The sequence below is a fragment of the Cydia strobilella genome, chromosome 2 (genome assembly GCF_947568885.1).
Source record: "Cydia strobilella chromosome 2, ilCydStro3.1, whole genome shotgun sequence".
In the NCBI taxonomy this organism is placed as follows: Eukaryota; Metazoa; Arthropoda; class Insecta; order Lepidoptera; family Tortricidae; genus Cydia; species Cydia strobilella.
The window spans coordinates 8624014-8696102 of NC_086042.1; the positions used below are offsets into that span (position 1 = coordinate 8624014).

A 72089-nucleotide genomic window follows, 5' to 3' on the forward strand; every position below is an offset into this window, starting at 1 on the left:
CTTTGCTCAAATACTCAGCATGTCATAAGTCATCATATCATACATGGAGACTATATAAAGGAGCCAAATCTCTATGTATGAAAAGTGTCCATCTAAAACACAGTAATTAGGCGGCGCCTATACACCGAAATACTACCAAAAACACCCTACGTAATTTAGTCGGGTTATTTGTTGCCTTATATGGTTCATGTTATACTCATGTCCCACTAACTAGCGCCACCGGAGAGATTAGGAACTATTATTTAAAGCTGAAAGCGGTCACTTTTGCAACAATTCTGCCATAAGAGATTGGCATCCTTTCTATACCATCCATCATCCATAATATCATATATCAATATCATATCAGTGTCATGTCATCTCTTCTTTAGTGAATCAAATTTTATTGGCGAGTGATTTTATGTGTTTTGCGTCATTATTTGTTTTTATAATGAATAAAGAAGAGTTTTCAAATTATTTACAAAATTAAAGTAATATCGGATATATTTTTAGAAATGTCTCACAGAAGATCAAGTTTTCAATCAAATGACCTGTTTCCTCGTGAAATTGATATTGAGGTGTGCTTAAAAACGCTAAAAATTTATCAAAAAATTGAAGGAGATGTGAATTGTGTTGTATGGGATGCATCTTTAGTTTTAGCAAAGTATCTCGAAACAATGTGTCAAAATAAACCTGAGTTCTTAAGTGGCATTAGAGTATTAGAACTTGGGTCAGGTTTAGGGGTTGTTGGTTTAACAGCTGCAACTCTAGGGTAATTACCAAATCGAATTCAATTTGTCGGAATCCAATTAGACTTACTTAGTTAATCAAATTAATTTCGTTTTCAGCGCCCAAGTGACGCTTACAGATTTACCTGAAGCACTGCCATTGTTGCGATTGAACATAAATGAAAATAAGTCAAAAATCTCCAGTATGGGAGGGTATGCCATAGCAGAGTCTTTGGTGTGGGGCGACAGTACATCCCAAATACTTAAAGAAGAATTTGATATGATTGTGCTTGCAGACTGTGTTTATTATGAAGAGGTAAACTTGTTGGTTAGATTTAGTCTTATCGCTTTAGTACATTCATACACCTGTTTGTCCCACCATTCACTTTGTATGTTCATAATTAGCTTGAAGCAAGACATTTTAACAAAAAAAATATAAGCTTGAATTAGGTAAGGCTTAAATTTTTTGTGTTTTATTACAGGCAATAGATCCTTTGGTACAGACATTACAATGCTTCACCAACACCTTAACAAAAAAACCCACAATGTATTTGACTCAAGAACTACGAGATTCTGATATACAAAAGAGGTTATGGAAAAAGTTTTTTGAAAAACTTAATGACATCTTTAATGTGGAACAGATACCTGAAGAAGAACAACACAAAAACTACAGAAGCCGGGATATATTACTGTTTAAAATTACAAAGAAATGATTTATTAGATGTAAGTATAATTATTATTTTAAGTGCATTCAGTCCATGACAATACACACAATACAGTTTTTATTTAAGATATAAGTATTATTAAGCATTTCCAATAGCTCAAATTTTTTTCTAGATTTAATGAATAATAAACTTATTAATCTACATAAATTAATAGAATGTGTCTTTACCTATAGCAGGATATTATATGGATAAAGGAATTATGAGTAGATTACCTACCTACCTTACATTTAAATTATTATTGTTACCTCCTCGGATTTCACGGGCCTATAAATCCCGGTCTTTTGATAGGCTTGCGTGGAGATATAGATCCAACACGTAGAAGCCCCTTGGAGAGCTTTAATGTCATGTAGAACATTTTATTTTTATTTTATTATTGTTACTATTGTTAGGCTTTTTTGTATTATACTTTTTATAAAAAAAGTTTTTTCTAGGGATTTAGTGATTTCATATTTGACTGTGTTTTATTTACTATTTAATAATCAATTACCTCGAATGTACAAATTTAATAAAGTTTCTGCCTTGTTGCCTTCTTTTTGTTTGTTTTCATATACTTATTTATTTAAACCATAGACAGTATAGTAGTTATAGATATGAGGAAGGAGTTTTCTTTGTTCCTATTTACTGACTAATAGGCCTACCTCATATTCACGCACATTGGATGTCGATTTGCGGAAAATGCCCAGTAAAACTAACTAACTCACTACATGTACTAGTTAAAATTTATTTATAGTCTGGATCAACTCAAAAATAAAAATAATTGGAAAGTAATTGGACCAATTTCTAAATAGGAAAAAAAACGATAAATATGAAATTCTCTGAGTTACAAATTGGATTCCTAAACTTTAGTTATACCTAACTAAAATTTGGCATAGTACAGCTATGCTATAGCTGTGCATTTCGTAACCAAACGATTGTCAATGTTAACATGATCATTAATTTTGCCAATAGAATGTCTCATTGATAGAATGAAATGGAGGTATGCAACCACTATGCAACCCTCAGAATAATGACTACTGAGATGCAACCCGCTCGGCTTGACACATCATGTTAACACACATAGATAAACAAAAATAAGAACTAGTACCTACGTGAACTGAAATACCTAACCTACCTGAGTACCTACGTGTTTCGTTCAGTTCTTCTTCTATTGAGGATTTGGTTTGCCAAACTATACACCTATGTAGTAAAGACTCGTATAGTAGTAGGATAGTGCTAGTTAAATAAAACCTGTAGATTATAGCACAAACGTATACCTAGTGGGCAGGGGTCGGAAACCGGTATTTGCTCCATACAAAAATACCGGTATTATTACGTTCTTTTTCGTTCTGTTGTTTATGATGTGGCGTCTCCTCTAGCTGCCACTGTCGACGTCATCGAACAGACGGCGTTAGGGAGCTAGAACGCAATTAGCTAGAAGCCTACATCGCGGTTACGAAGTTTCAAATGTCACTAACTACATATACTCCTTCTGACTAACTCTCAGTGGACTTCGGTCCCCAGGCATAACACCCGCCTGGAGAGAGTACTCTCTATTGTCCTCTCTACTCATTCCACATTGGTGACCTTCCGACATTGGACAGCTATGAAGACCTCAAGATCCTGATGACGCCGCCTCGCAGCAAAACCAGTTTCCTCTGAGTGTGCCACCTTGCATGCCTCTGTACAGTTCTGTACGTATGTATATATCCTGTAATTATCTTGTAAATATTCATGCCTGGAGATGATTCAATAGAGTACTCTCTATTGTCCTCTCTACTCATTCCACAATAATTTCATTTTTAATGAGACGTTTTAATAATGCAAAATTGTTTCCTAAATACATGATTCAGTCCTACGTAATGAGCATAAAAAAATTCAAAATATTGGGCTATTTCGGGGTTTTTAAAAAATACCGGTTCCGAGCCCTGCTAGTGGGTAATCGTAATAGTAGCTGATTCTAATCTATCAATTTTGCCTAGTCAATTAGCCTTAATAGCCATTGGAAATGAATTTGTAATTTATTGTGTAAATAAGGTACACCACTGAAGAAGTTATAATATACTGGTAACTACATGCCAATAGGACAAACGTGTGCCTAGAGTGGGCAATGGAGGCTGATTCTGATTTATCAATTTGTTATAGTTTTGATCTTGTCGTGATTTTGTATTGAAGACTCACAGTACACTCAAGAGCACCAAATCGCGAGCTAGATATCTAATGACACGACTTCTAGTAATTCCAGTGCGGTTCGCCAGCACCTCGCCAATCAACGATCAATCAATCAATCAATTCAATCTCAATCAATTTTAGTCACAGAATAATGACTTCTATGCTTTAGTCTCAGAATAATGACTAAAGCATAGAAGTCGGGCAAAAATAAAAGCTTGGTAAAAGGTATCGTATTCACAACACGCTATTACTTTTTGTCTATGAGTGAGTGAGACAACAATCCGCAAGTTCTTTCGTTTTTTTCAGTATTGTCATAAGATGAACAGGAAAATGTCAAATGGTTCTATGTGGTTCTATAATATAATCCAGCCAAATAAAATATATGTTCGTTATTTCACAGGTAGGTGTCAACTGTAACAACTTGACATAGTCGTATTATTTTAGTTGAAATATTTCGGGAATTTCAGCGGTCATCTTAGTTTATTTTAATTATATTGTTGCTATTCCTGAAAGATTGTTGGAAAACGTGCTGAGTTTTTATTTGTAATGGTTTGAAGTTCCCTTTGTGATAATGTCTTGTGTGATCGAGGGCTGTAAATCGCATACAGTAAGAAAAGAAAAAACTCACGAACCGATAACCTCTAATCGGTGAGTTTTGTTCAATTTTGAAGAAATTAATTTATAGGACCTGACCCTAAACATTGAAATCGATATGTTGTTTATGTAATTATTACTTGCATTCAAGTCTATATAGATTTTTGCTTATATATTCGAACTTTTCTGCTAAGTATGAAAGGTTATATTTTTGGCATAGTGATGTATCGACCTCAGATCAATAACCTATCGACATTTACAGCTTTCTTATAGTTTGGCCCAGGACTGTCTCATTTTAATTGATGAGTACAGTCAAGGGCATAAATATATATACATTCCCAGTCTCAAAAATATGTGTACGCTCAGACAATAAAATCGTGTTCACATATTTTTGAGCCATTTGTCTGGATCGATATTTTTGCCTTTCGACTGTGCCTATAGTTTTCTTTGTTCTTACTTACTGACAGATTGTGTTTGCCAGACTATAGTATAATACTAAAAACCGGTCAAGTGCGGGTCGGACGCGCGCACCAAGGGTTCCGTACTTTTTAGTATTTATTGTTATAGCGGTAACAGAAATACATCATCTGTGAAATTTTCAACTGTCTAGCTATCACGGTTCATGAGATACAGCCTGGTGACAGACAGACGAACAGCGAAGTCTTAGTAATAGGGTCCCGTTTTTACCCTTTGGGTACGGAACCCTAATAAAAAAGACATTAATGATCATTGATGAATGTTCCTTTTATTAATATTGTTGGTTTACCTATCTCACAAAACTCAACTTTTTATTTCAGATTTCCAAAGGACGAGGAATAGGGGATATTACTGCAATGTTCTGCCACCAGAGTGCAGCACTAGCTTTTTTAGTGCACCGTAGAGTAACTTATTCATACTGTACCTTTAACAGGTTTTTGATAAGTTTTCAGGGGACCTACCGGAAAACTCGAATCCGAAATTTCGTTATCTAGCTGTCTCTTTATCGCTCGAATACGCAAGAGTGACAGAGATGTTAGATAACGAAAGTTCGATTTTCTTGTTTCGCGATAGACCCTCAGATTGTGAAAGTGGCGCCACCTACGCGGAGTTTCGCGTAATATTCCCTATTATTAAATAAAAAAGTTATATATTACACGAACGTTTTTTTTTTCATTTCCTATTTGGTACATGACTAGAAACTATACTTAGTCTTTTAGCATTTAAAAAACGGTAAACCATTTCCACGTGTCTTTTTATTGACAAGTTTTTTTATAAATATAGCAATATTTTACTTACGAAAGCAAAAGTATGTAAATGATCGTATATTATGTTTGTTGTGACTCATTTTCAAAGTGTTTTTCGATGAAACGACACGTTAAGATCGCTCGCCTTCTTTCTAATGATAAAAAAACGAGAGGTATAGTTAGACGGTTCTGAGTGGTAGACTGCAAATGAGATAAAATCTATATTAGGTACATGCATTAATCCTCATATCAGGCGGCTCTTTGATTCCAAGGATTGCATAATTTTTATACTTTTTAAGTCATTATTCTGAGGTCAAACCAATTTGTCAGTCAGTAACAACCAGGAAAATTATACTTATCCCTTTCTTTTGGGTGCTAGTACTAGTGTAAGACAAAGGTAGTATGATTCTCTCTGTCTATGTTTAAAATGAGACAGTCCTTTGACAAACTATATAAATACGAATTACTTTAAAAAAAATTTTTTTAATTATTGGCCGAATGAAACTCATTGCCACGTTGGCTGTCGTTTACAGAAAAAAGTAAAACCGCAGCCCGCTATTTTCAGTATTTTCATGGTATTTTCACTTTTTAGTTATAGTCGTTAGGGCCCTCCACACCCATGCGCGAAACGCGGCGCGAAGCCGCGATTCGCGCATGGGTGTGGTGGAGGACCCTTTATAGAGTTAGACCAAGAAAAGTCTGCAACAATTTTGATAGCACACGCAGTGCAAGTGTTATTTTGAATGTCAAACTTCTATGTAATTATGACGTATAAATAACACTTTCATTGCGTATGCTATCAAAATCGTTTCAGACTTTTCTTGGTTTAACTATCAAAATAATTCCACTTAAATTGCAACTGTGTGCTTTTGTATGAAATGAGTTGTAATCATCGTTGAACGTAGTGTATAGTGCTGAAATAATATATAAATATCGTTCAAGGGGAAATTCGTAACTCTGTGTAAAGGCCACTCCACACTCATGCGCGAATGACACACTTGCGTTCGCGGCTTCGCGCCGCGTAGTCTGGAGCGAGCTTTATATTCGCCATTCGCATCAGGGCTGCCAGATCGTATAATTGGATACGAAATCCGTATAATCAAATTGTTTTCGTATCTATCACGTATAGGTGGTCAATTGGTATAATTGGATACGAAAAAATACACGGATGTCAAACTACTGACAATCAGGGTGCCAATACTGTTAAGGCCCCAGTACATAGTGGTGAAGGATGGGCCATGCCATGCCATCGCCATTGTATACAGGGGGCAATGGTATACAATGGCGGACGACTGGCCGTCAGTTGTCAGCCGTGGCGGGCAATCGGGAAGTTGTCGGTTTTTTTGAAACTTCAAAGGAATAGTACGGGAATCGTGGCGTAGCGTGGCTCCAAAGGGAAAAAGTAATGAAGTTGTACTTTTGGTAGAAAGGAAAGATCCGCATGCGAGCACTTCATTCCCGAAGCTCGGCCTTCGGCCTCGCGTGCTTAGGAAATCGTAAGGGACGCTTCGGGCCTCCGGCCCTATTATTAACAGCAAAACACACTAGGTCTTGAGTAAACGATTTATTTTAACTCGATACACAACAATGCTTGACCGACGCTTCCGTGGATCCGGCGCCAAGCCATCTTGACAGCTCGCGCTCATGACAACCGGCCTGTCAGTTAGGGGCGCGTTCCGAACTCCGCTAACAGTCGGCCATCTGACCAAATAACCTTCGCCCTCGAAGGTGTCTTCCACCCGTGCCGCGCTGAACTTCACCACTCACCACCACACTTCACAGCTCAGCTCAGCAGCGGTAGTTAGCTCACTAGCTCTGTGAACCAACCAAACAATCTGAATGCGTAGCCCGTACAAACCGTTTTTGTTTCAAAAGCCTTTCCACTAACTTTCTACATCAACTATTAAAGTCTCTAATAAGTAATAACCTATAATATTATCTCTTTTATCACGATAAAAACAGACTGCTATAATTTACTTTTACAGTTTACATACTTTTAGAAACTTCCCTTAGTCAACTTCAAGACTTTGAATAATAAATGTCAGGTATTAGGTTCAGGTACTAAATCAAATTTATCATATCATTATTAAATTTAGATCCTTCTAAAATGATGCACGACTTGCGTGATCAACTGATCGCAAAACAGAATAGGTATGCACCACACTGCTTTATTAACGAGAAAAAGGAACGGGCTCACATCTGACGTCAGTGTTGTAGATGATGCGTGCTCCACGCAGGACCAGCACAAGAGACGGTGCTCGCTCGGCTCGCTGGGCATCGGCCGAACAACAAGCGCACAGCTCCACATCCATGGCCGCCTCCAATACAGCACATGATAAAAACCTGGCATCACAGCCTCTCCAACTCTGTAATACATATTAATGCTCTAAACGTTCCGTTATACAACAAGGAACACTATGCCTTCAAAACAAACTGTGTCTTTCGTAGTCCAACCTACAAGGTAAAACATTAGGTATTACAATTTCGACATTTGCACCTTCTAAACAGGCTGCATAACATTTAAACATTTCATATATCATAAAAAGACCACAGTGATCTGATTTCTAATAATATCAATGTTGTATTCATCAAAACTCAAATTAAGTCATTAAGCCTTGCTAATTATTACTCTAACATGATTATGGGTCATCTAACCTTGCTTGTACTTTATATTATATTTTGCCTTACCAGCATCAACTTTGTTACCATTCCTCGATGTTCATCTCAAGCCTAGCCATAGGCGTGAGGGAGTTCGCAGACATCATCACCGCACCATGGCAGCATTCCCTGGTCACTTCGTCAACCAGTGCGGAAAGCACCGTTGTCCACGTCTCTCAAGTCTTGCACGCAGAGTAGACACTGAACATTTCCGCCCGAAAGCGCAGTAGCGTCGTGAGAACAGGCATCACCGCATAAAGCGTCGTGAAAACAGGCATCACCGCATAAAGCGTCGTGAAAACAGGCATCACCGCATAAAGCGTCGTGAAAACAGGCATCACCGCATGTAGCGTCGTGAAAAGAGACATTACCGCACATAGGCGTCATTGGACCTGGCGTCACCGCAAGAAGCGTCGTGACTACAGGCATCACCGCACACAAGCGTCGTGAAAACAGACATTACCGGCATTATTGCACGTAGGCGTCATGACTACAGACATCACCGCGCATAGGCGTCGTGAAAACAGACATCACCGCATAAAGCGTCGTGAAAACAGGCATCACCGCATGTAGCGTCGTGAAAAGAGACATTACCGCACATAGGCGTCATTGAACCAGGCGTCACCGCAAGAAGCGTCGTGACTACAGGCATCACCGCACACAGGCGTCGTGAAAACAAGCATCATCGCACATAGGCGTTATTGAATCAGGCGTCACCGCAAGAAGCGTCATGACTACAGGCATCACCGCACACAGGCGTCGTGAAAACAAGCATCATCGCACATAGGCGTCATTGAACCAGGCGTCACCGCAAGAAGCGTCGTGACTACAGGCATCACCGCACACAGGCGTCGTGAAAACAAGCATCATCGCACATAGGCGTCATTGAACCAGGCGTCACCGCAAGAAGCGTCGTGACTACAGGCATCACCGCACACAGGCGTCATGAAAACAAGCATCATCGCACATAGGCGTTATTGAATCAGGCGTCACCGCAAGAAGCGTCGTGACTACAGGCATCACCGCACACAGGCGTCGTGAAAACAAGCATCATAGCACAGAGACATGTGAAAACATACGTCACCGCAAGGAGCGTCTTGACAACAGGCGTCACCGCCCAACGGCGTGTGAAAACATACGTCACCGCATGGAGCGTCGTGACCACAGGCATCACCGCCCAACGGCGTATGAAAACATACGTCACCGCAAGAAGCGTCGTGACAACAGGCATCACCGCCCAGAGGCGTGTGAAAACAGGCTTACCCTCTTGCGAGTCTGAAGCTGACGGCTTACTGTTCAACTCATCTCATTGCCAACCGCAATCATGTCTTCGAGCTCAGGCCACCGAGTAGCCTCATTTCACATTATGCCGCATCAGCCGTGTCAGCATTTCTCGCTAGCAGCAATACGCCGAACACATGACACTCTTGCATATGTCCCTCTGAAAACATATTAAGGGCAGTAAATTGGTTCATGCAACCACGTAACACCGATGGCTTTATGCAGCTTTATGTTGTTGCATACCACTCAATCATGTTCCATTATATAATTATTAATCATCTGATAAACATATTTTAAGAAACTCCCAAAGTACAAAAACATTTATTCATACTTCAATTTAATTATTTTACTGGACTAACATGTCAATCCTAAACTCAGTTACTCTAGCCACATAATCTCAGGGCTAGAACACTTAGTAAACACACTCTTATTTTTATATTTTCTGAAGAAATTTACGAATCGCAGATATTTTTTTTTTCATGTTGGTAGTGTATACTACCCATGATGTAAAACATTGCAGTTTTATTACCATCATTCATTACTCCCAAACATTATTAACATTAACCTAACCTCCCTTACTCATAATTCAGGTAAAGGTTGTACTTTAGTGACAGTAATAGACATCACCATGATTTGTAAATTGTTTGTCAAAATCAGACTAACGAGCACTCACCTGATTCAATTGCTCAGGACTTAAAACCCTTAGGTATACATCTCACCATTATTATCTATTAGTCAAATATATTTGACATGTTACAAACTTCTAACAAGTAGTGGTCAACTTTGCCCTTAGTTTATCTTGTGTGAACTTTAAACAATAACCCACCAGCCAACACCATGCTTGTGTTGCATAAGCCAATACTGTAATAAAACCCTTATGCATATCATCATTTCTCGCTGCTAGTAAAAGTCATTTGAGATGTGTCACAGTGGTCAATTTTGTCCTTTTACTTCCTCTCGTGTAAACCAACCAACTATAGGATATATTAGCATCACACTTGTATTAGTTGTGCAGGTCAATATTCCATCACATTTACTATCTGTGAACATAATGTTCAGTTCATCTCCACAATTTTACATACCCCGTTGCAATTATTGTACATGAATAAAATCTTATGAGGTATCTCATTATTCTTTTCAGCTTGTAAATTTCATTTGAAACCTAATCTGTCTTTACTTTTTCTTTGTGAACCAACCAGCTGTTACCATCATATTTGTATTAGTTGCACAAGCCAATGTTACATCATAATAAGTATCTGTGAACATAATGTAAACACACACAGACACACAACTCAAAAACCATATAAAGAGTAAGTATATTTAAGACCACTTAACACACTTTACCATCAGGTGGGTACACTAATCCCGTCATACCAGTCATTTAAATAAATGACAATTTAATAAAATGACTAATTTAGTCACTAAGAAATACCAATCAAGAGATCAGTTGAAACTCAGATGAGATCATGACAATATTAACAGTTAACCATTCAATCTAGGGTAAAGACACCAGTTGGTACACCAGCAAAATCACTGTGCTACAGAAGCTACTAAACTCTGCTTAAAAAGTACTTAATAATAATTCATTACTCATTTCTTACCATAAAGAGAATGTACTAAATATCATTTGAAATTAATTTAAATATTATTCCAATACTTTTTCCCATTGATAGGCATAAAGCTGAATGATCTTATATGACCCCGGTGAACATTAGCAATATTACACCTTATATTACCTAAATGGTAACTAAAAATTCACTCAATACAAATGATTGCTTGTCTCAATCATGATTAATATTGAATTCAGCATTTTTTCAAGACACCAAGTACATTTATTGTACACTATATTTAAGAATTTTAAGATTGAAGATGCCAAGACTAGTTTCATAACTTGAAATAAAAGTCATGTGTCATGTCCCATGGGTCCAAGCATATCATGTCCTATTTTGATTGCTTATATACTTTCTCAATGGCACAAACTAGACTATGTGCATAATCCAATACCACACTTTGAAGGTTCAGGTAACTATTCACTACAACATATTCAAATATACTTACACCTTTCAATTTAAGTATCTCACAGTATTTATTACCTGCTTAGCTATCATAAGCAAACCACTTTGTTGTATTGTAACTTTGTTTCATATGGGCCATGTTCAGCCATACAATATACAATCTATAAATTTGTCTAGCCCGACGTTAACTTCAGATTAGTTGCACCATCAAATGCAATTCATTTCTGCTCTGGAAATTAAACACAAGCACACCACAGCCACACTAAGCCTAGTGTGGTATTACAATAACAATGCATGTTGTGGATACAGTTATCCAATAATAAATCCATACAAATAACACACCAAAGCAGTGAATACCATACCAAATGATATACCTATATAATGCACATTCATGTTATGTATTTGTTTATAGGACATAATCTCCATACATTAAAGATCAAATTCCAATATCATTTTACGTGTTAGGTTATAAGTGGTATTACGCACTTTTAATCACACAAAACGTTCAGTCGGTTTAGCAATTCGACATACCTGCATACAGGATTGGCAGAAACCATCTCCAAATAGTTTTTAAATACTAATCATGTTTCATTTACCACTGGCAATCTTGATCGAGTTGTTGACTCGCCTCGAGCGCATAACTTACCGGCATGCAGGCGGTAATATTACTTACGTACTTTTTCGAAATCGTATGATTTCTAACATTTTACTTCTTTGTTAAATAGGCATTTGTACAATACACATTTCAAACACTTTGCGACCCAAAACTTAGTGCATTTTACCAAAATACGTACGCGTCCATTTAGTGCGTACTTTGATGCTACTTCCAATATTACGATTTCGTACGCGAATCAATTTATTTGATGGAAATATTTTGTGAGCATGCATGTTTCATATCTCACTTCTGAATTATTAACAGCAAAACACACTAGGTCTTGAGTAAACGATTTATTTTAACTCGATACACAACAATGCTTGACCGACGCTTCCGTGGATCCGGCGCCAAGCCATCTTGACAGCTCGCGCTCATGACAACCGGCCTGTCAGTTAGGGGCGCGTTCCGAACTCCGCTAACACTACGTGGAGCTCGGCCTTCGGCCTTCGCTGGGTTTCGAAGCTTAGCATCGCGACTTCGGCCTTCGCTGGGTTTCGAAGCTCAGCATCGGGACTTCGGCCCGCCGCTTCGCTTAATAAAACACTTCGGGAGGGTTGGTTTTGCTTTAGGTGGTAAGCGGGAAGTTGGAGCTTAAACACGACCCAATAATAGTAAAAGTGTCTTGACAAGCTCAGCTATAGTTTGTCAAAGGACTGTCTCATTTCAAACATAGACAGGGAGAATCATACTATCTTTGTCTTACACTAATACTAGCTGCACCCAAAAGAAAAGGCTGAGTATAGTTTTTTTTGTTCTTATTTACTGACAATTTGGTTTGACCAACTATATTGAATGAACAAAAATCGTAATAATGAAATAAAACTATGAAAACGGATTATATCGCGTATATTGAATTTATAATACATCCCGACGTTTCGAACTCTTTACAGCGTTCGTGTAAAAATCGTAATAATTTAATGGAACGGCAACTATATTCTGTCCCTGTAATCGTCCCATAGAAAATTTGAATTTCGCTCCTTTTTCTATCAAAAGTTGTTTGACCGGCTATACCTACTTAAATACGCGTCAGTTTTAAAAATATTGATTTAAAATTAGCCCATTTTTTTAGAATTAGTGTACTCGTATAATGCAATCGAATTTCGTATAGTTGAAGGCACTGGATCGTATAATCAAAATTTATGTACTGGCAGCCCTGATTCGCATGTATACCGAAAGGCGAAATTTATAAACCAATTATACAGCTTGAGCTGTAATACAAATTTGACATGTTATGGCGTTTTCTGCGTATTCTACACTTTTAAGAATTGTAGGCAGTGTGCGTTAAAGAAATCTTATTTGGTTTTAGTAGCTTTTGTCGCAGTGTAGTAGCGCAGTGCAGTGTGATATATTTTATGTTAGTACCTTAGTACTGTACTAAGACCATGGCGGAGGAATCCGATCCCAAACCAAAAACGTATGAGAACGGATGGATTGTCTGTCGCTCTCAAAAGCGCCCGGGACTATTGTATGACTTTAACACCTTTACAGGTGAAGCGCAGTGGCGAGATCCCGACGTAAGTTGTTTTGAACTCTTTTTCTGCACTTATAGCCGAATTCGACCTTGCCCTGCTGGACTTATTTACTTACTAAGGAGAAAAAATATGTTGGCTTTAAACAAGTTTACTTGTTACTATAAAAATAATAAAAAAAAAGCCGTTTATTCACTCTAAGTTTAGGTTACATTTGTAGGTTGAATCTATTTTAATTTGCTTAGTGGTGGAGGCCTTCACCCAAAGAGGGTCCAACTCAATCCATTTGCTTCTGTTTGAAGCTATTGCCATCCATTGCTTTCCCACAGCCTGTGATAGGTCATCAGCCCAACGCTGCTGCGGCCGGCCAGACCGCCGCCCTCCTGGTGGTCCTCTCCATTTTGTTGTTTCAATTTTTTTTTTTTTTTATTATAGCCTCTTTGTTTCCATACTCTTTTCCATTATTTTTAAATTTGGTTAAAATATGTTTTTATGCTGTTGTTGTTTCTGTTATTTTTTCTTCTTTCTTGGGGTATGGATCCCGTTTGGGTAAAGGCCTCCTCCCATTTCTTCCATAAATATCTATGTTTGGCATTGTACATCCAGTCTTTCCCGGCAACCTCTACTATGTCATCGGTCCACCGTTTGACAGGTCTTCCAGTTTTCCTCTTCGCTGGTAATGGTCCTTTCCATTTTGTTGTTAATGTTGTCCATCTGTTATCTGTACACCTTGAGATGTGTCCTGCCCATTGCCACTTGAGCTTTAGAGCTTGTGTGAGCGCATCCTTTACGTTTGTTTTGCTTCTTATAGTTTCGTTTCTAATTTTATGCATTTTGTTAATTCTCAGTATGCTTCTTTCCATAGCTCGTTGTGTAGTATTTATTTTTTGTTTGATTTTGTTAGTATAAGTCCACGTTTGGCATCCATATAGTAAACTGGGCGAAAGGCATGTGTCCATTACTATCCTTTTTATCTTCATACTATATTTTCCTTTCAGAATTTCTTTGAATGACCAGAACTTTCGCCATGTAATATTCTTCCTTCTATCTACCTCTTCCTCGTCATTAGTCCGTGAAAAGGAAATTTGCTTGCCCAGGTATATGTATTTCTTTACATACTCAATAGTGTTTCCATTGACATTGATGGGAATGTTTGGGCTGTTAGTCATTACCTTCGTTTTGCTTCTGTTCATTTGTAGGCCTACTTTATTGCTTTCTTTTTCTAGTGTGCATAGCATATTCTCTAGTTGTTTGGCATTTTCCGCAAATATGATTATGTCGTCTGCAAACCGCAGATGCGTTAGGTGACATCCTTCCGTGTTGTTTCTATGGTCCACCTTTTGTCAGTAGCGTGATATGTGGCCAGCCCAGCGCCATTTTAGGGATAAAGCTTGTGTGAGAGCATCAACTACTCTGGTCTTTTGCCTAATTTTTTTGCTGTTAATTTTATGTATCTTCCGTATTTTAAGGATACTTCTCTCCATTGCTCTATGGGTTCTTATGATCCTAAGTTGGATTGTTTTTGTGTATGTCCATGTTTGGCAGCCGTAAAGCAGGCATGGCAAGAGGCAAGTGTCCATGACAATTTTCTTCATATGAAGACTGTAGTTGCCCTACAGAACCTCTTTTAGTGACCAGAAACGTCTCCATGCTATGTTTGTTCTTCTTATCACTTCTTCTTCATTGTTATCCTTGCTGAATGATACTTGTTTCCCTAAATATATGTAGTCGGTGACATAATCTATATTCTTGTCTCCCACACTGATTGGCCTTTTGTGGTTATTTGTCATTATTTTAGTTTTACTGGTGTTCATTTCCAGTCCAACCTTCGAGCTTTCTTGGTCCAAAGATTTCAACATTGACTCTAGGTCCTTAGCAGTCTCAGCTAGTATGGCAATGTCATCTGCGAATCTCAAATGGCTCATATAGCGGTTGTTTATTCTTATGCCTTTTTTTGACCAGTCTACCTTACGGAATATACTCTCGAGAACAGCAATAAAAAGCTTAGGCGATAGGGGGTCGCCCTGTCTCACTCCTCTTTCTATGTGTATTGGTTCGCCCCTGGTTTCTAGCTTGACTTGTAGCATGTTTGTAAATATATTTTAGAATGTTTATATATTTTTGGTTTATCTTGAATTGGTTTAAGGCGTCCCAGATGGAAGTATGACTTATGCTGTCGAAGGCCTTATTGTAGTCCACAAAGGCCACATACAGTGGCATTTTGAATTCTTTATACTTTTCCTCCGAAAACCATTCAAGACTACTACAACAAACTAGAAAAAAGCATCATTGATGCAGCAAAAATAGAACCTACTAAAAAACAACCATACTCAATATTACAAACGGAGACTAGAGACCTCATCGCGAAACGAACTGAACTACTAAGAAAACCATACAGATCGAGACAAGAAAAAGCACAACTAAGCACCTTATTCAAAGTCACCAAAAAAGCTATCCCCAAAGACTATGAAAACCATAGAAAGAAAATTATAGAAAAAAATATAGTGGCACATAAAAGCATAAAAAAAGGCTTAAAGGAACTAGACTCACAGAAAAACTGGATTCAACAACTTAACGAAGAAGAGAAGAAAATGGTCACACGGGCCGATATCCTAAATACAGCAACCAATTTCTACCAACACCTTTATAAAAAAAGGAATGAAGACGATCTCAACTACTCTGAAGATATAGAAACCCAATCAGAAAACGCAAACAACTCCATCCAACTAATAGAGGAAAAAGAAGTCTTAAAACATATTAAGAACTTTAAAAAAGACAAAAGTCCTGGCCCCGATGGCATCAGCAACGAACTTCTAAAACTGGGAGCCAAACTGCTTGTAACACCACTGACCCAACTGTTTAATATGATCATACAATATGAGAAAACTCCTAAACAATGGCATACATCAGACATCACAAATTTATACAAAAAGGGTGACCCAAAAAATATAACTAACTATCGGCCTATAAGCCTGCTAGCATGCACCTACAAGCTCTTCACGTCACTACTCTTAAATAGAATAACAAGACAAATTGACAATCTCCAACCAGTAGAGCAAGCGGGGTTCCGGTCAGGCTACTCAACAACAGACCACATCCACACAATGGAACAAATCATAGAACGATACAAAGAATACAACAAACCTCTCTATGTAGCCTTCATAGACTACACCAAGGCATTTGACAGCATCTCCCACAACGCAATCTGGAAGGCCCTCAATGACTGCAAGATAAACTCTAAATACATCAACACTCTAAGGAATATATATGAAAACAGTACTAGCAGAGTCAAACTCGAAACGAGAGGAAAATAATTCAAAATAGGCAGAGGAGTCCGACAAGGGGACCCAATATCACAAAAGTTATTCATAGCTGTGCTACAAAGCATATTCTATCAACTGGACTGGGATAAAAAAGGAATTAAAGTATTCGATAAACACTTAAGGTGGATGTCTAGGGATGTCCTGCCGACTAGCCACCAAAAGATGGCGTGATTGTGCACAAATTGTGGATTATCACTATTTCTCTCAAAACCCAAACGATTTTCAAAGATAAGTTGATATACGCACAAACAATAAAAAATATTACGTCTAAATCGACATATGTTTCCACTGAACAGTGTCTCATTTCATCAAAAACCGGTAAAAACTGCAAAATATTGCAATTTCTTGCATTTACGCACACTACCATAACTACTGTCATTCCGCAGTGTCAGTCTTGTGACCATTACGCCAAAATAGACTAGAGGTCGCTAGTTCAGAAGATGGCTTTTCTTATTACTCTCATTAGCTAACAAGGGACAACAGTGTAAACTAGATGGCGCGGTGTAGGAGATGAATTTTTCAGCAAGATTAATTTATGGTAAAGGCGCATCCAGACGAACTGAATTTAGCACCAGAATGGGCGGATTGTCTATGGTCACGGAAGGTAGCTCGTAGCGTGCGTTTACGTACCTAGGCGTTTGCTTGGTCTGATTCCAGCTACCTACATTCCAAATTATAAAATTTCAAAGGTTACGTATAAGTGAATAATAAGTATACTTTCTACAATGCGTTTTTTCACGCCGCAAAAGAGCATATATGCGTCAGTAAAATTGCCAAGAGCTTTTTCAAAAAAAAAATTAAGAGCATCACAACTTATCTTTTTGGGTTCTTCCAGCTCTGAATCACTAGCATATTCAACCCTGATATTTAAAAAATGTTCCAAAAATATGTGGCTTTACAAAAGGGTCCTGATGCTTCAAGTGCTATAAGGTCCTTTCCGCACTTAAACTATCGTGAGACATATTTCAAAAGGCGACTAAAAATAATAGTGAGTAAAAACCGTGCTGATAAATATTTTGAAGGTCCTTTCCATCTGAAATTCTGTTAAAAAGTCCTTATTACACATGAAGCATAAGAACCCTTTTCTAATAGAAAGCCACTTTCGTATGGAAATTGTAGTTTCCACTTGTAAAAGTAACATAATTTACTTACAGACTAAAACGTGACGTAATGGAACGGACATTTTGGGACATTTTTTTTTAATTGACGAGATTCTAAGTAGAATGAGCCCAAGAAAGTCCAGACTTGTAAGAATCAGGTTTTCAATACCTATTTATTTATTTTAGAACTTGCTCAAGAACTTGCGCTGAGAGATATCGCATTCAATAGGTATTTTTATCGATCTACTTAATTTCGTTATTCGTTTCATGGACAAAAAGTTGAATTTCAATGCAGAACGGAAATATTCATGTTTTACGGGAAAGTACCTAATGCAAGCTTTAGCTATTTTTTAGAACACAATACCATACCTTTTCCGCCTGGTACCTAAAGAACGAAATGAAAAAACATTTAAAAATTTCAAAAATATTTATTACCAAAAAGTAATAGGTATGTATAGTCGCCATCAGATATATCGGAGCGGCCGAGACTCTCACAAAAATCTGAACACGCCTCTATTGTCAAGGCGTTAGAGTGCGTGTTCAGATATTTTTGAGCACCTCGGGCGCGCCGATATATCTGATGGCGACTGTACATCACAAGTTCAAAAATCCAAAATTAAGTTAATAACTTGTATAGGAGGAATTCGCTCTTTCATACTTGATAAACATTGTAACTGCACCGCTAGGCAGTAGGCACGCCTGTAAGAACATATACGAGTATTATTATTTTATGTTATGTATGACTAAGCAGACCAAGTAGGTAGTTTCAGCCGGTTGACAGATTAAAACTTTTGGTAAATGTTAGTTTGTCTACAACTAAGTACCACAAATTCAAACATTAAAAATAAACTAAAAAATAACATAAATTAGCTAAATTTTCATATCAAAATTTTAACTGTTTCTAATTTGGACATTTTTTTCCGTCTCGCCGTAATTTAATTACTCATACCTATAGTCGTAATTACGATGAGTTGACACTTGAGGTTTACGTTAGAGACTCCGTGAAGACCGTGAACGCGAACGCATTCCTTATCTATCGCAATTCACACCAATACATTACAACTGCAAAAGTGAAGATATTGCAATAACTGTAGGTTTTCTATGACTTGATAAAAACTAATGTTGAGCTTATGAGCGTTTTCACATTGTTCGATCCGATATCGGATGTAGGATCCCAGCTAAATCCTATCCAGTATCAATAGTGTCCTAGGGTCAACTTACGGTAATGTACTAAAAAGCCACAAATACTAAAACATTTACTATGGAGAAATAGTGAAATTTTATTCACAGTTTTTTATCTATCCTACAGTATCTATCAGTCCTACAGTAATGTCTTCATACAGTATTAACAGGACTGAGTGGCGATATAGAAAACTGTGAGTAAAATTTCACGTTTTCTCCATAGTAAATGTATGGAAAAAATGGAGTTTTTTTTTTATTTGTGTGCGCTTCGCGTTCGCGTGTTGCTCGCCTAAGTAGTACGCTGCGTAAGGGTTCCTAGTTGACTACGGAACCCTAAAAGCATCCGTATGTTACAGCCATTTTACTCGGAATGTCCATCTAAATACACTTTCATCCAAATCGGTTTCAGCAAATCAAATTTGACGATATACCGATATTACCGATAGCAGCGCCACATACCGGGTATCCAATTGTTTTTTCGAACCATCCATGTACCTATACTAAAGGGGCCCACTGACTATCAGTCCGCCGGACGATATAGGCCTGTCAGTTAGAACAAAAATTTGACAGTTCCGAACAACTGACAGGCCGATATCGTCCGGCGGACTGATAGTCCTTGGTCCTGGGCCCCTTATAACTTTCCCCAGAATGTAACAAACACTTTTCTGAAAACCACATCAAAATCGGTCAGCCAAACGCGAGGTAATAGCGAACAAACATACATACATACAAACATGCGGGGTCAAACTGAGAACCTCCTTTTTTTAAGGCGGTTAAAAATTAGCAAACTCAAAATTGACGCTTCCAAAAAAATATAATTATCACTTCGATTATAACACAATCGGAATATGACTAACCTCGAAATCTCTAGAACAGTCCTGAAATTTGGTATTGTAACTTAGATATAAATAGTTGTAAATATGAAATACTGTGTTTGACATGTAAAACTAGGTTTGGACTAGTTAGGAGGTAAACGTATCAAAAGTCCCCGCCCGTAACCCTGGTGCCGGTTCATTTATGGTATCAACATTGACACCATTCCTAAGTAAAAACTAAATTTAAAAAAATACTTTTTTTTAACTCCTCTTCACACTTAAACCGCTGAACCGATTTCGTTGAAATTTGGTATAGAGATAGTTTGAGTCCCGGGACAGTACATAGGATAGAATAGGATTTCATAGGATAGTTTTAATAACCAAAATCAACTTTTGAGGGTGTGAAAATTGGGGTGGCAGATGGTATGATTTAGATTCAGTTTTATTTATTTAAGGATAAAAATTACACTATAAATTTGCATCAATGTCAAAATTATGCTTATCTTCTTATCATGATCGTCAAACATTACATACTAAAAAATATAAAATATAAATATAATAGTATATGTGGGGGATCAATAACCGCTGAACCAATTTAAATAATATTTGGGATGGTCTAAATGTTTGATTTAGTTGAAAATGATACCAATCATGACTTCAAACCTAAACTTAAACAGTATAAACCTCAGGAATTCAACTTCGGCGAAGAAGCTGAATTTCCCTCACACCAAATTTCACACCTTCAAAGTATGATTTTTAAGATAAAAACTTTCTTGTGTCCTTTCTCGGGACTTAAAACATCTCTACAAATTTCAACTAAACCGATTCAGCGGTTTGTGAAGAGGAGTTAAAAAAAGGAATTTGTTTAAAGTTTATATGTTTTTACTTCGGAATGGTGTGAATGTGATACCATAAATGAATTTGGCACTCCCGATTAATACGAAAACGATACCAAACATGGCCTAGTAGCTTCATTGATGTAGATATCAAGATAAAATTTAGAGCCCCAAATAAACTTTCAATAGAGAATATCTCGAAGCGAAGACTATTCACGATATCAAAAAAAATGACTGAATTAAACTTGTAGCTAATTTAATCAGCTTTTGTTTTGTTTAAGTAGTCATGTCGCTAAGACGCAAGGTTTCCAAGATATTTGAAAAACCGAAAAACATAACCTCCAAACCACCCTCTCCCCCCCGGCACCAGGGTTACGGATGGGGACTTTTGATATGTTCATCTCCTAACTATTCCAAACAAAGTTACTTAGTCAAAAATTGTATTCCTAGCATTTCCCTCTATACCTTCTTATTGCTTGGCTTACGGAAAAAATACATCTTGTTATAGAAAATATATACCCTTTCAGGGGATATTCTTTTAGGGGTCATACGTTAATTACATCACACGTTTAAGGGGGAGGGGGAAAAGAAGAAAATGTGACATGTTGTGACAAGGGGGAGAGGAGTCACTTTAACTTGTACAGTACAGTTAAATAACAAGTTTTTGGAACGATAATCTTTTTTATTCTTTTAATTTTCTTTTCTAATCAGTAGACCCCGTTATCTTGTCGCATTGACATTTCTTTTTAGTAGAGCGTGAATGTTTTTTTATCGACTATCTCAATATCGAGGTTTATATAATACAAAAAGTATATGCTCAATCTCAATGAAATTTTTTGATCTCACACAATCGGGTTCGCCAATCAGTCCTGTTACGTTTAAGGACCATAATACTGTATGAAGACATTACTGTAGGACTGATGGGCGAGATAGAAAACTGTGAATAAAATTTCACGTTTTCTCCATAGTAAATGTATGAAAAAAGTTTTATTTAATTTGTGGCTTTTTAATACATTACCGTAAGTTTACCCCTAGGAAACTATTGATAGTGGCTAGGAATGGAATCGATTGGCATAAAAAATAAAATGTGAAAAATAAAAGTTATTTTCATACAAATTGTATGGGAAAAGTTTTCCTCGGCTTGTGGCTATTCTAGCCGTTTATTTTTTTTGGTCCCATAGAAAGTTTTGATCCTGGATAGGAATGGGATCGATTGGCACCAAAAAAGTTTGTCAAAAATTACCTTTTTCTCTCAACCTGTATGTATTTTCCAAAATCTGTAAACGCCATCATGTCAGTGCCACAAGATAACGGGGTCTACTAATCAGTTTTGGTTTTAAAATTGCTAACACATCTTTTGTCAAAAATATTTTGATAAAATATTAATAATACTTAATAATGTGATGTCACACCAGTGGGGAGGGGTTTGCCAAATGTGACAAGGAGGGAGAGGGGAAAAACCTAGAATTTTGTGTGACGTCATTAAGAAAATATGATTTTACTTTCAGCATTCTCTCAAGTCGGCTGTATTGTTTTTTCTTTAATAAAACAAGTGTAAACAGGTTGTGAAAGGCAAGAGGAATCTACCGATACGTCATTTAAAAAAATCCGCCCAGTATCCTGAGCTACAGGGTGTATTGATTATCAGTATTTAAACTCATAACCCTACTCATAAACTCCTGAAAGGGTGTAAGCGCTAAATCTGGATTCAGCAATTATTTTCTATTACAATATGTATTTTTTCCGCAAAGATATCTAGGACTTTTTTGTGTAGAATTTAATAAGCTTTAATGTTGCTTTACACCATCTATTCATAGATAACGTATATTTAGAATAAAACGCAAATTTCTCCAGGATGGTACACATTTTCTAAGATGGCTGTGACTTCTCGAGGTCCCTAAAATGTCAAATAGTGTGGACATGAAAAAGAGACCTTTAATTAACATATGTACTAAATTTCATGACTGTCCAAGAGATTTCGAGGTTAGTCCTAATCCGATTGTGCTATTATGGGTGAAAATCGTTCTGGAAGTTCATTTTATGCCATTTTATATCTTGAGTATGTTTAACACGAAGAGGCTTTTATGTGCCTAAGTGACTGTAAGATTCAGAAGCTACGCACATGTGGTCACAATTAATCGAACAAAATATTTTCAACATTTGTTATAATTTTTATTTAATTTAGAAACTAAGCAAACGAGAGCGTTCCCAATTATCCCTTGCATTCTCAATGATTCCTACTACATACTGATTGAAAATACAATATGTTTTTCTTTGTACATTGTTATACGCATATCCCGTGAGATAAAAAAAAAGTTCCTTGAAAAGTGAAACTAAATTGAAAATCTGTCAGTGTTTCCATTTCCCCCGCGGACTGTTTCCGACTACCCCATATGGTTTCGGGTAAAAAGGAACGGCAAGGTTTTTGTTTTCGCCCAAATTTAGTAGGATAACATTAACTTATTTTGGTAAAATTAGATAAACAGACAACCACACTAACGGTTAGCATAAAAGTAAATTCGGCTTTTATATATTTTTAGAGCGTTTGAAGTGTTCCCAATTCCCCCACTCTCCCCTACCAGGTCCAGAATAAAATAATACAAAATACATACCTATTATTACGAACGTCACCAACAGGTACCAATTTACTTACTCAGCACTAGTTGAACCATTATTTATCACCTTATGGGCATTTGACGCTTCAGGTAAAAGTCTATCTTCTGAAATCATCATAGTTAATTATTAATTGTTAATTAATTTCTACTCGGCCTGCAATATGAAATAGTACTTAGTACTGCTACTGTAAGGACTTGGTTATTGGTTATTGAAACAACGACATCATAAGGCGCTATCTCACTCTTACATTATTGTTTTTGCATATGTCTATCCTTATTACTCCAGTGTTGTTATTACATACCATTTGTGTGGATAATAATCATGGCCGCGAGGACAACAAATATTATGAATGGTTAAAAAAATCGGTCAAGTGCGAGTCGGGCTCGCGCAAGAAGGGTTCCGTACGATTACGGAAAAAACAGCAAAAAAATCACGTTTGTTGTATGGCCGAACGCTAATGCCATTAACCATTAAAAATTAACAATTAAAAAGGTTAATGGCCATTAACCATTAGCCATTTAATTCCTTTTATTTAAGAGCAGTACCCATAATGGAGCTGATGCTGAACCCTGGCAGTACCTAGCGGAACTAAGGTTTGATGCAACATAGGCACACGCTGTTTTAGTCATCCGACTCGTCTTGATGAGCACTTAGGAGAGCAGTACCCATGATAGAGCTGATGCTGAACCCTGGCACTACCTAGTGGATCTAAGGTTTGGTGCAACATAGGCACACGCTGTTTTAGTCACCCGACTCGTCTTGATGAGGTTTGGTGCAACATAGCGTGTGCCTATGTTGCACCAAACCTTAGATCCACTAGGTACTGCCAGGGTTCAGCATCAGCTCTATCATGGGTACCGCTCTCCTAAGTGCTCATCAAGACGAGTCGGGTGACTAAAACAGCGTGTGCCTATGTTGCACCAAACCTTAGATCCACTAGGTACTGCCAGGGTTCAGCATCAGCTCTATCATGGGTACTGCTCTCCTAAGTGCTCATCAAGACGAGTCGGGTGACTAAAACAGCGTGTGCCTATGTTGCACCAAACCTTAGATCCACTAGGTACTGCCAGGGTTCAGCATCAGCTCCATTATGGGTACTGCTCTCCTAAGTGCTCATCAAGACGAGTCGGGTGACTAAAACAGCGTGTGCCTATGTTGCACCAAACCTTAGATCCACTAGGTACTGCCAGGGTTCAGCATCAGCTCTATCATGGGTACGGCTCTCCGAAGTGCTCATCAAGACGATTTAAATGACCAAAACCGCGTATGTCTGTGTTGCACCAAACCAGAATTCTACTAGGTAGTAGGTAGGTACTGCTACTACTGCCAGGGTTCAGTCAGGGTCATTTTGCTGTCTCATTTTAAAATATCACGAATGTAATTTTATTAGACGTTAATGCAATTGAGAGTAATTCTAATTAATTTTTTGAAACTTTAATGGCCATTGAAGTTAATCCGAATTAAAGTTAATCCGAATTAACTTCAATGGCCATTAACGTCTCAAAAATTTAATCCGAATTAACTTTAATCCGAATTAACTTTAATGCAATTGGTTAATGGCGGAACTAATGGTTAATAAAATTGATCAATGGTTAATTAAAATTAACAATTACGGCCAACACTGGCCCCATTTAAATATTTATATTATTCTGTTTTTAGTATTTGTTGTTATAGAGGCAACAGAAATACATCATCTGTGAAAATTTCAACTGTCTAGCTATCACGGTTCATGAGATACAGCCTGGTGACAGACAGACGGACAGACGGACAGCGGAGTCTTAGTAATAGGGTCCCGTTTTTACCCTTTGGGTACGGAACCCTAAAAAGCAGCATTACAAAATTAAAGAGCCTGAGTATTAGTACGATTTGATATTGACAGTGAAATACATACGAATTGGTGCCATAATGGTGTTGTAAGGCAGCTTGAACTTGACGCCGTTTTCTTTTTCCATCGGACCACCGATGTGTTTTATACTCTCCTCCGTTAGTTTTCCCCATAACGACATTCTGGGTATGAACTAACGCTTGGCACAAGTTGACCTCCGAAGTCCGAAGGGCTCCTAATATTCTCACAAGTCGCCTGATATGAAGGCAACAATATAGGTAACACAAGGCTTTTGATGTTCACACTGACATTTAATGAATTGACATTTATTACTTACCTAAAAAGTAAAATGAATTTTAAGCAGTATTATAGGCTAAGGCTTCCGTATAAATAAATCCAGCGAGTAAATCACAACCACAACAACTCTTCCGCACAATAGTTAAATTAACGGTGAACGGGAAGTAAAGCGAGCGGTAGTTTGAAAAAACGAATGCAGAAAAACGCAAGGGTTATCTATGGCATAACAAGTACCCTTCACACTGACGGTGACGGGCTTAATGATAATGTATTAAACTTAAATGTTATAATCTTATCATTTTGGTAAATCAATGATGAAGCACTAATAATTTATAAATAATAATTTTAATATGAAATCATTGCAAAATTATTACCTACCAATCCAAGTTTTGAACTGGTAGTGGTAATTAACGAAGATTTCTGGAGACCCTTTAGAAAACCAAATCTGGCTTGACCTCCGATTAGGTGTTACATGTACGAATCAAGGGATCAAATTTTACCGGTTTTGGTTTGTAAGCTAAACCGGGTACACTATGTTTTGTGAATTAGATACCCTTACGATATTGCCACCTGTCGAGCTAATTAGACACTACTGAGTTAGGTCACCTGTGTTAAAGCGACATCTTGTTGGTTATGATTAAACCTAACCTCGCCATCTTGTTTTACATGGATAGTGTAAAGATCACTCACACAAACAAGCGTTAGAGCAAAATCTTCTCAATTTTCAAATGGATTTTTCAATAATATTATTGAATAACTGGTCATTATTCGTAATTACGCCAAGATAAATGGATATGGACTACCAAAACATCAAGGTTTAAAGTGCACAAAATGTACGTATTAAGAGAAAAACTGCCAATAAAATTGTATGAAATTCGCACAAGGAGATCCACCTTAAGTCATTTGCGTTTCGCAGATGATATAGCTATATTTTCAGAAAATACCAGCATCCTACAAATAATGTTAAATGAGCTGAACGAGGAAAGCTGTAAAGTCGGATTAGAAATGAACCATACAAAAACAAAAATTATGACTAACGGAGCCCCTACAAAAATACACATACAAGGCAAAGAACTTGAATATGTAGACCATTACATATACTTGGGCAAGAGAATATCTTTCGACACAGACAGCAACAGCCAGGAGATAGACCGTAGAATCCATAACAGCTGGAGGAAGTACTGGAGTTTTAAAGAGCTTTTAAAAGGAAATTACAATCTAAAACATAAGAAAACACATATTAAATCACATTTAGAAACGGGTCTATCGCGAATTTATTTTGTTACCTTTATTTACCGACGTTTCGAGACAGGTTTCACTGGTCGTGGTCGCGGCTAACTGACGTCCCAGCAAAATGTCAAAACAGAGATTTGTGTGACTACCCCACGAAAAGTGCATTTAAAGTTCGAGGTTAGACATCACATTTTCAAACCACCCACTACACATAAAAGTTAATTATTGTCAATAGTCCGACACACAACACTCACAACATCCGCGCACACATCCGAAGATAGATCCCTTGGCTTTAACTTCTGGATCACTGGTCCCCAAGTTGCCGATAAGTTAAAACCATCTTCCCTATTAAAATTTCTGGGGTGCTTCTTGATTTCAATCGCTTCTCGCACAACTCGAGGATAATAATGGCGTTCAGTGGAGACAACTTTTGGTTTATGAAGCTCAATCCAGTGATTTGCGCCGCATGTAAGTAGATGTTCGGCGATCGCGGACTTGTTTACTTGGCGATTTTTTACTGCCGCTATGACTGTGTTCTTTCACTCTCTCTTGCACACTTCGTTTGGTTTGACCAATGTACACACTTCCGCAACTACATTCTATTTTGTAAACGCCCGGATTTTGGTACGGAATGACATATTTTGGACTGCGTAAAAGATCTGCTACTTTGAATAACGGCTTGTATACAGCCTTGATGGAGAATTTCTTAAGTACTGCTCCTACTTTGTACGTTATCCCTTTCACATATGGTAAGAACGCTGGTTGTCTGTTGACCTCTGGATGTCTTTCCGTTCTCTTCGGCTTGCGTTTCATCCCCCCTCAGTATCCATTCTTTTCCAGTACAGCTTTGACTGCTTTGATGCGCTAGTTCACCGTCCAGGTGCTCAGGGTCACATAAGTCATGTGCCCTGTTCACCAAGGACGTGATCACGGATTGTAGGTGCCTTGGGTGATGATGAGAGGATGCCTGTAAGTATCTGTCGGTATGCGTAGGTTTTCTGTATACAGAGTGTGCCAAGGTGCCGTCCGATCTCACCATCAGTTTGACATCCAGAAAAGGTAAGGATCTGTCACATTCTATTTCATGTGTGAATTTCACTCTTGAGTGGATGGAGTTTAGATGCTCGGTGTAACTTTTGACGGTATCGTTATTCCCCTTAAAAATGCAGAAAATATCGTCCACGTACCTCTTCCACATTGCAATGACGTTAGGTCCCGACTCCAGTGCTAACTCCTCAAAATGCTCCATCCAGATGTTAGCGATTACTGGAGCAACCGGACTACCCATTGCTACTCCATCCACCTGGAGGAAATACTGGCCTTGATATATGAAATAGTTTCCCTCCAAGCAGTGTTCCAGTAAAGTGATATACTTTTCCGATATTGTAACTAGACGCACTAGCTGAACTAGTTAATTTATAAAACTAGCGTCCCGCCTCGGCGTCGCACGGGTAGTTCAACTAATTTAAACAAAATCTTTACAAGTTATATATATGAACCTTCCTCTTAAATCGCTCTATCTATTAGGGAAAATCGCATCAAGGTTCGTTGCGTGGTTTTTAGGATCTGGGCATGCATAGGGACAGACATACAGACAGCGGAAAGCGACTGGTTTATACTATGATGATCGACACAGCTGATCGGTCTATAATATTTTCATAAACTTAAAATCTTGATTATTGAGTAGCAATGATACATAAAATAGAATACATGAAAGTAAATATGTATGCATTCAGTAAATCAATATGTAAATAAAAGCAAAAGTGTTCTCACGCCAAATTCCAAACAACAAACAAAAACTCTAACCAAATCATGTGTCCAAGTGGGCCGTTAACCAGAAAAAATGATTGCAGACACCAAAGAGAATAGTTTGTTAAGAGGGTTGTTGTTATGGTAAATTCTAGGTTTGTGATCTTATAAAATCAGATACGTAATGCTACATACAGTATTTTGTATGTATTAAAAGTGTTTTGTATTTGCCTATTGGATATATGTATACAATAACTATGATTTGTAATTTTTATTATTAACAACTTGATTATGATTATAATTCGTTTTCCACCATCTGTCGACGCAGCATAGAAACTAAAAATGAAAATGTATAAAGATATCGAAAAGATTAATATATATATATAAATTATTATTATTGGATCATCATATGATTTTGACCCATGTTATTTCGTTGATATGTGTTAAAATAGGATTTTTATTGTAGTTAAAATAAATGAAATGCATGGAATAAAGCATCGGATATTAATTGGAAAATCATAGATGCAGTTGTTATGAAATACAAGTTATATTTAATAAATCAGATAGAATTTTAAAAGGTAGATGAGATGACCGTGACGTCATTATGTGGTGTTTCATATGAATTCCATATTAGCGGGGCGATTTGACCGTTCTAAAAGGAGAAACTGGCTCAACTGATGGGATAATACTCTATTGTTAAGTATCAGAGGTGTGGCACCATCTGTTCGGTAGTGTTTGTTACTTGGTTTCCGATGAGCGTTATTTGCTTAAACTTTGCTTCTCTTATACGAGTCGCATAATATCTTTGCAGAAACTATTCAAGTATGGTGCTCGAGTTTATTAAAAAAGCACGTCGAGGAATGCGTTTTCTTAATGTGTTGTATGGTTATAAATACCCCTAAACCAAGCGGGGAAGGGATTATTCAATTTTTGTTCGTCGGATTGTCACAGTCTCTGGCTAATTCGTAGACGTTAAAACAAAGGTGGTTATTTTGACGGTTGAAAGTTTGACATGACGTAGCTATTATGCTGCCTTTTGTCAAACTGTTCAATTGTTATTTTTAGTGTCAGTGTTTACCTATTTTTGTGATTTTTATTGTGTTTTAGAGCCAGATTTGTGTCAGATCGCATGGTCGATCTACCGGAAACGCCTAACCTTGCGGCTGTTAAACAGGCATTTCCGGGAATCCAGTAGAGTGTTAGGTCCAGGTCGCGAGAGGGGCCTGGCGTCAACCTTTTTACCAACACAGGTGACGAGCATACCTCTTACGTTCTCTTCAAGGTCTGACAGAGGGATGTGAGGGTCTCACGTGTGGACCATTTGGAGTAATCCAGGCTCATTGAAATCTGTTAGTAATTGAAGAAGCGTGGTCTTGTTATATATATTTATATATTCACATTATATATCTGGATAGGGCGCCTTACTCGTTTGTACCCTTAGCTTCGGCTTACACAGACGGGGGGAGGCAAGAACACAGACACTAGGGTTTGATTACCTCGGTTTTGTCGGCCGAACGTTTACAGCTTAGATTAGGGTCCCTCATACACATTCCTCCCTGTAAAACTAGTGGTTCGCTTCTAGTTTTACTCATTAGAATAGGTGAAATTGGGGTAGAGTTAGGGTAAAGTCATTATTTGGGTGTTAAGTTCATTTATTTACTTTCACACATAGTTCGATTGCGTACAGTATTAAAAACTTTATTGTGTTAATTGGTTCAAAATACAAAATAAATATCTAGATTCAATAGCATATGGATGGGTTACTGTGGCTCGTACATTAAATATGATATAAAGGTTTACACATTTTTTATATTGGGTGAGATAGGGGAACAAAGTTATTTGAGGACATACTAAATAAAGTGCTCGCAGATGCGAAAAAATTTACATCCAATCCGTGAACTCGGCTTTGCTTGCTAAAAGTATCTTTGGGATGGCACCCAAAATATACAATAAGTTGCCAAAACATATTATTGCAATAGATAATGTAACTGAATTTAAGAAATGCCTGTATGACTTTTTGGTACAAAAAGCATACTATTCGATAATGGAATATTTACTCGACATATTTTGAATTTAAGTTGTTTTAGTTTTAAGTACACTCTTAGTTTATAATTCAATTAATTTAATTTTCAATTTAGTACACTCTTATTTTGTTTGACATTTAACATATTACTTTCGTTTGACATCTGTTATAATTAGTGCATGCTCCATCTCTTCTTGTTTATATTTGTATGCCAAATGGCAAAACATAGTGAAACATAAATTATTGTATAAGAACTATATTTAACCTATGTTTACAAATAAATAAATTTTGATTTTGATTTTGATTTGTAATCTTCAAATGCTAATTGTAAGAGTGCTACACGTTCCGAAATGCCAAGAAATTTAGTTATTTTATCCTTATGTTGTTTACCAATTATAAAGCCAATCCCGTGTTGTCCTTTGGTTTCGTCTTTATAGCATAAAATGTGATCTTGATATTCTTCCATGTTGCAGCCATCTCTTCTGACTTCCAAAGGCCGATTATGTCCCACTTTATGTTCGCCAATGCATATGTTAGTTCTAGGTGTCTTTCTATTGATGCTAGGGACCTCACATTATAAGTGCAGATTTTTAGAATTTTTCACCTTTATTTTTAAATTTTGTTCTGTTGTTCTTATTGTTGTTGTTATTATTCTTGTTAGTATTATTTTGTGGAGGGTTGTGGTCATTTTCCCCCACGGTGACCAGCCGGCTTGGGGGAGGTTTCCAGGAGTGTTGACTTGTTACTATAAGGAATCTAAAACATCTATTTCTGGTCGTTTAAACATTCACTTTAACTATTATTGTTATTATTAAAGTGTGCTAACTTACAGCCCCAAAGCTAGAGGGGCCAATGATTAAAATAAATTGCATCTGTATTTGTGTCAGTCTCAACCGTACCCAAAGGGTAAAAACGGGGTCCCATTACTAAGACTCCGCTGTCCGTCTGTCACCAGGCTGTATCTCATGAACCGTGATAGCTAGACAGTTGAAATTTTCACAGATGATGTATTTCTGTTGCCGCTATAACAACAAATACTAGAAAGGTAGGAACCCTCGGTGCGCGAGTCCGACTCGCACTTAGCCGGTTTTATTATGTTCTTTTATTTTCAGAAAACTGGGCATCTTACTGCCATTACGGATAAAAATAAAGGTCCATTTGACTGTCATGAACCAACTGAGCCTCCAATGGAGCCAAAACCTCGTAAACAGCCAAAAGTCACACAGAGCAGCCCTGCCCCAAACATTTACAACAAACAGATTATAAATAATCAGTTTCCAGCTAAATCATTTGCAATTGCCCCTTATGGCGCGATAGACCCTGGCCAGATGAATGCTATGCATCCAACACCTGTTGTCTTACTTGGTCACTCAGTAACACCTTTCAACCAGTTCCTTACTTATGGTGGCCTAGAAAACATACAGTTTCAAAACTCATCAATGACTTTGAGTAATAGATTTCAAGTTTTAAACCAGGTAAACTCTGGAATCCCTATTGGTATGAATTTCCCAGATGAAGATCATAGTAATTACGAAAGTTATAGCCACCAACAGCCGCATCAAAATTATAATAAACCCTGGCATAAAATGAACCATAAAAGTCCTGTAAAAAATAATTTAAATAGACATACTGATCTGAGAAGTAAACTGAGTAGCAGAAAAAGGCCGGACCTTAATGCTCATGATGCTAATGGTAAGATAATTTCCAAAATTTTCAATTTTAGTTTACAGAATTTCTATAATGTTAAACTTTCGACTTGAAGGTTTTAAGTTACTTAATCACTTTTCTCTAAAGCTTTTTGTTTTGAATACTATAGATATCATTCTATATCATCTTTTGTTTAACTATGCCAGAGCTTTTATTTAGAAATGTATTAGTATTATTTAGTTAGCTAATAATCTTTGGTCTTTGTAGTTACAGTTGCAGATAAATCTGAAATCAAAAAGGAAGATGCATTAGTTATTGTCACAGAAGATGAACTTAATCCAGATGATAATGATGAATGGTTGCAGGTAAAGTTTTCTGATATTAAGTGCAGTTGGTAAAAATTGCTTTCTCAGATATCGTTTTTTACAGAAGCTCAATTTTTTGGGCTGAACATAGTCCTATATGTTGACTCAAAGGCTCAAGGCGTAACCTTGTCCAAACAGCTGGGATTACTTTTGCTAATTCAAATGTACATAGAAACTTTTGTATACATACACCCCAGGCCAGAAGTAAGGAAACAAGCTTATATGACAATAAATAACAGATTTTTATGCAACTGATTTTTATATTACTCTAACAAAATAGTAAACTGGTCTAGAGCATTTTGGGCCATGCTCGGTGTAGGGTTCCATAGTTACACTTCCGTCATAATAGGCTAAACTGGAGCTATTAGTATAGAAGAATCTTAGTCTGGTTTTTACTATATATTAGGATTATTTAATACCTGCTAGGTTTTTAATAAAAGGTGTATTTTTAATTTTTTGGCGACCTTATTACAAATTTGTGGTTACCAATATACGATAATAATCCCCCATCCCTATGATGATAATGAAAGCCGAGAAGGACTAGTCCAGCAAGTATACCTAGACTTGGCTCCCAATATAACCGCCATGCGGTATGTTGACTCGACGATCATTGTTCAATTAGTCGTGTCAGTGAACGGTCTCATAGTGACCGAGAGAGTCATGTCCATCACCTAAAAAGACTCGCTGGGCGGCTGGATCAAGGCTCAGATACAGAAGGCGGACATCTTGGACACGGCGCGTATAGTACGTCGGTTCCTCCTCACTATGCGGCCCTGACCACCGGCAGCTTCGGTCCTGCCCCGCTGCTGGCACCCTTGGTTAGGTTTTATTGTAATCTAGGGGCACGGTAGTGCCCCCCCAAGACGAGCAAAGCGTAGCGCACAAGGACACTACCTACCTTTTCTCAAAGCTTCGTAATTTTTTTTTAACCCTTCATAACTTGGGTTTGGATTATACCAGATAAACAAAATTCTCGGTATATGATGCCATTAGTGGACTTATTAAGCATAAAGTTTTTCAATTACATAGCTCTTATACTTTACATTTTATTCATATCTAAAAAAACCCCGATTTCGTCACTCACTCACTGATGATCATCAAAACCTTTAGGGTACTTCCTGAAATCCTAGGAAGCTGAAATTTGGTATGTAAGATAGTCTTATTACTAGTGAATGCAATCCCGACTCGGGATTGCAAATTCGAGATCCCGCGGGATTAGAAATATCAATCCCGCGGGATCCCGGAATTTTCGGGATCCCGAGTATAAAAAAAAAAGTAAAATTCGATTGAATTAAAACGATAATAACGGCATGTTTGTGATGGTGACGTTAATTAAAATAACATGTTAATAGACAGAAATAATAACCTTTATTCTTAAATATTATTAACTGAATCATCATCAGTTTTCCTTGGAAATTAACCAAGTTAATCAAAACAATAAGTATAACTGTAATATGAATCAAAACAATAAGGAATTAGAGAGTATTACAGGTGATTTTGAAAGTGACTTCTTAAAAAACAGCTGCTGAGAATGCCCTCTCCGACTCAACACTGGTTTTCAACAGCGTGGCGAAGCAATTATATGCAAACTGCAAAAATCTCCCCCTTGTTCCTCCACACTCAAATAAATCTCCATTTCCTTTTTTATGACAGACTCTAATCTGTCTAAGCTCGTGGATACACGTGTAAAGGGAATTTTAGATGCTCGCAGAGTTTGTTCTAATTCCTCTTTAAGTGACATATTAGTTTGTACAGCAGTAGCACGTAAATTCAAATCTTCTGCAATCATTGAAAGAGGCAAGTCATCTGTGTTTGATACTGCCGCCCAATCCCGTCAATCCCGAACGGGATCCCGTCATATATGCGTCGGGATTGATCCCGAAAAATTACACGGGATCTCGCGAGATCGGGATCCCGCGGGATCGGGATTGCATTCCCTACTTATTACACAAGCAACAGAAAAATTCAAAAACTTGAAATTTTAAGCCCCTAAGGGGGTGAAAAGGGGGGTGGAATTTTGTATTGGGAATTAATAACCGCTGAACCGATTTAGTTGAAATTTGGTATGTAGATAGTTTTTGTTATGGGGAAGGATATAGAATAGTTTTCAACCCCAAAAGAGCGTTAGGGGAAAAAGGGGGTTGATGTTTGTATGGGGAATCCGTAAAAAGCAGATTTATTTGTTTATTAGGATCATCAACAGAAGATACAATTTACGTACTAGTATTAACTTACAAAAAGGGCACATTTTTTATTGATCCCCCACTTACAGGCAAGGCAGATTGTGTAAAAGATGCCTCTTGATACGTATTTCAGGATTTTTAATAGTAAATTACCCCCCAATCCAATCCAATCAAACCAAGCCAATTAGGGGATGGAAGGTTAAGCAACTTACAAAAAGAAGTGAAATCCTACCAGAAACATTTTCATGTAAAATGTTGCCAGGACGAAACGATACGGCTCGCACTGTCAAAAAGTTATCAGATCTCTTGTAGAGCCAAGCTTCTAACTCTACAAGCCCTTACTTCACAAACTCTCCTTTGTCAAATAATTCAAAAAATTATGTGGGTTGGCCGTCTCGTTACTACAAGAACTATTGTGTAATAAAAAATAATGATTAGCGAATCAATTTTTCACCTTACGTCCATGTGACAGTAGCGAAATGGGCAAAACACATAATTTGACTAAGGTGTAGAGTTTGTGAAGTAAGGGCTTCTAGAGTTAGGAGAGATCTCTATAAGAGATCTGATAACTTTTTGACAGTGCGAGCCTTATGGTTTCGTCTTGGCAACATTTTACATGAAAATGTTTTTGGTGGGATGTGTTTATACAATTATACATATATGTATTATTATTGTATATGTTTAAATTTTATAATAACAATTAATTTGATAACTTTCATAAGGCACATACTGATGGTGTGAACATGGAGAGCTTTTGGGAGTCGGCTGACAGTAGCACAAGTCGCGACTGCTGTTATATTATACCCACCACAAGAGTTCTGCTCAACAACATGCGATTTTTGACCAGTCTTGTGATATCAGGTTAGTAAGTAACCCACAATTATAAAAGAGGTACATAGTTCTCAGAATTAATAGTTGCATGTTGATGGTATTAACATTATCTTTTTTTACTTAGCCTATTAATGTGTCCCACTGCTGGGCAGAGGCGTCTTCCCTTGATGTCCACAACCTCCATTGATATGCTTTTTCCGACCAGATGCTGAAGGAGGCATCAATAACCATCTAATATTTAACCACATACATATTTAGTAGGCCATAGTCAGGTGTTAGCATTGCGAAGCGACATTAATTTGCAATATTGGTTTTTATTTATTTTTGCCCGTTTTTACTGACGAGCGGAACAAAACTGGTGCGCATGCATATAGTCTACCACGTACATCAAAAATTCAAATTCGTATTCTGCTTAATACATATAAGTACATATATAGGCAGGTAACGATATTGCGCGCGGCAAACGATTGAGGCGCTTGAGGATGCCGAAATGCCAACCTCACATGCCTGGTAATAGTTATGATGATGATGGCACTGGTGCTTTCTGTAATTCAGATTAATATTTTGATTAAAAGTAATTTGTTGACTTTTTATTCAAATTAATTTGAGGTGAGATACTAGCCATAGCCGAACATTTTTTGAACGGATACCATGTGACTGCAGACGATCGTATCCGGCTTTTGACGCCGCGCGACGTGGTGCGTACGCTGCGTTGCGCTGCATTCTCGAGCAACGGTCGCTTAGCGGACTACGCGAGTCGCGCGAGGACGTTCGCCATTCGCCAGATGAGTAAGTAACATGTCATGTTGTCATGTCTGTGACTGCACACTTTCGCCTTCGCATAAGTCACACAGTTTTTTCCCACTTCAAGATTTTTTGGTATTTTTTGTGCATGATGACTATTTATTGAGGACTCAAACTTTAACTACCATTAGGTAACCTTTCGTAACTTTTTTAGTGAACGAGATGTAAGTTAGAAGAATAATATACTTGCCAAAGTTCTAACCTGTAAATCATGAAAATTTATGTTTTGCAGGGAAAATTCCTGACAATTTAAAGGACGCACCTAATGTTGTTTCCTGTTTGGAATTAATTGTTCCCAATATACAAGTGGTAAGTACATAAATATAACCGTGATTTATTAACTAACTCCCTAATTCAATAATAAACTTTACAAGTTCCGATTAGTTTATTAAGTTTATCCCTTTCTTACAAATAGGTTCATAAGTAAAAATTTTAGATCAAGACAGACGATTATTACCTAATTGAGGCTTGTAGCGCGTTTATAATAACACAGTAAATAAATTAAGTAAATATGATATGGAGAGAAAACACGAATCACAAACTAGATTCCAACATAACACATAACAACACATTTCATTTATATTCGTACATATTGTACCTGTCTCCTTTTTTATGAACTTTAAATTTCTGCAATTACTTCTGTCATAAATTAATAGTAAGTATAGTATTTTACTAGTAACTTGTTAATCTAGTAGGTAATTATCAAATTGGATCCATAAAAAGCGTTTTAAGGAATTAATTCCCAGCAAGCTGGAAATCGTTTTAATACCTTCATTTGTTCCTAAATGCATGCAATCCGAGTTTGCGCAATTGCAAGAGGTGTGCTTAAATTTTGGGCGCCTTAGGACCAGCGATTGATAATAAATATGGATGACTAGCTTCAAAGAAAATATCAGCTTATAAAAGGCTACAAAATACGAATACGCATGCTCACCAGCGGACCAATGGCAAAGTCAAAGTTTGGGTATGGGTTTTCTTTGACCAAGATTATGATTGGTCAATTTCACCGACCCGAAATACTATTGGTCTATTTTAAAATAAGTAGCTCTGATTGGCCGTAACCATGCTGTAACAGTGTCACTTGAAAATACATGACAATGAAAACTGTCTCTTAGTAGACGGTTTCATGCAATATAGAACATGTTTTTTAATACAGTTGCTCAAAAAGTGCTACTTTACGTAGCTGTTTAGCGTGCGGAAAGTTGGTTTTCGCGAACTAGTGCTTTTTACTTTTCCAATTTTTTTAAATTTATTCTTGTTCCAAATCATGACTACTTATTGATGAGTGTTAATATTAGTTTCCTTTAAACGTCGTAATCAACATAAAAACCTACTATTAATGTAAGAATACGAAAAATATACATTTTTTATTACTTACCTCTTCATCATATAATGACACGTCTATTTTTTTTAATATTGAATATTAAAAAACCGTTCTTAATAAGTTGTCTGAATGGAACGGAACGCCTGTCAAAGAAGAGGCGTTTTTTTTTCTGCTTTAAGTTTCCAAAGGCAACATTCGATATTGTTTTTATAAATGTACGATACACAAATAATCGTAATTAACGATATTTGGGTAATAATAGTACAATGTTTTATATTTACAATTGTTTGTCTTATAGAACATGCATTTAAAAAAAAAATTTCATTGAAGTGGGTTCAATAATAATAACACCCAGCTAAAAAAACACCTCTTCATAATGTCAATGTCAGTGATGTCACAGAATTAATAATATAAAAGTTTCGAATTCCTTACTTGTTGTTTTTCTTATTTTTCGCAATTGTATTAAAAAACGTCGTTCGATACACGTGCGGAAATGTCATTCTTCACTCGTCCCGAGTCTTCATCTCGGTACTCGTGAAGTAATGACATACTTTCCGCACTAGCATCGAAATGTACTATTATATGCAATATTTTTGTACGATAATTTATTATTTTATTTTTAAGTGAATAATGGGATAGATAATTTATTGATGGCCATGTACGTCTGTCGCACGTTTTTAATAGTTATTTACGATACAAGCGCGATATTAGTAACGAGTGGCGAATTTTAAAACACGACCGAAGTGTGTTTTAAATGGACACGAGTTGCGAATTACCTTTTCCCACGTGTATCGTCCAACGTTTTACAGTACATATGGCCCATTAAATTTTCGACATAGTTACGTAATGTGCTTGTTATAGCACAGGGTGTCGTAATGGAGCACCAGATGTAATGTAAATAACGTAAAAGTTTTTATAAATTTTGACCTCAGATTCATAATAAAGGTCCTCTTTGATCCTCAGACATCGATTTTCATCTTGATTAGAGCTAAAATAGGGAATTTCAATATGGCGGCCGTTCTTGCCGCTTTTACCTCAGAATCATAATAAAGAGCCTCTCTTAGATTCGCAGATATCGACTTTCATCTTGATCAGAGAAAAAATGGAAATTCTTATTTGACACGTCGTAAGAACAGTTTGTGTGGGAAAATAACATTGTTGTTTTCAATATTTTCCTTGACATTTCCATATTTTCGCACCATTGTAACCGTCCCTGTAGGGCTAGCACATGTTTGGCGCGACAGCATCTCGCGGCGAGATAGATTATCCGTCAATCTTTTAACATAGAAAAAGACGGGTAGTCTGATCTCGCCGCGAGATACTGTCGCGCCAATCATGTGCTAGGCCTACTGGTCTGCCACAAATATTTCTATACCAAAATTAGCCACATCGGTCCTTTAGCCGAGGGGCTAAGCCAAGAGCCAAGATGCCAGCGACATGTTAAAATATACACATTAAAACCGGCCAAGTGCGAGTCGGACTCGCGCACCGAGGGCTCCGTACATTATGTTTTATCATTATCTTAGAAGTTATAAGGACACACACACACACACACACACACACACACACACACACACACACACACACACACTTTCTCGCGCAAACTATTCAGTTTAGAAAAAAATGATATTAGAAGCCTCAATATCATTTTTGAAGACCTATCCATAGATACCCCACACGTATGGGTTTGATGAAAAAAATTTTTTCGAGTTTCACTTCTAAGTATGGGGAGCCCCCAAAATTTATTGTTTTTTTATTATTTTTGTGTGAAAATCTTAATGCGGTTCACAGAATACATCTACTTACTAAGTTGCAACAGTATAGTTCTTATAGTTTCAGAGAAAAGTGGCTGTGACATACGGACGGACAGACAGACAGACAGACAGACATGATGAATCTATAAGGGTTCCGTTTTTGGCCATTTGGCTACGGAACCCTAAAAAAAAGCGCCACCTACAACGGCGATTAGTATTTACTACCACTAATTTAAACTAAACGGACTATATCAAAACAACCACAACATATTAACAAATTTAAAATAATTGAATCTTAATATCAATGGCTGTTTAAAAATGCATGACATCATCCCCATATAAAATCTGTCATGAGCAAAAGAAATCAAAATAATATTATCATGGCCAAATTTTATGTGAAAGGTAATCCCATAATATTTTCAGTGTTTGTTGGAACGGCTAGCACATTCTTTTCCTTAAAGAAATAATCTAAATACTTAAGTATAAATACCTAAGTCTGCAGTCTGTGAGCATGTCATGGATAAAGCCAATCACTCAATCAAGTTTGATAAGCCTCTGGTTCTTGCCAAGGAGAAGCGTTACATACCCAGAATGCTGCGCGAGGCCATTGAGATTAAGAAATATCCAAACTTTAATATGGAAGATGGCTTTTCTCTACCACCAGCTTGGGATCCTGTAGTCCATCTGATAAAGGAGCAAGCGAGACATAGACTGTGAGACCTTAGTGTTGGATGATGTTGGACATTCTGAGTATAATATGTTTTGAAAAGATGTGTCCCGCCGAGTTTGTTGTCGGTCCCATATTGGGATAGCCTCCTACAATTTAGGAGGGAATTAAATCTTCTCGGGTCCGAGGTGTAGGGTTGGAGCCGGCGTAGTTTTTATCGCGTATATATCTTTTCAACACACTTGCTCAAAACGACGTTTTTATTCCACCGATTTTTGGCTCATAATCCTAGATATTAAACACGCGTGCTCTTTCAGTGTATTATTCCACTCGTGCTTTTTCATTATATTATCCGACTGAGTTAAGAAGGTATCTGATTGCTAATAATATGCATGGAAAGGGAGCCTTCTTTAATTGGTCAGACTGGCGGGCACCGGCGCGCCCGACCGCCTGCGCGGTGCGCGGCCCGGCCGGCCCGCCCGCCGCGCCGCCCGCGGCCGGGGCGAGGGGCGGCCGGCAGTATGACAGATGCAACACACAATACTAACTGTTTTAACTATTAAAATTTGATTAATATGAGTTTCTTTTTTTTCTCGCAAGTGTGTTGAAAAAGTCGTATGAAACGCGTGTGCATTGGTCATTACACACAATGGCTTTCTTATTGCGCGCTCGCTTACAGCTCGCGCGCACAATATCGCCTCGTGGGGCATTTCACGTCAAGCGGGCAGCAAAAAAATTGTCAGGTTCTGGATTTTGTTCCTAGTTGGATTAATTGAACCTATATGTGAACTAAAAAATTTGGCATCATTACTTTTTTAATATATTGCTTCGTTAAAAATTTATACGCATTTGAAAAAACTACAAAATGTGAGGAACGGATTTTTTAAAAATTATTATTGCAATTCTTTCAATGGATTTAATTATAACTAAATAGTGATTATTTGAGAATATTAGTTGGTTTCTTTGAAAATTTATAAAAAAAGTTTTTTTATCTTTTTTTTCATATAACAAACCGGAAGTTAGTATTAAATATCTTTTTTTTTCCAACTTCGCATTTTTTTATATTTTTTATTTTTATACAATAATGTAGCTTATGGTGTACTAATGTCCTATAAAAAAAATTATAATGGCATTTCGATTGGTTTTGAAGATTCATGAAGTAATTCGAAAGTACTGCGCGACGCTCCGTACTGAGCGGTAGTTCTATGTGGCAGTCTTTAATGGCCAATTACGGGTATTTTTACTTTTGCGTAACGGAATTAAAGCAATAAACAATATTTCATCGGTTAAGATGTATAAAAGCAAATCATGTATTATTCAATCGTGCCTTGTAGCGCTATCACTGATCAACCATATCTTGGAACTGAAAACAAAACGTTTATGTTTTAACAAAACGCTAGAGGTAACTTAATAACTATAGCTAGGTTTAGGCGGGGTATGTCACATGCTTAAGAGGTCACTTTCGAGTTAGGTCACGTTCTGAGGACGTCACTTTCTGTACGTCACATTCTGAGTTCGTCACATTCTGAGTACGTCACTTTCTGAGAACACCACTTTCTGAGGCCCTCGCTTTCTGAGTACGTCACTTTTATAGCAAAGTAATATTTAAGCGTATACCTGCATTAACAATGGATACCAGCAATCATATTAGCCGTACGGCATAAAAACGGCCGTATGCCGTACAGCTGTTATGATTGCTGGTATCCATTGTTCATGCTGGTATACGCTTTAATCTTACTATGCTATAAAAGTGACGTACTCGGAAAGCGAGGGCTTCAGAAAGTGGCGTTCACAGAAAGTGACGTCCTCAGAAAGTGCCGTTCTCAGAAAGTAACGTACTCAGAATGTGACGAGCTCAGAATGTGACAAACTCAGAATGTGACGTACAGAAAGTGACGTCCTCAGAACGTGACCTAACTCGAAAGTGACCTCTTAAGCATGTGACATACCCCGCCTAAACCTAGCTATAGTTATTAAGTTACCTCTAGCGTTTTGTTAAAACATAAACGTTTTGTTTTCAGTTCCAAGATATGGTTGATCAGTGATAGCGCTACAAGGCACGATTGAATAATACATGATTTGCTTTTATACATCTTAACCGATGAAATATTATTTATTGCTTTAATTCCGTTACGCAAAAGTAAAAATACCCGTAATTGGCCATTAAAGACTGCCACATAGAACTACCGCTCAGTACGGAGCGTCGCGCAGTACTTTCGAATTACTTCATGAATCTTCAAAACCAATCGAGATGCCATTATAAAAAAATTTATAGGACATTAGTACACCATAAGCTTCATTATTGTGTAAAAATAAAAAATATAATAAAATGCGAAGTTGGGAAAAAAAAGATATTTAATACTAACTTCCGGTTTGTTATATGAAAAAAAGATTAAAAAAACTTTTTTTATAAATTTTCAAAGAAATCAACTAATATTCTCAAATAATCACTATTTAGTTATAATTAAATCCATTGAAAGAATTGCAATAATAATTTTCATAAAAACCGTTCCTCAAATTTTGTAGTTTTTTCAAATGCGTATAAATTTTTAACGAAGCAATATATTAAAAAAGTAATGATGCCAAATTTTTTAGTTCACATATAGGTCCAATTAATCCAACAATGAACAAAATCCAGAACCTGACAATTTTTTTGCTGCCCGCTTGACGTGAAATGCCCCTCGTGTGTAATGACCAACTTAGCACACTTGTATCATAATGTACTATTACTTGAAAATAGTTGTATTGTATAACTATAGCCTTATGAACCGATTTTGCATGTACAACCAGCCTTAAAGTTTATAGTCTATGATATGGTTCATTATTTTTAGTATGTGGGTATTTTTTCACTTTGTAGTTTTTCCCTCAGTCACCCGTTGACCACGAACGCTGTAAAGGGTTCGAAACGTCGGGATGTACCTATTATAAATTCGCGATATAATCCGTTTTCACAGTTTTATTTCAACTTCTAAACTATTTATTTTAAAATTACAAGAAAAATAGAAAAAACTTTATTTATTAATTTTCCCATTTACCCCCCAAACCTGGCCCCCATGTTGAAAATTCATTTGTTTACGTTACATGTCCGTCTTTGGGTTACAAACTTACATATGTGTACCAAATTTCAACTTAATTGGTCCAGTAGTTTTGAAGAAAATGGGCTGTGACAGACGGACAGACAGACAGACAGTCAGACAAACAGACAGACGCACGAGTGATCCTATAAGGGTTCCGTTTTTTCCTTTTGAGGTACGGAACCCTAAAAACGCAAAAATGTTACACGCATTTAGGACCAAACGGCACGGTACGGGGGTGTACGGTAGTACTATTAGTTATTCTGTGGTATTAGCATAGATTAGTATATGTTATTAGTGTTATTACTGTAAGGTATTAGAACGATTTCCAGCTTGCTAGGAATTAAAATCTAATTTGATTGGCCTACAAGCGTCAGTGAGCTTTTTATTAAAAATGTAATCGAATATATTAAAGTAGATATCATTTGAATTTTAGAAATAAGTGGGCAAATTCCTCTATCCCCATTTTCTTCATCTTGAACTACAAAAAAGCCAGTAGAACTGTTGGGACTCGTACGATGATAATAATCCTTTTGTTTAGTCCATGTTAGACCTTCGATGAATTTCATCATGTTACCGTTTACATTTAACCTCATCATTATGTACAAACATAACCAATCTAATGATTGAATCATTTTACGGTTTAGACTCACTTGTTTTAGTCACTCGCGCGACATGTTTCGGAGAGCCTAGGTCTCCTTTCTCAAGCACTAATAGTAAGTGACTAATAGTAAGTGAGTCTAAACCGTAAAATGATTCAATGTTAGTATGTCTCACAACAGTTTAAATTCGACAATCTAATGATTTGGATTTTAGGTTCGTCTTGTCGACGAAAAGGATATGCTGAATCAAGAGTCTATCAATGATGGTACAATTACAGTTACTGAACTAAAGCGGTATTTAACACAAACTTCAACCCCGAAATCAACACCTGTCTCCAAAACGCATACTATCTGCGAACAAATTAAAATAACAGTATCAAATGCCGAGGTTCATCCTGAGAGTTCACTGCGAGTAGCGGAACCCCAAATCCAAATACAAGAGAGCTTAGAGAGCCCTGGTATATGTAATGCAACTACGAACTCAACCACTCTAGAATCTCCAAGACTTGACACTGAAAAAACTAAACAGAAAGAGATAGAAATCCAAACTGATCTGCCGCCAGAAAAACGAACTGCAAACGTGTGTGTACAGACAGATTTTGATTTTATAACACCGTCATTTGAGATAAACCCAAATAAAAATAAAACCAGCGAAGCGGCGAATGCCGTAAATGATTTGTGTGATAAGCAAAAAGAATTAAATCTCAAGTCAGCAGAAATAGGGCACAATGAAATTAAAACCAGTTCTATAGAAGATAGAGCAGAGGCTTCTAATGATAATAAAGCAACAACAGCAGCGCCACGAAAAATCAGACTAAAAAGGCTGCAACATTCAAATGCTAGCAGCAAAACAGAAGAGAAAAAACCCTTCAAATGGCGCAGGAGAAAGAACACCCAGCAAGCAACGGTATTCGAACACGTACAGGGTTATCTAAATAGCAACATCAGTACATCTTCTACCAGCCACCTAATCCAACAAAATGATGACTCCATGGATAACTGCAAGTTAACCGACGCCAGTGCCGAGGCGATGGTCGATGAATCGTCCACATCGGGAGTAATTTCCAATTCCATTGATTCCGAATATTCCGATAGGCAACCAATCCAAAATGAATTGAACACGGACCGAAGCATTGTAGTTTATGAGGTTACAAGCGATTTTATGGAAGATCGTCTGATCTTGAGGAGCGATGAGTGGATGTCACGGTTCGTGCAAATAATGGAAGAAGTTCTTTCTCAAGTGCTCCTATTGGACCCGCCTTTTGTAGACGCGACATTGCCTCCGCCGTGGACTTTCTACGAGGCTACGGTATGCGTTAAACGGAAATTTACAAACGAAACAAAACTCGTCTATGCTTCCGATAAATTGGCTATGTTCCTTTTGAAAATAAACGATGATAGAGGTGAGTCGTTAAAAATGCTATCTAAAATATATATTTAAAATTTGTTGGAATTATGTTAGGCGAAGCCGCACGTAGTGAACGCAATCCCGACTCGGGATTGCAAATTCGAGATCCCGCGGGATTAGAAATATCAATCCCGCGGGATCCCGGAATTTTCGGGATCCCGAGTATATTAAAAAAAAGTAAAATTCGATTGAATTAAAACGATAATAACGGCATGTTTGTGATGGTGACGTTAATTAAAATAACATATTAATAGACAGAAATAAAAACCTTTATTCTTTAATATTATTAACTAAATCATCATCAGTTTTCCTTGGAAATTAACAAAGGTAATCAAAACAATAAGTATAACTGTAATATGAATCAAAACAATAAGGAATTAGAGAGTATTACAGGTAATTTTGAAAGTGACTTCTTAAAAACAGCTGCTGAGAATGCCCTCTCCGACTCAACACTGGTTTTCAACAGCGTGGCGAAGCAATTATATGCAAACTGCCAAAATCTCCCCCTTGTTCCTCCACACTCAAATAAATCTCCATTTCCTTTTTTATGATAGACTAATCTGTCTAAGCTCGTGGATACAAGAGTTTGTTATAATTCCTCTTTAAGTGACATATTAGTTTGTACAGCAGTAGCACGTAAATTCAAATCTTCTGCAATCATTGAAAGAGGCAAGTCATCTGTGTTTAATACTGCCGCCCAATCCCGTCAATCCCGAACGGGATCCCGTCATATTATGCGTTGGGATTGATCCCGAAAAATTACACGGGATCTCGCGAGATCGGGATCCCGCGGGATCGGGATTGCATTCCCTAGCCGCACGTATTATAAATATAAATAATGTTTTTTTTTTCTGTATGCTTCAGGGAACTTAGTGACAGAATTAAGCCCTACGGATTTCATGAAAATGTACACCTTTGGCATAAATTTAGTCAACAAACTGCAGGTACGTAGACTGGTCTAAAATCAGAAGCAATTGTATCGTTTAACTATTGATACAGATAATGCATTCATGGGCAGAAGAAATTCTGACCAGATTTTTTGAATATCCTAATTTATCCTTGTATTAGTTGTCCATTTATGTAATCCGTTTTATGTCTTGTATTTAATGACCATGTTCTTTCTCAATTAATATTTATATAATTTTTGTAGTCGGTGTTGGAAGATTGTGAAGATGTACACATAGCATCTCAAAATTTATCTCACTTGCTAAGCGACATTCGGGAGCCTGATTTAGACGAGTCCTATGATGTGGAAACATTCAATTACGACGGGCCAAACCACTCGCCCACTTTCAGCGAAGCGGTGACAGGTAACCATTATTAGATAACTTTACAAAAAAGAATTTTTACAAACCGACAATTTAAACACAGACATATGAATTACCACCCAATTACTTGAACTATAACCTCCCGAGTCCCAGAGGCCCTTATTCCAAAATCATATTTTTACTTTTAGTACCGTAAGGTCAGGGTACTTTAGCCAACCAAGGTTACTTTGTTCACCCATGAAAATCCATTTATTAAATTAATAAATTCTTAAAAACGACACTAAATGCTTACTCCAAAACAGATAATCTCATAATGTCATTTTTAAAAACTTATCAATTCAATAAAATAGGTTTTCATGGGTGAACATAGTAACCTTGGGGGGCTAAAGTACCCCGATCTTACGGTACATAAGACAAGGTTCCAAATTCAAAAACAAAACAAAAGCTTCTGGGACCTAGACCTAGGAGGATAGGGTTCATTTGAAATTTTAATCCCTTTGTGCTTTTTGTTACCGTTACATGAGTACACAGTACAGTCAGCATCAAAAATATCGGATCAGACTTAGCGTATTATAACTTAACAAAAATAGACAAGTCTCTATATGTAGTACTATTAATTAGGCTCTGAGAAATACTTTTGAACGGGAACGATTGCGATATATCCCCATTTGGAAAAGTATTCCAAGTATTTCTGGCGCGTTGCACTAACTACTGTTGATGCTGACTCGACGTGTACTGCTGAATTTCTATAATTTACTTAAGTAATATATCATAATTATAAATTGTTATCTATATAATAAAGTTTGATTTATATCTATTTTTTTATACAGATATGTCGACAATAATCTCAGGCTTCCCACCCATGCCAGTTCACAACAGTTCTCCTAAAAACAACGAGAAAAGCCAGCCGTGCAACGACTCTCCGGCAAGATATAGTCTAAGGTCCAGTCACTCACACTCACAGCAGGTTCGTCGATGCAATACCTTTTTGCTTAACCAACCTAAAAAGTAGGGATGTAATTTACACAGTTTTTTTAATATTTTGAATGGATAAGTTTTTTGTGAGCTCCATTAAACCTACATTTAACACGATTTTTGTACCAACTTTTTGTCCATCGATCGAACAATATACAATATCCTCAAATGTTGTAATACGTACTGGATCATGTTTTATTTCTAATGTAATCAACGTACCTATACAAAGGTATAGATCGAATCACATCATCAGATGCATGCAACTTGTTACATCATAATTTTTAAGAAAAAAAAACCGACTTCAATGGGGGATGCCGCTGAAAGTCACTTATTGTTGATGGTGCACTCTTAGATTCCAGACAATGAAATGAAAAAGACAGCATCTTTTGCCTAATTATGTAGAAAAGGAGGTAAAACCACCCACTTTTCTAGTAGCATTTCGTTTTTGTAAGGGTCGCAGTTCTAACCTAACCTAACCTACTTTTCTGATAGCATCGTTTCTGTAAGGTTCACAGCTCTAACCTAACCTAACGTACTTTTCTGATAGCAGTTCTGTTCTGTGAGAATCGCAGTTCAAAAAAACCCACTCTTCTAGTAGCATTTCCGGGTCCGGGTCTGGGTCCGGATCTGAGTCCGGGTCCGTGTCCGGCAGTCCGGGTCCAAGTTTGCGTCAGAGTTCGGCCCGGGTCCGGATCCGAGTTGGGGTCCATGTCCAGACCCGGGTCTGGGTCCGAGTCCGGGTCCAAGTTTGGGTCTGGGTCCATAAGGAAGAGAACAAATCGCCAAACGTGAACTATGTGTCATTGAAGAGTTCCATTCTGATCATAATCAGCAATTCCACTTCATCAAATGTCACTTTTTTTTAATGTAAATGCTGGATTTGTTGATGAAAATACAAAAATCACTATATGTATGCCCTTTCACATTTGAGGAGTTCCCTCGGTTCTTCGTGGGTCTCATCATCAGAACTCGAGCTTGACAAAAATATGTCTTAAAAACTTAAGTTGCTTAACAAACATAAAGAAGAGGACAAATCGCCAAACGTAAACTATGCGTCATTAAAGAGTTTCATTCTGATCATCATCAGCAGTTCCACTTCATCAAATGCCACCTTTTTAAATGTGAGTGCTTGATTTGTTGATGAAAATACTAAAATCACTATATGTATGCCTTTAACATTTGAGGAGTTCCCTCGATTCCTCATGGATCCCATCATCAGAACTGCTGTTTGATTAAAACGGGACCAATCTGCATGTATATACTTACAATCAAAAAAAGAATTTTCAAAATCGGTCCAGACATGACGGAGTTATGGAGTAACAAACATTAAAAAATAAAAAATAAAACAACCGAATTGAGAACCTCCTATGAAATCTTGAAGTCGGTTAAAAAGGATCGTACGTCGTACGCAGCCGCTTTTAAATTACCGGGGTTATGGACATCTTTCAATTATTGACATTCAATAAACATGTTAACATTTTTTTCCCCTCACTAGCTCGGAAAGCTGTCTTTTATCCTTTAAAACAAGCGGGAAAAAACGCATTTTATCCACTAGTGGGGAAAGTAATTTGACCTTGGATGGAGCGTGTTTAAGTAGCTTTTGACAGATAACAAAACGTAAAACGCTCATAATATAATACCAAATTTAGCTTTATTTAATGATTTTAAGTAATTAACCTTAAATTCCATAAGAAACATTTGATGTTTTTTTAAATGATGTTGAATTTAATTCTGAACGCACAAGTTGAGTCGATGCAATTTCAAAACGCATCGTCAAAAATGTCATTGTCAACATTGTCCTGAGACATTGTCAACAAAAATTTTCTCATTGACACGTAAAAATACACAACTTCCAGAGTTTTCTGTTATAATATCGTATTATCGTAAAAAAATGAGTGATTCCAGTGATGAAGATGATCTAACGCCTGTGGATGTTGCACTTTCCTCGCTATAGTGAGGGGAAAAGTTTTGTGTTACACACGGGTGAAAATGTATTTTACTTCTCGTGTGTTAAAACACTCGCTACGCTCAGGATTCTATAGTTGAACCACGAGCGAAGCGAGCTTGCTCGTGTTTCAGTTCCACACTCGCGGGTAAAATACAACTTTGCACCCTTGTATAACAAATAACTATTTTTATTCAGAAACGTTTTCCTATTATTCTAACTTTTATGTGTTTTTTTTTCAGAAGAAGTTAGAGGAGGAAGCACAGATACAGACTAATGCTGTGTGTAATGCAAACAAAAAATATACTTTGTTTTCTAGTCTTGGATTGCAAAAAAGGGAGATCAAAGTTGATAGTAATATTACTATTTCTAATTATTCTATAGACGAACAACCTAAACCACCTTCACCTTTAACACTAACACCTGAAGCTTCCGAGAATGCCCAAGGCGCAGAACCAAAGATTGTTAGAAATTTTAATATATGTCCCGAAATTGAGAAAAGATTAAATGGCAAAATCTGTAGTAATGCTACTGACAATAATGATTTCGTCGAAGTTGATTATGTACCTGAGAACTATATGCCAGAAAATATGCATGTTGCAGAAGTCGTTGATTTAGCACAGGACGGTTTTACCAATAATGAAACTGAGACGACGGAAATGGATGTTGACCTGAACTATAAATGTAGACAACCGCCCAATGCTGATTGCATATGGAAACAGGTTGTTAGGAGAGTAACGTATGAATACCACCAATGGTTAATACATATGCAAACATTCTGGTAAGTATTTCTTTAACCCTTGTAATAAAATTACACCTTTGCATTACTATAAACTATAAAGCATCGGTTATTTACAATAAAGTATATAACAGAATGTATAGTATTCTAGATATTTATTTTATAGGGTTATTGCCACTAGTTACCATCAATTTGTTCCCAGTGGTAACAAATGAGAAAAAAAAATCCTAGTAGTTAAACTTTGCTGGTAACTAGCAGGAAAATAAGAAAAAATCTCAGGTATATTTTATTAGTATTTAACGGTTTTAACATTATTTAACTTGGGTATAACCCATTTTATCTTGTGTATAGATTTAATTTTAGCCTTATTTGCATTGACGTTTATGAGATATATTTAAGGGCTGGCCTTACTTGCACTAAGAATGGTTTGCAAAACACTGATTTAAACTTTCACGATTTTTACTCATTATTATTCACAACGACGGACGGATTATTATTTAAATCTTATTTTACGCGATTAAGTCTTTGTTGTGAATAATAATGACTAAGAATGGTGCTAGTTCAGCGGAGTCACTCACGAATTCAAGCCAATCGTGCAGTCTAACGTCTAACACAATAGGTTGCGACCAATCGCGTTGTGGCATTAGACCGCACGATTGGCTCGAATTTGTGTGCGCAAAGAGAATACATAGGATAGAGGGTTACTGACATAGTAAATTTTGTAGTTACAGTAAATTTACTGCCATCTATCGACACACGATAAAAGCTAAAAATATGAAAGCTATAAATGATTTTTTTATTTGTATTTATTATTTTTATATGATTTAAACCCATGGTCTTTCACTGATATGTGTTAAAAATGTTAAATAACAAAACCGTCAACGCCATCTAGCCGAGAATAGGCCAAAGGTGTAGGCGCCATCTGTCCGAGAATAAATTTTTCTTAATTTCCGAGGCCCCTTTTTTTCGTTAGACTGTATTTATCTTATACGGAGTTACATATGTCTTTGGTGTGCGTGACACCGCTGTACTGGCCCCATTCTTATTGCCCGTAAGGCCCCTTTCTTAGATATATGTCAACGCTTACTTTTAAATGAAAATTCATATGTGTGTTTATTGCAGCAAAACTACAAATGCAACCATAAAAAGTCTAGACTACCAGAAACAGGAGTACCCCACCAACATGATGAAAAAGATCACTGAAGTCGAAGAACACGCGATCAGTGTGTGTCGCCGTTTTAAATGGTACGTAACGTTTAGAATTACAATAAAGTAATTAAGATTAAAACGATGCCATTGAGTGTGTTGAAATCTATCTAAGAACCATCTAGACAACGCTTTCAATAAAAAAAGTACTCAAAACTGTCCTTCCGTTCGTAGCTCATCACGATGCCACAAGCAGACAGATGTACATACGCTAATTTTATCTTTGTAAATACATCTTAAGTAACATCTCTAGAGTGACTTTGTTAAGTTTGACCATACTTTGAGGGGTCAGTACCTATAATGGTTATAATGAACAGCTTTTACTATGCGGCCAAGCCCGAAAAAAACTGCTATCTCATACATTTCGACGAATCACACTTATGTCAGTATTTTCTATGGAATTTTTTTGTCGCGATTTCTGGGTTGGCTCCATAGTTAAATTTGTTCAGTATGTCCTATACCTATATTCGCCCCTCAGAGTATGGTCAGACGCAGACATAACAAAATCACCCTGTATACTTTGACTGAAAGAAATAATGCTAACTGAACTATTATAAGTACATATTGGCTTACTTACAAACCAACTGTGTATATATTAAGTATTTTGTCTACAGCATATTAAACCGCGATCCCAGCGTAACGAAGAACAAATTCCGCGATATGGTGAAGAGTTGCGGAATCGTTGATTTTAATATGAGCGACACTCAAATGGCTGAATATCGGTAAGTAAAATAAATTTGTAAGCTATATGCGTTCTTACTCTTATCCATATATGGGATATTGGTAAATGTGTAAGTGATATTGAAACACGCTACGTAAGTGATCACGTTTTTTCATTCTGCCGCTTTCGTACATGAGTACGTTTATATACAAGGTGTAACAAAGAGTGGGGATGCGTTTAAGGGCATATTTGGTTTCGTTTGCTTTCAAACTAGGTTGCACAATTTTTTTCTTAGATTTTACACCTATAGTAAATAACTTTGATGTTGCTGTAGACCAGTGGTTCCTAACCTTTTTAGTACTGTGACCTCTTTGACTAACTAGGGAACTCGATTTTACCCCTCCTCCATAATCATTAATATTTTTTCTTATAGATAGGTACCCCTGTAAAATGCCAGTTTTACCCCCACGGGGGTAATTACCCCCAGGTTAGGAACCGCTGCTGTAGACGGCACCATACAACAGCATCGTCGGCATTGAAGGATGCAGCAAATTATTGGGGCAGTTTAGATGTGCTGGCTTCTTCCTATTCTCTATATCCTGTTGAAATTCTCTTCGTCGCATAGCGACTCCTTTAGGTCGGCTGTGGTCTGTGCTGGTGGTAGATGATTGTGAACAGGTTCAAGAAGGTTCTGCAGCCGTTTCTTCGGCCGCTATTTCAGACCGTGCATCACATAGCACTGAGTCCTTGTATTCTATTATAGCCATAGGGGTCAGGGCGTCCGCTAGCTGGCACGGGTGCACGCAGCGGATGAGCGGGTTAACGAAAAATAGTATGAGCAACGCTAAACTGGCGCGGACTCGTGCGAACGATTTTACCTACAATGGCACCCGCGTGCGTGCGCCCGCTCCGCGCACCCGCGCCAGCTAGCGGACGCCCTAAGATGTAAAGTCTAAGACAAATATGTGCTTCGAAGATCGCGATATTATATGACCACGTTCGGCTGTCAAACTCGAGGGATGATTATTTCTTAAACTTACATCTCTTGAATCTCTTCTACCATCAATAACTTTGCGACTGACTTGAGGGTAAGGGGGTTTACCCTGTCTCCAATAATTAGCCCTTTTAGCTTTATCTTAAGGCAACAGTGCCCAATGACAATGAAGGTACTAGGTCCAATCATTAAGTAGTTTACTATATCTATGTTTACCATAATTTTGCCTTCTTTTCGTTTTCAGAAAGTCAATAGAGAACTGTCTGGAGCTGGCGGAACTACTATTAACGTGTGTGACGCGACTTGCCGAGGCTGTCAAGGTGAAATGACAGCACTTACATTGTTTACTGTGGATGCAACGCTGACGCGGCTCGTAGACGAGAAACACTACCTACATCTTTTTAATCAGTAGTGTGTTAAAGAGATAGATGGTGCTATTTGCGACTTGAGGGCCAGTGTTGTTACCCTAGTCCAAGCAGTAAGTCATGTGTATATTGTTTGTAGAATAATCTGTACCACGGAAACTTTTGATGTACAGATAGTACAGATACCTGTGCGTAGCATTAAAAAGTATTTTACACCCGCTTTTAAAGTGTGTAGTATTTTATTTTATCTCACAAATTTAATTTTTGTTAAAACTTTTAAATGTATAAAGTATAATGTGATTCTTATTTGTGTCATAAGAAAGGGGAACTATGTGTATTAAATATTCCTGTAATATTTGTTGTGAAAATACACTGGTTAAATTTGATTCTTTCTGATAATTATTGTTCTGATTACAGAATAAAAAATGCTCGTTTTCGCCCGTGCACAGATAAGCCAGCGAGGTGTTCAAAATGATCTACATAAGCTCTTATTCTAACAACAATAAAGATATGTTCAGATCATATTGAGCCCCTACTGATTCTGCTGTTGACTGTACAAAAATGTATGTCTGATGCAACGATGCGCGCAAAATATTGTATATAACAACGCTTTTACCCTCCTAAGTCATAAATGCTTCAAAGTTCATGTAGTTAGTGCCATAGGTGGGACTGTAGGCCTGCACGAGGAGGTTGTTTTTACATATCCAATCGTATCATAATATCATTGCGACCTTTGCCGGGCAAAATATTATTAATTACTAGTATGTGATCTATTGCCTGATTTTATAACCATGTCATGTTCCTCAAAACTATATATAGTCTGGCGAACCAGTTTTGTTAGTAACAGTAGAATATAAAACTATATACACTTTTTAGGGTTTTAATACTAGCATAAGAAAATACTGATTCTCCCTGCCTTTGGTCCACTGACAAGCGACTGCCAAACTATACCTAATTATGCTGTTGATGTTGACTGTACAAAAATGTATGTCTGTTGTAACGAAGCGCTCAAAAATTGTATATCACACGCTCTAAATTTCATTGACATAGTTAATTAGAATGCCTTAGGTCCTGCCTAGACCTTTGTTTCTGCATATCCGGCCGTATCATAATATTATTGCGCGCTTTGCCGGGCTATAGTATTGGATTCTTCCTAGTATTGTGTCTACTGTCTCGTTTTTAGGGTTCCGTACCCAAAGGGTATAGACGGGACCCTATTACTAAGACTCCTCTGTCCGTTTGTCCTTCTGTCTGTCACCAGGCTGTATCTCATCAACCGTTATTCAGAACAATCACAATGAAACGAATTAATAGACGTCGTTGTGAATAATAATAAGTAAAAATCGTGAAAGAGTAAACCAATGTTCTATCTCTAATAATACCAAGTATTTTAAATTATTAGTGAAAAGGATTAAACAAACTTTGTAATAGTAGTTTAATCAGTGACTGCTACATAATGAAAGGCATTAAAATACATGTAAGTTTAAGAAACGACCGTAGTGAGCTTCGACAAAATCTAATTTGATTGGCCTAATGCAAGAGGGGCTTTGCTTAAGTTTTTTACCTATAACATATATATAAAAAAAAAACAGAAACTACATTTCAGCATAAAATTAAGGTAATGTTGTAAGATTACACGGGCAACGGAGATTACTCCAGTCTAGGCAACCTTTGTCATTCATGACATCAAGAACACTAACTAAAGCAATGTAGGTACCTACTGCGAAAGCTGGTCACTGCAATATTGCTCCACTCCACATCGATACATGTATCAATATAGGAAAAACCGGACAAGTGCGAGTCGGACTCGCCCACTGAGGGTTCCGTACTTTTTAGTATTTGTTGTTATAGCGGCAACAGAAATACATCATCTGTGAAAATTTCAACTGTCTAGCTATCACGGTTCATGAGGTACAACCTGGTGACAGACAGACAGACGGACAGTGGAGTCTTAGTAATAGGGTCCCTTTTTTTACCTTTTAGGGTACGGAACCCTAAAAATGTATGCGTAATTCCATACAGTTGAGACGTTTAGGCATTATTAGTCATTCTATAAGTTGCGGCAGGTTCAGAAAACGGAGTTTTTAAAAAGTCGTAGGGCTTTTTGGATCACAATATGGCTGCCATACATTTAATTACCTAGAAATTTTGAGGCCTTTCTCACACGACTGTATCGATTCGAATTCGGAGGTTTTGACTATCGCTCGATAGAAAAAAAAACCGGCCAAGTGCGAGTCCGTACCATTACGGAAAAAAAACAGCAAAAAAATCACGTTTGTTGTATGGGAGCCCCATTTAAATATTTATATTATTCTGTTTTTAGTATTTGTTGTTATAGCGGCAACAGAAATACATCATCTGTGAAAATTTCAACTGTCTAGCTATCACGGTTCATGAGATACAGCCTGGTGACAGACAGACAGGACAGCGGAGTCTTAGTAATAAGGTCCCGGTTTTACCCTTTGGGTACGGAACCCTAAAAAATCACGAACATAGGTCTAAAATGCACTTTTGATATCCGCGCTCCCGGGCACGCACTTCAATCTCGTTCAAGCTTACGCTCAGTGAGAGTGAGAGAAGAACACGAACTTACTGGGCCTTAAATTGCCAGTGCGTGAATGTTATGCGATATTTTTATTTTATTATTATGGATAATTAATTAATTTTACAGTACATATGGTGCTACTTTCTCGCACTAGTGCGTCAAATAGCACTTTTCGTGCATATGTCGAAAGTTAAAGGGCCATATGTACTGTAAAACGTTGTACGAGACACGTGCGAATAGGTAATTCGCAACTCGTGTCGATTTAAAACACTCCCTGCGGTCGTGTTTTAATTTATCGCCACTCGTTTCGAATTTCCTCTTTTCCGCACTTGTATCGTAAATAACTATTTTTTTGTATATAGACATTAAGTATGAGGGCCAAAATGCTAAAATGGTATGTTGTGTAAAATGATGTACTTATAAAGCATGTGAAAGTAAACTTAATGAATGTTATATTTTTTCCTCTTGTATGTACAACTGGCTGAGGTACAGTCGCCATCAGATATATCGGAGCGGTCGAGTTGCTCACAAATATCTGAACACGCACTCTAACCCCCTGACAATATGGGCGTATTTAGATATTTGTGAGCACCATGGCCGCTCCGATATATCTGATGGCGACTGTATGTATATTTAAGATATTTTGATTCCTGATGTTTACTTGTGCCTAAATACTACTTACTTTCATTACATGTATATTTTATAAAAATATTTTTATTTACCGCCAGCGATACCTAACGATCGGCGAATCAAAGAATTTATGTCCTTTTGCTATGATGACATTAATCTAGTTGTGAAGTCTCCACAATAAGCTAAGGTGGGGAAAACGTTTTTATCTACGCACATATCGTTAGTGCTCTAAAATGCGTTCAGAAACCGTAGGAAATGACCAGCATTATTACAACCAATTTTACTATGAGAACCTTCTTATCTGTGGTAGTAGGTAAAATCTGTACTTTAATGTTATTACTTACATTATAGATTTTTGTAAGGTTATGAGTTTAAATTTGGAACAGCTGTCGGAACTCAAGTGGGTCTCTATTCTAGTATCCATAGATATTAAAACAGTTATCGATACGAAATGTCAATTCGGTATGTTTTTTTTTAATATAAACCGCACGACATTTGATCTCGAGTGACATGAGAATAGGGACTTCATTCGTTTGTCTATAATTTAAAAAAAAAACATTCGTCTTGACGGAGGATCGAATTGCCGCCATTACTGTTGTCATTTGTTTGTTGTTTTTTTTGCTGTTACGAAAGTACAATTGTGAAAAGTTGTTTGTAATTTACATTTTAGTTGAAAATATGAGTTTGTTTCTGTATTTGTTCATATTTAGTTTTTATCATCATTTTAATATCTATAGTCTATAGATATTTTACAGGTAGTGCTACCTAGAAGCAATGCGGGTCAATTCCCTACGGCTTCTGAACCCATCTTAGATTACTAATGATATGTGTGTAGATAAAGTAGTGTATGCAACTGTACATAATTAGGCCTTAAAACACTCGTGTGATTCTATTATGAAACTCGCTGACGCTCGTTTCATAAAACCACACTTGTATTTTAGCGTCTCTCATTATGTATCAGTTGCATAAACTACTATTTTCTCATCCATTTCTACCTCCGCGTTAGTTAGCCCCAAGATAATGGTGATAATTAAAATAAACGAGCACAAAATAATGTAAATATTTAAAAATATTGACAGCTTTTAAAATAACATTTATAAGTATTTAAATTAGTAATATTAAAATGGCACCAAGTAGTGCTATAAATTACATTATGACTAGCTTAATGTAGTTAGTTAAAACCCTTTCCATCCATCATAGATTGGGCGCAGTATTTCGGAAATTGTAACACTTTTAGTAAGAAGTCCGTCAGCCCCTGAAACAAACAATACCTTTATTAGCGAAAACACACTCGAGTGACCATTGGGTATTAGACCTTAACCCGTTGCAATACAATACGGTTCCCGGTTCCCGAGTGGTCAAAAAAACTGCGTTGGCGATTATTATCGTCATAGGTACTAGTACTACTGCGGTAACCAGCACTATACGTGCATATGTCGAAAATTTAAAGGGCCATTATGTACTGTAAAACGTTGTAGAATACACTTGCGAAAAGATAATTCTTAACTCGTGTCGAATTTATCGCCACTCGTTGCGAATTTCCTACTTTTCGCACTTGTATCGTAATGTAGACACAGAGAAGCTGCATTGATGTTATATTTTTTATTACGACGCTATCTATTTTAGCTGAGTAGCTGGATTATTCTACAGAGCGTTATTAAGCAGAGGTCAAAAGAGCCATATAAAATTGTATCGGTTTGGACTATGATTAAAGGTTTGGACCCATAGAGCATGTAAAATTGTAAAACAATGATGTCGAACGCGCATGGAAATGATCAGTCTTCATTATTTGGTGTTAAAAAGACAACAATTATAATTGTCATCATCATCAACAATACCATTGAAGTAATTCCTGTTTCTGAATCTTACTAATGTTTAGTCTAACCAAAGATAGATATAACTCCGTAATAGATGGATACAGTCTAAGGAAAAAACGTGCCTCGAAAATCAAGAAAATTTGATTCTCGTTCAGAGGGCGCTACTAGTTTTGGCCAACTGTCGTATAGATGGCGTTGACGGTTTCGTTTGTTATTTAACAATTTTAACGCATATCAGTGACAGAACATGGGTCAAAATCATAAAAATAATTAATGCAAATAAAAAAACAATTTATCTATATTTAAATACATTTTATCGTATTTTTATAAATCTTCATTTTTAGTTTTAAAGTGTGTCGACAGATGGCAGTGAATTTACTGGGGTTACAAAATTTACTATGACAGTACCGCTCTAGTATAAGTTACTCTATGGTCTAACTCGGGGGCATGCAGGGGTTCCCATTCCCAAACTGTGCGCTGCGGCGCCCTCTGGTGCGCCGTAGACAGTAAAGAGGGGCTTCGTGAGGCAATCCTCCTCACCTCACTAATTTCGAATACCTAGCCTAGCTAGGTTAGGGCGCCGACATTGATAAAACCTTGCAAGTGCGCCGCGGACTAACTCCTCCAGACTCTTAACTAATACGTACCGATAAAGGTTCTATGCAAACTGTGAAGGGGATCAGGAGGATGTAAAATCCAGCGGCGATGCCCGCGATCCAAAATCCTATGAAGATGAGGATTAACAGCCATATGATGGAGAATAACACGTTTCCCATGATCTGAAAATAAACAATGTTTACATTAATTTCACAGTACCCCTAAATAGATACATAGTGTAGTGTAGTGTAGGTAGTGTGCGATAGTGTACATTTCATTGGATAGCGTGATGTGACGTACGCGTTTGCGTTAAGTATCATTTTGTATGGGATTTTGAGTTTCCAAAATGTCCCGCTTGGCGCGCTGTTCAAAATCCTATACAAAAATAGACATAACGCCAACGCTACGGTAGTTCTTACGTAAGATCACAAAAATGTGCAAATTAAGATTATGCTTTGAAAAATCGCGTGCATCCGCGCGAGTGCTGTTATAGAAAAACTTTAAAATGAAACCAAAGTGGATTATATCACTCCAAATAATATTATATTTATACCTCTGCAGCCACAAAATAAACGTTCCTAAAATATTTCTTTAAAATCTAAATTAAAACAAACCCAATGTGTATGAATTTTTCCTTCAGATTATTACGTAATAATTTAATAAATATTACACAGAGGGGAGGGGGTCCGCCTATTCTTATTTTTTTTTACATAGGGGGTCAAAATGTATGGCGCCCTAGGGGTTCAACTGCTATCACGTATTTTAGTCGCTCATGCAAAATACCAATTAATAAAAGGTTGCAGAAGTTAATATATATAAATAAAAAACATTTTCAATACGTCTGGCTTAGCCTTGTCTTGTTCATAACTATCCCAAATTTCAATTCCTGAGATATTTAGCAATGTGACAGACAGACGGACGGACAGAGTCGCACGATAAGGGTTCCTTTTTACTTTTTTTGTAACGGAACCCAAAAATAGAGTACTTTATGTTCATAAATTACAAACTAGGTAACATCATCAAATAGATATAGATATTGATGGCCAAACTGGCAAAATATATCCACAGGCACATACAGCACATCCGGGCCCTTTCTATGGTACCATAGGTGTGTGTTTGGCCACTTCAGCCCTTATTATTTGATGCTGACTGTACATGAATATTTCACCTGCCTATACCATCCTTTTATAATCATTTATGGTGGGTAGTGGGTTCATACCCGAGCTACCTGCGTGCTAGCTAATTAGCTTGTCAGTGTTAGGTCATTACGTCAATAATTCATAATACCTATTCATCAATCACAATCAAATTTTTTGCTGGCTATTTAATCGGTTTATAGTTTTATACGGAAAATTGTGACTGGCATACCTATCTAGTCCGTGTTAAAAGATTAGAGGATTCAGTAACGGGCGTAGACACTGATAAAATTAGATATTCAAATAGGTTATCACTATTAGTAGGTACTAGGTAATTTTTTTTTAAAGTACATAGGCATTTAATATAGGTATGAATGTATATCACTTTATTAATTTGTTATGATAATGATCTACAACAATGAGGAAGGTCTGGGGTCTGGGACTGGGTGCCTAGCCAACGTGCCTAATCGTTTACGCTCCGTATCGTAGCGTAGTCATCTCTCTCTATCACTCTTTCATGCGACAGAGACAGTTGCGTTTCGTTCGCTACGGAGCGTACACGATTGGCACGTTGGCTAGGCACCCTGGGCACGCGATTTCAAGGAAGGTATTATTTACTTTTAAGGGTTTTAAGTGAGATGAAAAAACGATCTTGCCATGACCGTCCTACTTGCATAGAATCATGTTTAACATGTTCGCTGAAAACGTAAAGCGCTGGCGGGCTGGTGACGAACACTTTCCTGATAAAGTAGGGTGTTCGCATTATCTTATCGGGTCATATTTACATTTTTACTAACCTCTGATTATACGCCGGCAACGGTAGATTATAATAAGCAGGCTAAGCAGCGCTACATATATACCAAAAACACGCAGTGTGATTCTTACACTTTGAACAAAAATCATCGACTAAGCCCGATGTATCTAATGTTTAGTTAGGTTAGGTTCTACCTACATATCATATTGATAGGTCACACTAAGCCTAAGCCTTAGTTGGAGATAGTTACAGATTCACCTTAGTGACTAAGGTGAATCTGTAACTATCTCCAACCGTTCGGTCCAGTCCATGCACTAAACACCGGCCAAATTTTAATTTTCAGTTTTTTTTTTCTTTAGATATCTAACTAAAAAATAAGTAGCTTTCGTAATGCCATACCGGGATCACTATTTTCATTCATTACGAATGAATTCATTCATAAAGTGACCATGCAATTTTGTATTCATTCGTAATGCCATACCGCCATTACTATTTCCGTTCATCCGCTAAGTAGGTACAGTGAAGCTAGTCACATAATGAATAAATTCATTCATAAAGTGACCATGTAATTTTGCAGCTCACTGTACCCACATTTCGGCTTACGTTCCTGGTTCATGGTCATTTAGACTAGTGTAGTGGCGCTGTACGACTTCGAACATTATTGATGGGTAACTAATGGTTGTCCAAAGTTGATGTTACAGTAGTACTGCCTACATCACCTATCAAACTCCTTACCACTGAGTTTGATAAGTAATGAATTACTAATGATGTACCTACGATTTTTCCTTTATACTTTAGATTTTCTCTAAATCAATTACTCTTCGGTATTACCTAAGTGCCGGTTATGACTTTGTCATAATAGACCTGTACCGCTGGCTATATTTTGACCCCTAGGTTATAAAAATATTAAAGTCAATTCTGTTTTCGCTTATGAATACTTTGTTAAGATGTAAATCTTACATTTTGTTTTGTGTCATATATATAATTTGCTTTTCTAGTAATTTGTTATTTTGTGGTAATTATTTTTTATTTTGAATTATCTTGGAGAAAAAAATATTCGAGAGAACACATGTAACTGTGTTGCATTTAGGATAGTGTTTTTAGTGTGAAAACATAGTTTGTGTCAATTACGTCCACTGCAATCTGATACTATGTCATAATATTCTAAATGACACAAAAAAAAATTAGAGTTAAAAAAAATTACTTAGGTCGAATTTAGTCGTTTAAATAGGTCCATTAAATGATTTTGTGTCTTATTAAGGCATAGCTTCATAAGATATTTGATGATTTTGTTGTAACAGGCTGTCACCGTTACAAAAGAATATTAAAGATATTAGAGTTCACATCTTATTAATTTGAAATGCAAGATAAATAAGATGTATGAATTTGTGTCACTTCCATCCACTGCATAAACAAATATTACAAAAATATTATTTGCGTTCAAACGAAGCTAGCGGGCGGTCTGAATGGGCAACGGAGGCCGTGCAGGGTGGGGCCGCGGCGTGACCTTGCCGTACGCAACGCATGTTTACTTCGCCTGTGCGCCAAATTAACGCAACTTATTCAAAGAAGTTACGCAAACAACACAACAACCAGCAACAAGCAAGCAAAGAATGCGTCGAATTATCTTTTACCTATTTAAAACTCATAGATATTGTACAATGTCACCATTATGCAAAAGAACTGTAAGTACATGTTTGATTTGCGAGCGAGCTGGCAACATTGCGCAGGGAAATCTTAAAAATATCGCGTTTACGTGAACGCCACATACATTTGTGACAGTGATAGGGAAAAGGTACCACTAAAGTAAAATTTGGTTATTAATACCGTGACTTTCTTTCATTCTTTGATAAAAAAAATTGCTATTTATGCAACAAGTGCGGAAGTCATCTTTACGCACGTGTATCATACAATGTTTTACTATCCATTGTGCGAGTAAATAAAAAAACATGTCATGGCAAATAAGTTTAATTATTAAAAGGAGTGTTTTAAATCGACACGAGTTGCGAATTACTTATTCGCACGTGTATCGTACGTTTTACAGTACATATGGCCCTTTAAACTTTCGACATATGCACGGTAAGTGCTCTTTTCCGCACTAGTGCGAGAAAGTAGCACCATATGTACTGTAAAAAAAAATTGAAAACAAAAAGCACTAGTGCGGAAAAGCAGTACTTTCCGCACGATATGGCTCCGTAGGAAACGCACTTTTCGAGCACATGCATTGTAAAAAAATATATAGGACTGTATCTCCTAAACCATGCGTCGTAGCGCAAAAATAATAAAATTTTCGTTCCCCTTTATGTAACCCAAAAGTAATACATGAAAAATACAATGAAAAAAAAAAGAAACAAAATCTTTATAGGGCTGTATTAGCTGTATCTCCTATATCGTGCATCGTAGCGCAAAATAATCAAATTTTCGCTCCCCTTAAGAAACCCTTAATTAAAACTTTAAAAAAAACCAGGCAAAAACTTTATAGAGCTATTATAGCTATATATATAGATATAATATCTCCTAAACCGTGCGTGGTGGCGCAAAAATAATAAAAATTTCGTTCCCCTTTATGAAGCCCCAAAGTAATATATTAAAAACACAATGAAAAAAAAGAAAAAAAATAACAAAAAAACTTTATAGGGCTGTATCTCCTACACCGTGCATCGTAGCGCAAAAATAATTAAAAAAATCCCTTTAAGAAACCCCTAATTAAGATTGAAAAACGCAAAAAAGAAAAAGAGGAAAAAAAATCATTTTAGGGCTGTATCTCCTAAACCGTGCGTTGTAGCGCAAAAATAATAAAATTTTCGTTCCCCTTTACGGAACCCCAAAGTAATATACAAAAAACACAATGAAAAAAAAAAACAAAAAAAACTTTATAGGGCTGTATCTCCTACACCGTCGTAGCGCAAAAATAATCAAATTTTCGTTCCCCTTTGTGGAACCCCAAACTAATATACAGAAAACACAATGAAAAAAAAACAAAAAAAAAATCTTTATAGGGCTGCATCTCCTAAATCGTGCATCGTAGCGCAAAAATAATCAATTTTTCGTTCCCCTTTAAGGATCCCTTAATTAATACTTAAAAAAAAACAAAAAAAAAACAGGAAAAAATCTTTATAGAGCTATATCTCCTAAACCGTGCGTGGTAGCGCAAAAAGAACAAAATTTTCGTTCCCCTTTACGGAACCCCAAAATAATATACAAAAAACACAATGAAAAAAAAAACAACAAAAAAAATCTTTATAGGGCTGCATCTCCTAAACCGTGCATCGTAGCACAAAAATAATCAAATTTTCGTTCCCCTTTAAGAAACCCTTAGTTAAAACTTAAAAAAAAACCAGGAAAAAAACTTTATAGAGCTATTATAGCTATATATATAGATATAATATCTCCTAAACCGTGCGTGGTGGCGCAAAAATAATAAAATTTTCGTTCCCCTTTATGCAACCCATAATTTATATTAAAAAAAAACCGCAAAATTAAAAAAAAAAATCATTATAGGGCTGTATCTCTTAAACCATGCGTCGTAGCGCAAAAATAATTTAAAAAACCCCTTTAAGAAACCCGTAATTAATACTTAAAAAAAAACAAAAAAAAAACCAGGAAAAAAAACTTTATAGAGCTGTATCTCCTAAACCGTGCGTGGTACCGCAAAAACAATAAAATTTTCGTTCCCCTTTATGCAACCCATAATTTATATTTAAAAAAAAACGCAAAATTTAAAAAAAAAATCTTTATAGGGCTGTATCTCCTAAACCATGCGTCATAGCGCAAAAATAATAAAATTTTCGTTCCCCTTTATGCAACCCATAATTTATATTTAAAAAAAATGCAAAATTTAAAAAAAAAAATCATTATAGGGCTGTATCTCTTAAACCATGCGTCGTAGCGCAAAAATAATTTAAAAAACCCCTTTAAGAAACCCGTAATTAATACTTAAAAAAAAACAAAAAAAAAAACCAGGAAAAAAAACTTTATAGAGCTGTATCTCCTAAACCGTGCGTGGTACCGCAAAAACAATAAAATTTTCGTTCCCCTTTATGCAACCCATAATTTATATTTAAAAAAACGCAAAATTTAAAAAAAAAATCTTTATAGGGCTGTATCTCCTAAACCATGTGTCATAGGAGAAAAATAATAAAATTTTCGTTCCCCTTTATGAAAGCCCAAAGTAATATACAAAAAACACAATGTAAAAAAGAAAAAAAGAAAAAAAGAAAAAAAAACAATAAAAAAATCTTTATAGGGCTTTATCTCCTAAACCATGCGTCGTAGCGCAAAAACAATAAAATTTTCGTTCCCCTTTATGCAACTCATAATTTATATTTAAAAAAACGCAAAATTTAAAAAAAAAATCTTTATAGGGCTGTATCTCCTAAACCATGCGTCGTAGCGCAAAAATAATAAAATTTTCGTTCCCCTTTATGCAACCCATAATTTATATTTAAAAAAAAAACGCAAAATTTAAAAAAAAAAACATTATAGGGCTGTATCTCTTAAACCATGCGTCGTAGCGCAAAAATAATTTAAAAAACCCCTTTAAGAAACCCGTAATTAATACTTAAAAAAAAAACAAACAAAAACCAGGAAAAAAAACTTTATAGAGCTGTATCTCCTAAACCGTGCGTGGTACCGCAAAAACAATAAAATTTTCGTTCCCCTTTATGCAACCCATAATTTATATTTTAAAAAAAACGCAAAATTTAAAAAAAAAATCTTTATAGGGCTGTATCTCCTAAACCATGCGTCGTAACGCACAAATAATAAAATTTTCGTTCCCCTTTATGCAACCCATAATTTATATTTAAAAAAAAAACGCAAAATTAAAAAAAAAAATCATTGCTGCTATGGCTGTATCTCTTAAACCATGCGTCGTAGCGCAAAAATAATTTAAAAAACCCCTTTAAGAAACCCGTAATTAATACTTAAAAAAAAAAAAAAAAAAAACCAGGAAAAAAAACTTTATAGAGCTGTATCTCCTAAACCGTGCGTGGTACCGCAAAAACAATAAAATTTTCGTTCCCCTTTATGCAACCCATAATTTATATTTAAAAAAAACGCAAAATTTAACAAAAAAATCTTTATAGGGCTGTATCTCCTAAACCATGTGTCATAGCACAAAAATAATAAAATTTTCGTTCCCCTTTATGAAACCCCAAAGTAATATACAAAAAACACAATGTAAAAAAGAAAAAAAGAAAAAAAGAAAAAAACAATAAAAAAATCTTTATAGGGCTTTATCTCCTAAACCATGCGTCGTAGCGCAAAAATAATAAAATTTTCGTTCCCCTTTATGCAACCCATAATTTATATTTAAAAAAAAAACGCAAAATTTAAAAAAAAAATCATTATAGGGCTGTATCTCTTAAACCATGCGTCGTAGCGCAAAAATAATTTAAAAAACCCCTTTAAGAAACCCTTTAATACTTAAAAAAAACCAGGAAAAAAAACTTTATAGAGCTGTATCTCCTAAACCGTGCGTGGTACCGCAAAAACAATAAAATTTTCGTTCCCCTTTATGCAACTCATAATTTATATTTAAAAAAACGCAAAATTTAAAAAAAAAATCTTTATAGGGCTGTATCTCCTAAACCATGCGTCGTAGCGCAAAAATAATAAAATTTTCGTTCCCCTTTATGACGCCCCAAAATAATATACAAAAACACAAGAAAAAGAAAGAAAAAAATAATAACAAAAAAACTTTATAGGGCTGTATCTCCTAAACCGTGCATCGTAGCGCAAAAATAATCAATATCCGTTCCCCTTTAAGAAGCCCCTAATTATGATTTAAAAACGCAAAAAAGAAAAAGAGAAAAAAATCATTTTAGGGCTGTATCTCCTAAACCGTGCGTCGTAGCGCAAAAATAATAAAATTTTCGTTCCCTTTTATGAAACCCCAAAGTAATAACGAAAAACGCAATGACAAAAAAAAGAAAAAAAAACTTTAGGGATGTATCTCCTAAACCGTGCATGGTAGCGAAAAATAATCAAATTTTTCGTTCCCCTTAAGAAGCCCTTAATTAAGATTTAAAAACGTAAAAAAGAAAAAGAAAAAATCTATATAGGGCTGTATCTCCTAAACCGTGCGTCGTAGCGCAAAAATAATCAACTTTTCGGTCCCCTTTATGTAACCATTAATTTATACAAAAAAAAAAACGCAAAAAAAAAGTTTTTTTTTATAGGGCTTGATCTCCTAAACCATGCGTCGTAGCGCAAAAATAATTAAATTTTCGTTCCCCTTTATGAAACCCCAAAGTAATATACAAAAAACACAATGTAAAAAAGAAAAAAACAATAAAAAAAACTTTATAGGGCTGTATCTCCTAAACCGTGCGTCGTAGCGCAAAAATAATCAAATTTTCTTTCCTCTTTATTCAACCCTTAATTTATATTTAAAAAAAAACGCTTTCACTAAACTGCTGTAACTCGGAAACTTAGAATCCACAAAGGGGACTTTACTAAATTATGACACATATTAAAGCCTGACCAGTAATATATGATCATTGTCAAGAGGGCGCTGTTCATTCTCATGTATAGGGTGACAGTTCAGTATAGTATGAAAAAATATTGTATTTAATGAACATCATCATCAATGTAATTAATGTTGCTTGCCACGCTTAAACATAACAAAAATCACAATAAATCGCGTCTTAAAATAAACTTAAAAAGTCTACTAAAAATCGAAACAAAAGTAATTTTTAAGTCGCTGATGTGACATTCTCAATCAATAGGTAGGTACCACTTTGTCGTTTACCATAAAGACGAAATTTGATTATATCTTTATACAAATAACCTGTCAGAGAAAGTGGTACCTTTTGATTAGGAACGTCACAAATGTTGGTCAGTATGAGGAGTGCAGCCTACAGTTTATTTTTAATTATATTTATATACCTACTACGGTAAGATTGATAAGACAATGTAATTATGCCTCCGAATGAAATAAATACACTGTATCGCAAAACTAAGTGGCGAGACAGCTCATAATGCCATCTCTTGGTTGGTCTTAACTTAACAAGGGTAAAGGAGATAGTATTAAGATCTCAGTCGCCAGCTGATATTGCGGCAAGTATAATAAGCACCCCACCCGCGTAGGTACCCTTCCCCGCGCACGCCCTTCTTGCTCAATTGAGTTTTATTTTGCCAGATAGTAAAAAAACCGTGGATCAAAATGACCCAAATTATGAATGATGTCTCAATGTGGTATTATAATATTATAGACGTAAACTTAATAATATGAATTTTTTTTTGTGGCAGATACAGGGTGTTAATTAGAAAAAATTTTTTTTTAAATAAAAGCGGTGGATGAATTTGACACAGATTTGTTTGAATAACATATAACAATGTTCTGTAAAGTACAACACTTCACTTACCGACTCTAATATTTTTTTAGGCGTTTTAGGATCAATATTAGGTATTTATTAAATGCCATTATACCCGTGGATGAAAATGACACAAAATGCGTGTGTACGTCGGAAGCCACTTTGCCTTTACAGGGAAACAAAAAATTTCGTCTCGAATATTTTTTTTACAGAATGCTGATTGAAAAAAGAAATACCTAAATTTCTACCTAAGCAAATACCTAGGATGACACAAAATATTATTTTTAGGTTTAGTATATGGTCTGGAAACTATATATAAAAAATAAGCAACATTAATATTCTTATAACCTCAGAAGTTATTGGTACAGGTCTATAAAGTCATGCCACTTCTTCAAAGGTAAAATGATGATCAAATTATAGCTAACAAATACTAGATAATGAGGGCTACCGCGTTTAATTTCGCGCTAGGGGCGCTAGTGTAGATGGAGGTCTTTCAAAATGTCAAATGCATAGAAGTTTGGGGGCTTTCAAGTTTTTTTATCGGGAACTTTTACTCCTTATTCATAATTGTGGAAAATCTTTGTTCATCTTTGATTAATCATGGTAAACAATAGATATCATCATCATCATGTCAGCCGATAGACGTCCACTGCTGGACATAGGCCTCCCCCAAGGCTCGCCACTCCGACCGATCCTGTGCCGCTCGCATCCACCGAATTCCCGCGACCTTCACCAGGTCGCAAACAATAGATATAGCTCAATAAATGTTAGTGGTTTAAAAAAAGTGTCAACTAAAATATATGCAAAATTAAACAAGTTGAAAAAATTACACATTTACTCGTTAAAATACCTTTGTGTTTATTAGAACGTATTAATTTTGAGATCTGTTTTTCTGGACCTACATCTACAGTGGCGCCAACTGGTGAGCACAAAAACGGTAGCCCTCATTGATTCCACATTCTCATCCAACCCTGTATGTGTTGCACGTCACACGAAAAAGCAGTCATACTAATTACATGTTGTTACTCGTATTACTCATAATTGTTTTATGTAACTGGTTTCGCACAAGCGCATAAGAATCAAGTTGATTTTTGCACGCCTGACATGCAGTGTATTAGCAATAGATTCTAAATAGCTCCTAGTTTAGTCGTTCTAGAGGTTGCAATAAGTATAGGTACCTGAGCCATGTCACGGAAATGTGCCAAATTATCAATAGTAAAATAAAAGATTTCCTTTACAATCTAGCAATTAGTAAAGGTTTATAACTGCTTAAGTAGCAAGTATACATATCTTAATCAATCAATCAATCAATCATTTATTTGCACATAAAATATAGTATAATGCATGCAAATACATTTATAAGACACATTACTCCACCGGTAATGTCGAAATTAATTACACAAAGAAAATACATTACAATAAAATAAAATAAAATATATGGTCAAGATAACAATAATATATATGGGAATAATAATATTAGATTATATGTATATTATATGTCAGTTAATTCATATTCACATCAATGTCAGATATTAATATTAATCCAAAGCTCTAGCAAAATATTCTTTGATGGAATAATATGGCTTACTAATAAAATATTGTTTCAGTTTTATTTCAAATGTTTTTAGATCTTGGCATTCCTTTATATCTTTATCTAATTTATTATACACCCTTCTGCGGTGTTGTGTAAACTCTTGTCAAAATATCTAAAATTACTTTTGTCATCATGTCATCCTTAATTCTTAAATTCCTACGAACATTCTGTCTGGCTGTTTTAAGATTAATACATACATATATATATTTGCTACAAGCAGTTTTAAACCTGAATAATTAGCATTAGCACAGCTGTGTGCTACTCCGCCTAATCCAGCTAATTCGATACTGAAAGCAGACTGTAATTCTAATATTTGTAAAATAGGTATGTTTTTAGGGTTCCGTACCTCAAAAGGAAAAAACGGAACCCTTATAGGATCACTCGTGCGTCTGTCTGTCTGTCAGTCTGTCTGTCCGTCTGTCTGTCTGTACGTCTGTCACAGCCTATTTTCTCCGAAACTTTTGGACCAATTAAGTTGAAATTTGGTACACATATGTAAGTTTGTGACCCAAAGATGGACATGTAACGTAAACAAATTAATTTTAAATACGGGGGCCACTTTTGGGGGTTAGTTGAGAAAATAAAAAAATAAAGTGTGTCTAACTATATCGTGTAATATATCAAATAAAAGGGCTCATTGTGAGAATCTCAAATATATATTTTTTATAATTTTAAGATAGATAGTTTAGAAGTTATTCAAGAAAATAGGCAAAAAATGACCATTCCCCCTTTATCTCCGAAACTACTGGGTCAAAAATTTTGAAAAAAATACTCAAAATAGATCTTTACCTACAGATCACCGGAAAACCTATTAGAAATGTGCAGTCAAGCGTGAGTCGGACTTAATTACTTACTTAGTTTTTGATCCGACCCCTACGGGTTTAAAAAAAAATACATTGTTTAAATTGTGTAATGTACGGAACCCTTGGAACGCGAGTCCGACTTGGCCGGTTTTTTATGATTGTAGAACTCCTGCGGCGACTCTTCTTTTTAATACATCTATTGACGTAAAGTGTAAACACAATTACTTAACATAAAAAACAAATATCCTTTAATAGAATGCTAGCATTGCTAGCTAGTAGCTACGTTAGCGATGCGCGATGTTAATATGCCCCATGGCCGAGCGTGATCTACCCAGTGTTGGCCGTAATTGTTAATTTTAATTAACCATTGATCAATTTTATTAACCATTAGTTCCGCCATTAACCAATTGCATTAAAGTTAATTCGGATTAAAGTTAATTCGGATTAAATTTTTGAGACGTTAATGGCCATTGAAGTTAATTCGGATTAACTTTAATTCGGATTAACTTCAATGGCCATTAAAGTTTCAAAAAATTAATTAGAATTACTCTCAATTGCATTAACGTCGAATAAAATTACATTCGTGATATTTTAAAATGAGACAGCAAAATGACCCTGACTGAACCCTGGCAGTAGTAGCAGTACCTACCTACTACCTAGTAGAATTCTGGTTTGGTGCAACACAGACATACGCGGTTTTGGTCATTTAAATCGTCTTGATGAGCACTTCGGAGAGCCGTACCCATGATAGAGCTGATGCTGAACCCTGGCAGTACCTAATGGATCTAAGGTTTGGTGCAACATAGGCACACGCTGTTTTAGTCATCCGACTCGTCTTGATGAGCACTTCGGAGAGCCATACCCATAATAGAGCTGATGCTGAACCCTGGCAGTACCTAATGGATCTAAGGTTTGGTGCAACATAGGCACACGCTGTTTTAGTCATCCGACTCGTCTTGATGAGCACTTAGGAGAGCAGTACCCATGATAGAGCTGATGCTGAACCCTGGCAGTACCTAGTGGATCTAAGGTTTGGTGCAACATAGGCACACGCTGTTTTAGTCACCCGACTCGTCTTGATGAGCACTTAGGAGAGCAGTACCCATAATGGAGCTGATGCTGAACCCTGGCAGTACCTAGCGGAACTAAGGTTTGGTGCAACATAGGCACACGCTGTTTTAGTCATCCGACTCGTCTTGATGAGCACTTAGGAGAGCAGTTCCCATGATAGAGCTGATGCTGAACCCTGGCACTACCTAGTGGATCTAAGGTTTGGTGCAACATAGGCACACGCTGTTTTAGTCACCCGACTCGTCTTGATGAGCACTTAGGAGAGCGGTACCCATGATAGAGCTGATGCTGAACCCTGGCAGTACCTAGTGGATCTAAGGTTTGGTGCAACATAGGCACACGCTGTTTTAGTCACCCGACTCGTCTTGATGAGCACTTAGGAGAGCAGTACCCATAATGGAGCTGATGCTGAACCCTGGCAGTACCTAGTGGATCTAAGGTTTGGTGCAACATAGGCACACGCTGTTTTAGTCACCCGACTCGTCTTGATGAGCACTTAGGAGAGCAGTACCCATGATAGAGCTGATGCTGAACCCTGGC

General features: G+C 36.6%; 2 protein-coding genes across 3 annotated transcripts; both read left to right on the forward strand.

The window, feature by feature from the left end:
- Positions 1–372: 372 nt before the first annotated feature.
- On the forward strand, positions 373–1961 carry LOC134755427 (protein N-lysine methyltransferase METTL21D-like). Of its 2 annotated transcripts, none has more exons than XM_063691980.1 (3): positions 373–748; positions 825–1020; positions 1187–1961. In XM_063691980.1, exons 1-3 carry the CDS (start codon positions 492–494, stop codon positions 1415–1417), a joined length of 684 nt encoding a protein of 227 aa, XP_063548050.1. In that variant the 5' UTR covers positions 373–491; the 3' UTR covers positions 1418–1961. The 2 variants fall into 2 exon arrangements, with proteins under 2 accessions (XP_063548050.1, XP_063548051.1); XM_063691981.1 differs by having other exon boundaries at positions 427–554.
- Positions 1962–13228: 11267 nt separating this feature from the next.
- Positions 13229–56424, forward strand: LOC134751407 (uncharacterized). Its single transcript, XM_063686808.1, has 14 exons — positions 13229–13517; positions 31584–32163; positions 32386–32483; positions 35389–35527; positions 36161–36286; positions 36534–36610; positions 43937–45125; positions 45995–46074; positions 46281–46440; positions 47229–47365; positions 49561–50099; positions 51180–51302; positions 51878–51985; positions 53163–56424. Exons 1-14 carry the CDS (start codon positions 13386–13388, stop codon positions 53245–53247), a joined length of 3573 nt encoding a protein of 1190 aa, XP_063542878.1. The 5' UTR covers positions 13229–13385; the 3' UTR covers positions 53248–56424.
- Positions 56425–72089: the final 15665 nt, after the last annotated feature.

What these genes read in the sequence shown, in the direction of transcription:
- LOC134755427 (XM_063691980.1), top strand. Translation starts at nt 492, where the DNA reads ATGTCTCACAGAAGATCAAGTTTTCAATCAAATGACCTGTTTCCTCGT. An exon ending in TTAACAGCTGCAACTCTAGG is followed by an intron (nt 749 to 824) that starts GTAATTACCAAA and finishes TTTCGTTTTCAG; the next exon opens with CGCCCAAGTGACGCTTACAG. An exon ending in ACTGTGTTTATTATGAAGAG is followed by an intron (nt 1,021 to 1,186) that starts GTAAACTTGTTG and finishes GTTTTATTACAG; the next exon opens with GCAATAGATCCTTTGGTACA.
- LOC134751407 (XM_063686808.1), top strand. Translation starts at nt 13,386, where the DNA reads ATGGCGGAGGAATCCGATCCCAAACCAAAAACGTATGAGAACGGATGG. An exon ending in CGCAGTGGCGAGATCCCGAC is followed by an intron (nt 13,518 to 31,583) that starts GTAAGTTGTTTT and finishes TTTTATTTTCAG; the next exon opens with AAAACTGGGCATCTTACTGC. An exon ending in TAATGCTCATGATGCTAATG is followed by an intron (nt 32,164 to 32,385) that starts GTAAGATAATTT and finishes TGGTCTTTGTAG; the next exon opens with TTACAGTTGCAGATAAATCT.